Source organism: Magnolia sinica, chromosome 3 (genome assembly GCF_029962835.1).
Source record: "Magnolia sinica isolate HGM2019 chromosome 3, MsV1, whole genome shotgun sequence".
Lineage (NCBI taxonomy): Eukaryota > Viridiplantae > Streptophyta > Magnoliopsida > Magnoliales > Magnoliaceae > Magnolia > Magnolia sinica.
In genome coordinates this window covers 92,340,177-92,412,265 of record NC_080575.1, presented here as the reverse complement: position 1 = coordinate 92,412,265, position 72,089 = coordinate 92,340,177, and the positions used below count along the sequence as shown (strand labels likewise).

The window sequence follows — 72,089 nt, the reverse complement described above, 5'->3', positions numbered from 1 at the left end:
TAAAATAAAATAAAAATTAATTAAAACAGCAGCAGCAACGCTGCTGGCGGCCAAGAGGCAGGGACCCACGGCTCCATCCGTGGGCCCCACCATGATGTATATTTCGTATCCACACCGTCCATTTGGTGGGCCACTATTTGACATGGACCCCCCTCGAAAATCAGGTTAATCCAGCGCTCGGGCGGCCCACATCACAAGAAACAGTGTGAATTGAACTCTACCATTGAAACCCTTTCTGGGTCCACGTGTTCGTTCGCACGTGTGTATGCATGTGGGTGTGTGTGCACGTGTGTGAGTGTGTGTGTGTGGGCATACATATCTATATATGTATATACATATATATGTGTATATATATATATAATATTGTATTATATATATATATATATTTGATGGTGGGCCTATATGGGCCCCACCATGATGCAAGTGTTACATCCAAGTTGTTCAACCATATGGCCGTTGTTGAGGCCCACCTGGATGTGTATTTGTGGCCATTATTGAGGCCCACCTTGATATATATATAAGGCCCATGAGGTTAGGCCCATTCGACGTATTGGTGGCCCGATGATGAGGCCCACTCTGATATATATAAGGGCCATGTTACGAGACCCATTGTGATGTTTTCAAAGGCTCATGGAGTATGACCCATTGCAATGTACATAAGGCCCACTAATGCGGCCCACTTGATTTATATAAGGCCCATAGGAGATGGCCCATTTAATGTATCTGAGAACTATGGGTCGAGGCCCAATGAGATGTATATTAGTCCATTGCAATGTGTGATTTCCTATGGTTTGTGTAATAGTGCTTTATGGCGGGCTAAGCCTTGGGAACAATGTTGGTTTGACGTCCACATTGTAAGGACAATGTTGGTTAAATGTCCGCATTGTCATACTCCTTAAGGCCACTGATAGGTTCATATTTATACTCTGCAGGCCGTCTGCCCATTTCCGTGATACGCAGAGCCCATCCCTATATGCATGTTTAGTATAGATCCATGGTTCATGATCATTCGCATCATATGTATGCCTGACATGAGGAGTGACCGATCATAGCATATGCCTTTGGGCAGACTGTTTATGGGCTCCCTGATAGGCGGAGTTGCCCCATATAAGTGCATGGTACATACAGACTGTTGCATGACTGATAATGTGACTCATGCACTTGCATTTGTGTGATTATAGTTACTATGTGCCCTAGCGACATCAGGGCCATAGCCTCCACAGATACATCGTGGATGGCAGGATTGGATACCGGAAATATTGTTACTAAGTATCGGGGAGCCATAGATGTCCCTAGGTGAAAATCCCTAAACCCGATGGTACCAGAGGATGACTCCAACGTCGAGACTGAGTGGATATACGAACGCATGAGGGCCGAATACCAGGAGGCCGCGTCTCCCACTGTGTCGTGGTCGGTTGGAGAGGAGTGTGGCCTTACTCGCCCGAGGGTAGGGGGCAATACTAGGCTGAGTTTGACCAGCTTACAAATGGGTCCGCTATCGACGTGCCGGATAGGTATTGGCAGACTATTGGTCAGGCGGATAGTGAGGTTTCTTACGCTCATTTGGACTGTGCGACTAGGAGAGCGACAGTGCCATTTGGAGTGTATTGAACCCCGGTGATTATCCAGAATGAGAACTGTACTGATACATGTTGAGGATTGGCATGCTTGAGTTGCATCTTGCATCGCATGGCCGTGTTATGGCCGATAGCATTCATATCTTGCACCGCATAGCCTTGTACGGTTGATTGCATTCATGTGCTCATCACCATGATTCCGCATCACTCTGACCTTGCATTTTGAGTACGTTTATATTGCGCACACACTTACACCACCCTCTAAGCTTTCCATAAGCTTATGCACGATTGATGCGTGCAGGTGACGCCAGGACGCAGTCGCAGCCATAGTCTCGCTGTAGTTGGAGCGTGCAGCTGAGCTTCTGGAGTTTGCTTCTTTTGTTACATTGTATTTTTCCCTTTTGTCGCATTGTACTAAAAATTTTTTGATCATAGTGGATTTTGTGGTGGTGCTCTTGTGGTTATTAGTTGTGGGTTATGCTTGTGTTATGCTCATTATGAATCAGACTGATGATTTGAAATCCTCCTTGTAGTATCCCAGGATCGGAACCTGGTGAATGGGTGCCGGGATCCGAAAATGGGGTTCTACGGAGGCTGTCGGCGCCGGATTCGGCGATCGGGAATTTTGAGAGCCCGGTTTCCGAGTTCGGGGCGTGACAACAAGAGCCTCAGATACATATTCACTCAGCGGGACCTGAATATGAGGCAGCGGCGATGGATGGAAATCTTGAAGGACTTCAAGTTCGAGGTCTCTTACCATCCCGATAAAGCTAACCTTGTGGCAGACACACTGAACCACAAGAAGGCATTGGCATTTGCGGCTTCGTTGATGGTAGCAGAGTGGGACATGGTAGAATTTATGCAAGACATTGAGTAGAAACTCACGGTGGAGGAGCCATATGAGGGCATCACTCATATTCGAGTACAACCCCTCATTGATAACAGGATCATCGCGGCTCAGGCAGACGATGAGCTATTGGCGAAGATGAGAGGGCATGTTAGTGCAGATGAGGATTCAGAGTCGAGCATTGGTACGGATGGGGGCTTACGTTACCGTGGCAGCCTATGCATCCCGAACCTCCCTGACTTGAGGAAAGAAGTTCTTAAGGCCGCTCACGATTCTCAGATGGCTATGCATCCAGGAAGTACGAAGATGTATCGTGACATGAAAAGGTTGTACTAGTGGGACAATATGAAGGCTCACATAGCAGATTACGTGTCCCATTGTCTCACGTGCCAGCAAGTCAAGGCAAAGCATCACCGACCTCTTAGTTTGCTTCAGCCCATGCCCATAGCTGAATGGAAGTGGGATTTCATCTCTATGGATTTCATCTCAGGGCTACCGAAGACGAGGAAGAGGCATGATTCCATTTGGGTGATCGTGGACTGATTGACGAAATCGGCTCATTTCCTCCCTATCAGAGTTTCGAACTCTGCAGACGAGTTGGCCAGGTTGTACATCAAAGAGATAGAACGTCTACATGGTGTTCCCTTGGAGATCGTTTGGACCGAGACACGTGATTTACATCTATCTTCTGGACTCGCATCCAGGAAGCGATGGGTGTAAAGTTGAAGTTCAGTATCGCATTCCACCCACAGACTGACAGGCAGACGGAACGAGTGAATCAGATTCTGGAAGATATGTTGTGAGCCTGTGTGCTGGATTTCAAGGACAGTTGGGATGATTGTCTTCCTTATGCAGAGTTCGCCTATAACAACAGCTTCCAGGCCAGTATTGGCATGTTTCCTTACGAGGCACTGTATGGGCGTCCGTGTAGGGCACCGCATTACTAGGCAGAGGTTGGCGAGAAGAGCTTGATTGGTCCGGAGTTAGTTCAGGCGACTTTAGAGAAAGTCGACATCATCAGGCGCCGACTTCTAACAGCGCAGAGCAGACAGAAGAGCTACGCCGATACGAGGCGTTAACCGCTAGAGTTCGAGGTCAGAGACCATGTGTTCCTCAGAGTTTTCCCTATGAATGGAGTCCTTCGGTTTGACAAGAAGGGGAAGCTTACGCCTCGATTCATTGGCCCATTCCAAATACTTGATTGAGTGGGGGCGGTAGTGTATCGCCTTGCTTTGCCCACACCACTTGCGGGCGTGCATAACGTGTTTCATGTTTTTATGCTGAAGAAATACGTTCCCGATCCTTCCCACGTCATCAGATAGGAGAAGGTGCAGTTGAGTGAGGATGCGACATATATACTACGACCGACGCGTATCCTAGACAGGAAGGAGCAAGTGTTGCGTAACAAAGTTATTCCACTTGTGAAAGTGTTGTGGACGCATCACACGGAGGAAGAGGCTACTTGGGAAACAGAAGCCGAGGTTCAAAAGAACTACCCTCAGATTCTCGAGGAGTATGAAAAGGTACTAATTTCGAGGATGAAATTTTTCTTTAAGGGGGGTAGATTGTAACGTCTCGAAAAAATCCGTACAAGGACCCGAGTACCACCTCAGGCAGAAATTACCCAGGACCAAAACCTTTAGAAATTAGGTTAATGTTAGCAAGTGTTAAACTAGAATGCTTATGAAATTAGTACTAATCACTTTAAATATGATCTGCAAGACCCAAAACGTGCAAAATCAGTGACGCTACATTACCCTGAAATCTAGAATCCATCCCTAAACCTGAAACTTCATATTGGACCTAAACCACACGTCGAAAGTCCGATTACCCCAAAACTATACGGATATGACCACATTACTGGACTTGACAACTCTCTCGGAAATCAAGTCCTAACTGTGTCTGGAAATGCACAACTTGAGCCCGGGGCAAAGTGTGTGAGAAACGTGAAAATATTTAGAAAAAAAATCTGAATTTAAGTAATCTGAGTCGTGTCACTTGTAGGCCAAATATAAGGATTCAGACCGTTAGAATCTGACCCAAATACACTCTCGGATCAAGAGAAATGTCCCACACATGTCGGTGTACCTGTGACCCTGATCGAGTGACCATGACCGTTGAACTGAAACTGGTCCGCCATGGTCGATCTCTAAACCCGATCGGAACGAAAACTCAGTCTGACCTAGATCCATGGTCAGGGAACTTAAGTCCGACCGCACGTGAAAAAGGGGCCACCAGAAGTGCTCCGTTGGACCAGAACAGTCCATATTTGGATATAACCTAAGTATACCTTAGCCATGAGGCCATTCCCATCAAACCTGGGCCTATATAAGGACCTTAAACCCTCACTCTCTCACCTCATAGAATTTGAGAAACCTTAGGAGAGAGAGAAGAGAAAAGAGAAGGGAAAAGAGAGAAAGTGAGAGTGAGAGTTGGAGATACTTCCTAGGATCCGATCCCGCTACTCCACGCACTCAATTGTCACTCCTGTATCGCTAAACAGGCTATTCCGACTCCGTACTTAGGTAAGAAAACCTAATCCTAACTTGTCTTAGGATTTTTAACTATTGTAATAGAGGAAATAACTGACTTATTCCCTGATATAGGTTGTTGTGGTGCCGTAGACAAGACTTAGCTTTAAAACTGAGTTCGTTACAAGTCTACCGGTGAAAGGTGCGGACTATAAATGTATAGGTTATAGTTTTCAAGGCTTTCAATGTCGGTTAATGGTTTATTACTGATGTGGGTGCTATTTCACATGTCAAATGCGATGTTTGTTTCGCGTTTTAGATATATATGAACTATATGGAGTCTAGTGTATTCCATGTATTGGTAGAACGGGTCGTATACGTATGAAATTTGAACGTGTGTTTGCCATGATTAATTGTCGTGTGTTTGTGCTAGTTGTATTTGTAACAACTCCTTGACGAAAGGATTTGCCCTAAGGCGTGCTATCACCAACATACGTCATGTATGTTAGAATGTGTAGTCTAAGTGTTTGTAGAAATGTCTGAATGAACAAGTGTGTAATAAATTGTACTTTATATAGGCGTTGAGAAGAGATTCTCAACTACCTTAACGATGTGTATGATTTCCTCCATGTAACTTATATTCTTTGTCTGCTTTATTTAGGGACGACATATGTGTGAATTCATGTTTAAGTTAAAATCCATCAAATGCTCACATGCTTATGATTAGAATTGTTGATCCATTACTGTTCTGATTAACTTGTATGATTATCTGTTATAATCGAATGTGTTTGGGACTACGGAATAGTCCAGGTAATCGGTAACAGGCATTGAATAGGTGGCTGAGGTTGTCTCGCCACATAGGACGTGATCGATGAATCTGAGCCGTACTTGGGATGTCGGCAGTGGTTAGGCTACATGGAGTGCTTACGCACTTCATGTCGATCAACTCAATGTGCGCTCGTACTAGTCGAGCTCGTCAAGTAACCCGATTGACCCGATGTATGTTCACTATGTTTAGATGCTACTGCTTGAATCTAAGGTACCAAACTCACTAGTGAAAATCCCTTTAGACCTCAGTACCTCGATCCGCTAAGACTCATGAGCCGGGCATGGAGGTATGGAACAACGTGGTCGAGCTGTCGGCTTACGCTGGGGTGACGAGCATCCCCGTAGTGTCCAGTGAACAACACAGTCTCGTGAGCCGAATATGGTGGTATGGGACACTGTATTCGAGCTGTCGGCCTACACTGATAAGGTCACGAGCCCTTTGTAGTGACCTTGAGCGTACGCTAAGACTGCGTAGAGGCGACGAGCTCTTACGTAGCAACTAGAGTACACTAGGCCTGCATTGATAAGGTGACGAGCCCTTTGCAGCGACCTAGAACCGTAACATCGTATGAGATTTACTAGGACTGACGATCATAGAATGAATCATCGTTTGAGAATTGATATAAGGAAGGTACCTTAGCTTCCCAATCCTGCTGTATGAAAAGGACTAATAAGAACTTGGTAATCACGTTCATGCACCGCACTGCATGTGCCGTTTGACGTTGGGCAGAGCACTGAGGAAGTGACTGACATGCGCGACCGTTAGATGAAGATCGCAGAGGGAGTGTAGGCGAGGGCATGCATCATTTATTCATACCATTCATGCATTAATCAGAGTACTTAAGGATGTTTGATTGTATTGCTTTATCATTACTGCTTGACTGAATTGAGAACATGTTAACCTTTACTTTATTGTTCTACTAAGTTGATCACTCACTCCCACGTTACAGGATGGTGTTGTACACACCAACCAGACTCTGTCTTAACTGCAGATGGAGACCCGACTGATGAGGCGGAGGTAGACTTTGTCGACAATGAGGATGCCTTCTCATATATGCAGTTTTCAGGCGGGTTCGTATAGACTGTTCTGATCGGCGGGGCTTCAGGGTTACACTTGTAGAGGACTCTCACATTTTTGACACTTCATAATTTAAAACAGTATTTGTAATATTTCACCTAGGAGGTGTTTATACTCTGGAGATGTACCACAACTTATATGCTTTATATCCATCTATTATAGTCTTTCGCTTGCATAATTTAACTGTCTCTGGAGTATGATACGCTGTTTTGGTATGATCTCATTCATGTTTTATGCACTAATACAGACAACATTTAATTATCATTAAATATGTTGCATAAGTGATGCGTTGGAACTCGGGAGTTGGACTTTTACTCGACCCTCGATTTTCAGGGCGTTACACCAACGAATCCGTCCGATCACTTGAACATCAAGTTTAGCCCCATGATTTACTCACATAGGGCCCAAATCTAACCGACCCATCGCTAACTAATCATGACAATCATAACTAAATTAAAGATCTAACCGAAGCCGAGTCAGATAAGGCCCGGATCTTGATTAATAGACCAAATCAACCCTGTTACTCTTTTAGCCTAAAACCGACAGTTTAGAGTAATCATGACTAAATCTCCACTTTCATTATTTATAAATTGGCCACACTATGAACATAGTTAATCCAAACTCTAATCATTGCCCACGAGAAATCTCAATATCTAATTTATTCCAGAAATGCCCCGATTTTTCGAACAAGCTCTAGACCGCTCGTTAGTGGGCCACTAGTTCTAAAACTATAGAATAATGTCTGTCTTACTGAGCTCGACTTCTATCGCGGGAGTCGGAACTGGATAGTGTTCATAACCGCTCAACTTGAGCCAAAGGACAAGTGCATGAGAAGTGCAAATACCCTAAAGGAAGAAGCTGAAACCTAAGTGAATTGGGTCGTCCACTCTTATGCAAAGTTAAGGATTTCGGACTATCGGTTTACAATCAAACTTCACACGTAGAGTAAAGATATTTCCTTGCGCATATCCGTATAGCCGCGGCCTCGATCGACTATCGGTGACCATTGAACAGACTTCTAATCATATCTGTCGATCGACGCAACCAAATGGCGGGCCGATCATATCCATACGTAGATCATCGTTAGGGTTAACTATTCTACTGTGTATATTAAGATGTACACCCCATAGTGGGCTCTAGAGGTTAGAAAGACCCTCTCATAGGGCTAGTATAGTAAAAACCTAGCCCTTTGGCCCATTTACACCAAATTTAGCACTATATAAGGGTTTCATTTGGGCACCCTTCTCCTCATACGAATTTACCCTAGAAGAAAGAAAGTGAGAAGAGAAAGAGGAAAAAGAGAGAGGGAGAGCTTGGAAGCATGAGGGTTTGTGCATCTTCACCCTCTCATCTCCTCTATAGCAACATTGTCCTTCATTGGTGTCAATTCGGCGATGATTGAAGGTAAGTATTGAGTTATGTTTGTAGGTTTAGGTCTTGTGTTTAATCCCTTCCAATTCTTACAAGCTTGTATGCTTATTTAAGCATTTCAACGATGATTTCCTAATACCATAACCCTACGAGCGCCGTAAATTGAGCGGCTCGTCACAAGGTGCGTACTATTATCCTTAGGTAGCCTAGCACCAATTTTACTATGAGTTTAATGATTATGAATGTTAGGATGATGTGCTTGAGTAATTTAGAGAGAACCTAGCCAAGACCCTACATGATAGGTCCCCCCTAAATCCATGAAATGGTTAAGTGTTGTTTATCTATTCTTCAACATGATTGAGTTTGATTTTGGTGTGGCATGTTCATCCCATAAATGATTTTAGTATAACCTTCATTTTGGCACGCACGATTGCATTAATCTTTGTTGTATGTTTGTCCTATGAATGATGTATAGTTCTTGGTCTCTTCGGTAAACCCACTTAACACACACATACACCAATGTCATATTTTGTTAGTAGTTACACTATAGAAAAATCTGAATTTTTATGTTGGATGTATGAGTGCATGACTTTACTTGTGTTAGAAGATGAATCCGAAATTCTTAGAATATTATTGAATGTCATTAAACCCCTAGGTTGGTCAGGGAACTGAGGTGGGAGAAGGTGGTCCCATTGGTAGGACCATCCTGCGGCTAAACCAGTGGATTTGGGCAGATGCGAATAGGTGACAGTAGTTGGACTACATGGGTCGCTTGTACTCGATATCATCCGTCAACTCGTACGGTCTAGTTTACTTATTAACCAACCATGTTTGTTAACCATGTCTGCTCATGCCTGTATGGAACTTGGAACACCTTTCAACCACTGAAGCCTATTGATAACCATTTTAAATTGATCCACTAACTCGAGAGTCGGGCATAGTGGAATGGGACACTATGTCCGAGTTGTTGGCCTACGTTAGGATGACGTGCCTCCCCGTAGTGACCGCAAGCGATCCCTATTCTCAGCACTCCCCATGTGCTTAAAATCGGGGATGAGGAACCCAATGGGATCAAGGATCATAGGGTCCTGGCCTCGCACGTTGAGGGGCCTTGGCCTCGCAATCAGTTGAGGGCAATGATACCTGGGATGTACCAGTTTCCCCAATATGTTAGATGAACAGAATTAATTAAAAACTCGGCTAACACGATCACGATCGCGTCGCACTAGTTAGGTTAGCGACTCGGCAGTTAAGCTCGCAATGAGGGAGTGTTAGTCATGCACGATTGTTAGACGAAGTCACTCGAGGGAGTGTTATTGTGAGGTCATGCATCATATCATAATACATGCATATGCATTAACAAGACTAGTTAGGGATCTATGATTGTATGTCTTTCATTAAATTCATCATATAAATTGATGATTGTTGTAACTTAAGGCTAATAGTAACCACTGAGTTAGCTACTCATCCCACTCTGGGACGGTGTTTAAAACACCAACCAGACCCTTTACTAGATGCAGGTGAGGCGAAGCTCGACAAGCCGAGCGGTGTGAGCATGGATGAGGAAGAGAAGCTTCCTACTTCTAATTTATGGGCGGATCACCGTAGACTTTGCGGTTGATTATGAGTTGTTGAGTAGGGATCTAGCGCACCATTTCCTTTGGGCATTTCTTATATAAATTTTGTCAAGCGACGCCTTGTGCGACCCGTTTAATATTCTTATAGATTTGTATTTTTTAGTTGCATTTATTTCAGTAAATTAGTTGTGGTTGTGGTTTATGTTCCAACTGATTCCTTTATTGCTCATTTAAACTGATTTATATACAAATCACCATAATTAGGATATAAGCGACACGCGGGAATTTGGAAGCCGAGTTCCTACACGGCCCCTGAAAACCCGGGGTGTTACACGTCTCTTGAAAGAACTGTATGATATTCGATAATGAACAAATCCAGCATATAAGCGTAGATTTATATTATAACTAAATACTATAGGTTATAGTTAAGAATTACCACTACTAGATTATTGTTACTCTTAGGCTAAGTTGAGATCAAGTAAATTGATAGATTTGTTTGATTTGATTGGTGTGAGACGTCCTGCTCTATTAGATTCATCTATTATTTATATAGTTCTGTTGTAACATGTTCTTTCATATCGTTTTTTTCATTACCGCAACGATTACAGTAGTTGAAAAGCCTTTTTTTATATATATTTTTTTTGGTTATATTTTTCTTTTGTGACTGTTCCTCTTCTGTCAGCGAAGCTTTGTTCCTCTCAATCACCTTTTATATCTTGAACTGCTTTGAGCGCTTTTCTCTTTTTGCTCGTTAAACTTTTGGATAGCTCAACCACATAACTTGGACGGTCATCTATTAATGTATAAAATTAAATTTACGCTGGTTATGATTCCATGAAAAGCCCTTAGGGTGTGTTTGGTACATGAAGTTAGGTAGGGTTAGGTTGGATGGTATTGCAAGAAAGGTAATAATTATGAACGCCAAGGATTGTCAATGGATTAGAGAGTAACACACCAAATTTCGTTTTCTTATTTAAGATACATAGTCCTGCACTATGATTTAATGATATCACAAATATACCTATGGATGTTAGAGAAGCATATTGCACAGAGTGTCGCGCACCACCGACTTCCATGGTATGTTTACATCAACTTCTATGAGCCCCACCATGACGTATGTGTTATATCTACACCGTACATTTATTTGGTGAGACCAATTTAAGTTATGAGCAAAAAAAAAAGAGGCAGATCCAAAGCTCAAGTGGACCACACCACAAAAAGCGGTGGGAACAAGGATTCATACCCCTACCATGATGTTTATTTGTCATCCAACTTGTCCACGAGGCCACGTAGACCTGGATGAAGGGAAAAAATAAATATCATATTGGTCCAGGCCCCACGGGAGTCTTGGTAAATGTCCAATCCCCATGGCCTTTGGAGGTTTTGTCTACTCGAGCATAAGACCTGTCCCTTTCTTGGGTCTTATAATGTTCCTGTAAAATGGATAGTCTCGATGGATATAACACATTCATTATGGTGGCACACCATCCAATGCATCATCAAAATTTTCATCCCATATGTCTGTCACTGGATATGGCAGTGGATGCTGCAAATCCAAAATATATATGCCATATTCATCTTAAATCATCAAAGGATAGTTCAAAGCTCTAATTTATCCTTGATTGCCTGCCCTAATTAAACATAGTTGTAGGATTAAAATGTGAGACGTGGTATTATAAAGTATATCATATTTTAACCCCACGTGACATTGCAAATTATCCTGTAGATGTTAAAAGAGTTGAGTCGGGATCCTCTGTTATCAGGTCAACAGGGAATTCCTGTTACCCTAATGGTTTGGCGTCCGAAGCTGTTTTTATTTTTTTTATTTTTTCAGTGAGGGGTGACGTGGACCAATGAGAATTAGGGTATCAGGAATTCTCTGTTGACCTGATAACAGAGGATCCGGGACTCATGTTTAAATCCATTTCTTGATTGTCATTGAATGCCACATGTCGCCGTCATATTAACTTTTCTTTAGAAAAGGTGCAACAGCTACCGTATGAAAGTACTGACACAGGGCGGCATCTCGCTGCTTTAAGGAAGATGAAAAAGAACCCACGTGAACGTCGGCAGTGGTGCCTTAAGAAAAATGAGAGGATTGACCAATAGCCATGCGTGTAAATTGGACATCGGGCAGTTTTGATTGACCGTCCGTTTATTTTGTACGCTTGGAGCACAGATGATAATCGTACTGCTCTAAATGCTAAAAGAAGCCACCTAAATAGTGGGACCCATTGGATGAGCAGCTTGGATCTCACACATGTGCAACATGTTGCCGTACGTGAGAGATGAGTGTCGAGAGAGTACAGTGTACCCGTTAGCAAGTTTTGACATACCCACGTTTCCAATTCTCATTGCTGGGACATGGGTAATGCGGACATTCATCTTTTGTACGCACGGAATGGACTATATTCCTCAAAGCGGCGGGACGAATCTAACCTTTCGATTTGGAGCCCACGGATAAAAGGCCAAGATGAGAAATAAAACAATGGTCCACATTCAACTGAAAAAAGTTCTTTAGGTGGGCCGCTTGGATATCCCAACTCTCGGGGAATTCTCCATCCATGGTTCTAGCCATTATATCAGTGGTCTGGATTACCAAATAATGGGCCACGGTTCTTAGAATTAAAACCCCTATAAAATGAGAAAAGATGTGGACCATGTATCATATGTAATTCCTCTCGCATCGATCAGCTAGCAGACTATGCACATTGGTTGGGACCACGAGATGAACGGTTGTGATCACTTTTGCATGGATCGGCATACCCTAGAGTTCGGCTAAACCGTCGACCACCAAATTCGATGGTTGTAACCATGGGAGCTGTTTCTGTGCCTCCGGAGGCCCCTGGTTTTTAGTGCCTCCAGATTGTGTACCGTACACGTGGCACATATGAATGATGATAAGAGCCTGGGATCGTACGGCATCTACCTGACAAAAAAATCTTGTAATTTAACTATCCTAACCGTACAATAAAAAGTACCTGTTCTCATTGAATGGGAACCGTTCCTGATTTGTCATTTATGTTTCATTTGCATTCTCCCCATTAAAAGGATAGGATTGTCCAAAAACTGTGACTTTTTAATCAACGTCCATTAGCTATATAAAATACTAAATGAACGGTTTTGATCTCGTGCATCTTGGCATGGAGATATGAAAATGTCGTGTCCCCCACGGATCGAATCCCGTCCCTGCAACCATTTCGATTTTTTGTCGGAAGCACTTAATGCTCTGGCAGGATATAGTAATCCATAAGCGTGCAAATCAGTTTTGCACTTGTGGTATAAATACAACTCAATCCAGACCGTCCATTTGTCTCATTGTTGATTGTTCATAACAAGATATATACTGAAAGGAGTTATATCTCCTTTCTAGCAATCAAATGGCCGACTAAGACGAAAAAATGAAATGGCTCAAGAAACAATTGTCCACTAAAATTAGGGTAAGATTGTCCAATTAATCTGCTTTTGGAACTGCATTGCATTATATTGGTTGCAAGAACTTGGACAGTTTGGATTGAGGTAATAAATGCCACGTGTACAGAACAACAACGCTTCCAAGATAGTGGGTTTGGGTTTTGACTTTCGATAGATTCTTTGATTGAAGAGATCTGCCGTGAATGCATCTATTCCCACGCGCCCACGCATGTGAAAGATTTGGCCCGTTCATCAGGCGGTCCCCACTTGCTATGTTCCACGGCCCGGAAATCACGACAGCGACCAGCACAGGCTTAGAGCCCAGGCTCATTTTAGACCATAAGCCTAACATTGAGGCATATAAAAAATTCAAGTGCGCTACACCACTAGAAGTAGAAGCAGTGGGGATGGAAACGCACACCGTTCAAACCTTCTTGAGGCCCACCGTGATATTTAGTTTGTCATCCAACCCGTTTATAGGGTGATTGTCATGGGGATGAAGGGAAAACACAAATACCAACCTGATACAAAATTTCTATGGCCGCAAGGAGGTTTAAACAGCGTGCTTTTCCAGTCCCACTGTTTCCTTTGGTGGGGCCCACTTAAAGCTTTTATCTGCCTCATGTGTAGGCTCATGTCGGTCGGGTTTGGCTAGTGACGCTGCCACTGTCTAGGTGGCTAATGGTCAGTGCTCTGCAGGCCTTACCATGATGGATGTATTTTATCACGTGGTTCATCCATTTCTCCTGATCATTTTGGGGCTTGGTATAAAAAATGAGACCGGTATAAATCTTAGGCAGACCACACCACAGAAAGAAAGAAAAAAAAAATAATAATAATAATAGAATCTCTACCATTAAAAACCTCCTTAAGGCCCATTGTAATGTTTATTTGACATCCAACCTGTTGATTAGATTGTACAAACCTAGATTAATGAAAAAGAAAAAGAAAAAAAAAAAATAAAACACATGTCAACTTGATCTAAAAATTTTGTGCCTTGGAAAGTTTTTAATCATGGGCATTCAATCAATACTATTTCCTATGATGTGGTCCAGTTGAGATTTGGATCTATCTTGTTTTTAGGATTAAACCATAAAATGATATGGAAAAATGATTGGACGATGTGGTTGAAACACATACATCATGGTGGGCCCACACAACATTGGCCACGAACAGGGTCACTAGCTAATCCGCTTCCACAAGGATCTAGCAGATGGATGAATGGTGTCGATATAATAAATAAATCATTGTAGGCCCATTTAATTTTAATATCCTATGAATCGTTGGTACAACTTGAAGCTCAAGGAACGGCAGCACTCGTCATTGCACAACACGTACCCACACTAGCTAGTAGGGGTGTACATCAAGTTGAACCGAGTCGAGTAGGCCTCAGCTTGACTCAGCTCAGTCACTAGCTGACCTCAGCTTGAACTCGGCGCTCGGCTCGGTCCTCGAGCCTGACTGGCCAGCTCGGCTCGGTTCGGTCAGCAGCTCGGGCCAGTTCGAGCCAAGATCGAGCTAAGTTCACCATTGCAGCATTTTCACAAACACTTGGACTACACCTTCAAAATCTCACTGTATTTGAGACAACAGCAATGGTTTTATAAGTATTTTATCAACACCTTCTAAGCAACATAAAAATCAAGAAAGAAATGCCACCAGCTACATTTCTTTGAGTCATTTCATCAAACACTTGAGCAACGTCAATATCAAAGTAACTGAGTCACCAAACTGGTTCGATCCAAGTTAGACTCGAGTTGGGTTCGGTCTGAGTCAAGTCGAGCTGGGGCTAGCTCAAACTCGGCTCAAACTCATTTTCGAGCTCAAAAAATCAGCTCGACTTGGCTTGAACTCAGCTTCTAATCGAGTTGAATCGAGCTTTTTCGAGTCGAGTTGAACGAGCTAATTGAGCTAACTCGATTTGTGTATAGCTCTACCAGCTAGGTTGATGGTGTTTGGTACACCGGCCACTCCGCTTCCAATCCTTTTAGGGCATGAACCCCAAAATGAGTCATATCCAAAGCTTAAGTGGGCCATACCACAACTAGCAGCAAGGACAATGATTCTCACCGTTAAAACATTCGTAGGGCCCATCATAATGTTTATTTTCCATCCAATTTGTTCATGAGTTCGCACAGACGTTAAATAAAGAGGAAAAACAAATATCATATTGATCCAAAACTTGTGTGACCCCCAAAAGGGTTTCAACCCCATTGCTTTTTGCAATGTGGTCTACTTGATCATTGGATTTGTCTTATCTTTTTTGTCTCTTGCCTTACGGTGAGATCTACAAATGGACAGGCGGTTCAAATATAACACATACCTAATGGTGGGACCCTTTGGGGGTCACGGAAGTTTTGGATCAATATGATATTTGTTTTTCCTCTTCATCCATGTTTGTGTGACCTTATGAACTGGTTAGATGGGAAATAAATGTTATGGCACACCCCATGAATGTTTTAACTTGAGAATCATTCTCCCCACTACTATTTGGGGTGTGGTTTACCAAGGAATTGGATATGACTCATTTTTGGAATCATGCTTTAAAATGATCCGGAGAGATGGATGAATGGTGTGGATATAATAAATAGATCATTGTGGGGCCATGTAACTTTGATCTCCTTTGAACCGAAGTGGATTGGCTACTGTACCAGACACTACTGACCTAGGTGGTGTGGGTACGTTTGGTGTGAAGACGCCCCCAAAATGTTGTATTTATCGTATCCACACCATTCATCTATTTTGAGAGATCATTTTAGGGAATTACCCAAAAATAATTCATATCCAAAGCGGACCACACCACAAATTAGAGCGGAGACAATGATTCTCATAGTTAACACATTCGTAGGATTTATTATAAATTTTATTTTCCAAGTTATTCATAAGGTCACGTAAACCTAAATGAAGAGGAAATTAAAACAAATACCATATTCATCCAAAACTTCTAAAACCCTAAAAAGGTTTTACCGGTAGATGTTCAATCCCCCCTGCTTTTTGCAATGTCGTCCACTTGATCTTTAGTTCTGTCTTATTTTTTGGCTGAGGCCTTAGGAAGAGCTGGCCAAATGGAAGGATGGTTCGGACATACCTCGTGATGGGACTCACAGAACTTGGCAACGTCAGCACATTAGGCAGATCACCACGCAATCCACTTTCCCTTTGAACGGAAGGGGTTTGGCTATTGTACCACACACCAGCAACCCAGCTAGTGGGACGTGTCCGTGTCGTGCGAAGAAAAGTGGTGACGTTCCCAGATCTACTGGTCGTAAAAACGTTCAAAGGAGATCAAAGTTACATGGGCCCACAATAATGTATTTATCATATCTACACCAATCATCCATTTCACGAGATAATTTTATATCTTGATCCCAAAAATAAATAATTTACAAGGCTCAAGGGGACCACACCACAAATAGCAATGGGGATAATGATTCTCACTATTAAAACATTCATAAGGCCCACCCTTACATTTACTTACCACCCAATATGTTCGTAAGGTTACACAGACCGGATGAAGAGAAAAACAAATATAATATTGATCCAAATTTTCCATACCCAAAAAGGGTTTCTTTTGACAGTGTGGTCCACTTGATTTTTGGATCTGTGTTATTGTTCAGTTCAAGCATTACAACAAGCTCACCAAGTGGATGGATGGTTTGGATATAACTCATACATTATGATGGGACCCACAGAACTTAATGACGTCAACACACCAGCCACATTGGTGGTGTGTGGGAAGCGGATTGCGTACTGAGTAACTTAGTAAGCTTAGCATACCGAGTAAACTTCACGAGGTTCACCATGTTTTATATGTTTTATCCCCTCTGTCTAGAGTTGGGCATCGGACCGAGTCAGATTGGATTTGGTCCAACTCGGTTTGGTCCGAAAGTTGCCTGGGCGAATCCGAACCCGATCCGATCCGGAGTCGAGTTCGGGACACCCGACCCGAACCGATCCGTTACATGCTTGACTTGACCCGAACTATGTCCGACTCGATCAGGGAAACCGAGTCGGATCGAATTAGGTATGGATTGAATTTTTTAACGGTGAAAATCATTATCCTCGCTGCTATTTTCGGTGTGGTCCATTTGAGCTTTAGATATGATTTATTTTATTTTTTTTCCAAATGCTTTAAAATGATCACAAAAATGGATAAACGATATGGATATAATAAATACATCATTGTGGGGCCCATGTAATGTGGATCTCATTTGAGTCGTTCGTACAATACAGCTGTATTGACATGCACAACACACTAGCCGCTGTTACGTGCTCTGCACGAAAGTGTCGTGCATGGTGTAACGTTAGCAAGTTCCGTGGGTCTGATCATTGGGTATGTGTTATATCCAAACCGTCCATTCATTTGGCGAGCTCGTTTTTAGGCTTGAGACGAAAAATAAGATAGATCTAACTATCAAGTGGACCACACGAAATATTTAACTATGAAAATCATTCACTGCTACTACTTGTGGTGTGGTCCAGATGATCTTTGGCTATTATTCATTTTTTAGATAATACTCTACAATGATCTCTAAAAATATATGAACGGTGTAGATATAATAAATACATCACTGTGGGGCCCATATAACTTTAATCTCCTTTGAACTGTTCGTACAACTCGGAGCTTGAGAAGCGTCAGTCTCGTCTTCGCACCAGCTAGCTTGACTGCCTGAGGATACATGCTACAGCAGTAGGACGCGGATTTCCTGTGAAAGAGGTTCCTCCACTGGGATGCTAGGTGGGTCCCATCGTGATGTTTGTGATAAATCCACACCGTCCATATGTTTTGAGAGATCATTTTAGGACATTGGCCAAAAATGAAGTGTATCGAAAACTTATGTGGTCTGTACGAGAGGAAACAGTGTAAATTCAGTGGCCATCGTTTGAAACATTCGTATGGCTACAAAGTTTCATATTAGGTGAAATTTTTAGTTTTTTCACTTCATCCGAGTGGTAATGACCTTATAAACGGTTTGGATGGCATAGAAATATCAAGGTAGATCCTAGGAAGGTTTCAACAGTAAATAACTCTTTCTTCGGCTTTCCCTCTCGTCCAGCCCATTTGAGTGTGGGATCCACCTCATTTTTAGCAGTATATACTAAAATGACCTCCCATAATGGATGGACGGTGTGGATTTCTCACAAACATTACTGTGGGCCCCGCCTAGCATCCTAGTGCAGGAACTTGCTGCTAAAGGCTTTTGCAGGAAATCCTCGTCCACAGCAGTAGCTGGTGTGTGGTACTGACTGACCACGTGTCATATCAGTGACGACTGAGCCTGACGGAAACGGATTAGCTACTCCTTGTTTGGTGATCTGTGGGCCCCACCATGATGTATGTATTTCATCGATGCCATTCATCCATTTTTATAGATCATTTTAAGGCTTGATACTAAATATCAGAGGGATAAAAATCTCGGGTGGACCACACCATAGGAAAACAATAATGATTGGATATCCTCTATTAAAATCCTCCTCAAGCTCCGGGTCAGGTTTGGTCGGTTCGGGTCGGATCCTCTCGGTTCGGGTATCCGCGTCAGATCGGTTCGGATCGACCTCTATCCGGACCCGACCCGAAATACAATCGGATTTGGGTGGATATACTCGATTAGGTCAATCTAAGCCGTCGGTTCTATTCGGAATGGTACCGAGTTGGGTCAGATCGGGTCGGATCCATCGGATCGGGTCCAAAATGCCCACCTCTACCTCCATCCATCCATTTTATCAGATAATTTTAGATCTTGAAGCAAAAAATGAAGCATATGTAAAGCTTAAATGGATCACTCCATATGAAACAGTGTGAATTGACGTCAACCATTGAAAACTTCTAGAGGTCATAGAAGTTTTGGATCAACCTTATATTTGTGTTTTCCTTTTATCCATATTTGTATGATCTTATGAACAGGTTGGATGAGAAGTAAACATCACTGTGGGGCTAGAAAGGTTTCAAAGGTGGAAATCAACTGTTTCCTGTGGTATAATCCACTTTTCGTTCGGATATGCTTTAGTTTTGGGCTCAACCCCTTACATGAGCTAAAAACAGATGGACGGTGTGGATAAACCACGTACATTCATGGTGGCCCAACTGAGTTCATTGGGTACGGTAGGAAATCGGATTGCGTACTGAGTTACTCAGTACGCTCTTATCGTATTGAGTAAACTTAGTTGGCCCCACCGTGAATGTATTTGTCTTATCCACTCTGTCCATCCGTTTTTTCAGATCATTTTAGTGGTTGAGCCCAAAATTGAATCATATCTAAAGCTCAATTGGACCATACCACAGGAAATCGTGAGAATAATGATTTTCACCGTTGAAAACTTTCTATGGCCACAGTGATGTTTATTTGTCATCCAACCTGTTCATAATATCAGAAAGACATAGATGAAGTGAAAACACAAATATAAGATTGATTTAAAACTTCCGTGGCCCCCACAAAATTTTCAATGGTATATGTTCAATTTACACTGTTTCATGTGGTGTGGTCCGTTTGAGGTTTGAATATGCTTTACTTTTGGACCAACGACCTAAACTTATCTGCTAAAATGTATGGACGGGGTGGATAAAATGCATGAATGACTGTGGGACCCACAGAGTTTACTTAGTATGCTTAGCGCACTAAGTTACTCAGTAGGCAATCCGCTTAACTTAGTACGTAATCTGATTTCGTGGTGTGTGGTAAACCAGCCAATCCGCTTCTTGTTTGAACCATTCGTACAGTTCGGAGCGTCAACGGGAAATGGATTGGCTACTCCCTCTGCCACCAGCCAATGGCCGGTGTTCGGTGCTTTGTGGCCCCCACCATGATGTATGTATTTCATCCATGCCGTCCATATATTTTTATAAATCATTTTATAGTATTACACAAGAATGAGGTATATCCCAATCTCAAGTGGACCACATTACAGGAAACAGTGTTGAATGAACTCGACCATTAAAAACATTCTGGAACCATAAAAGTATTGGATCAAGGTGACTTTTGTTTTTTCCCTTTATTTGGGTCTTTATGACCTAATCAACAGATTGATGTCAGATAAACAGTACAGTGGGCCTTAGGAGGATTTTAAATGATGGATATCCAATCTCTATTGTTTTCCCGTGGTGTGGTCCACCTAAGATTTATATCCCTATTATTTTTAACATAAAGTCCTAAAATGATGTTTAAAAATGGATGAATGGAATGGATGAAACACATATATCATGGGTCTTTGAACGACACCTACACACAACAGCCAGTAGGTGGTGTGTGTGTTACACCAGCCAATCCACTTCCAGTCGAGTGTCCTTTATATACGGGACCCACTTGATGAACGGCCTGTACGAAAGCGCCAAAGTTTGGAAGAATGGGATTCGGGGAAGGGACGCAGATTGCGTCATACCCTCGCCCTTCTCTAGCCACGAACGGATGTATCAGTTTATAAGCCCTCAATTCATCCTCTCGGATCAATTTAAGGCATAGGCTCAAAAATGATATAGATCCAACTGGACCGCACCACAAATGCCTCTTGCATTTAATGCAAGTGGCTTTTAATGCTTTGTCATTTCATATAACCTAAGCTTATTATTTGATGTGGTCCAGTTGAACGTTGGATCTGACCCATTTTTGTGCATGTATCTTATAATAATCCGAGAGGAAGGATAGACGGCGTGGATAAACCGATAATTCACAGTGGGCCCGCCCACGGAACTGCCCGTTCGGGCTAGAGATGGGCGGGGGTAGGACGCAATCCGCGCACTGGGGAAGCGGATTAGCTGGTGTACCACACACCAGTGCGAACGAGCGCTGACGCACCTCGAGCTCGGAGTTGTACAAACGGTTCAAGGGAGATCAAAGTTATATGGACCACACAATGATGTATTTATTATATCCACATCGTTCACCCATTTTTCAAGATCATTTTACAGTACCATCCAAAAAATGAATCATATTCAAAGATCGACCGGACCACACTACAAATAGCAGTGGACATAATGATTTTCACCATTAACAATTTCGTAGTGCCCACCCATCCTATCTGTTCATAAGGTTAGGAAAACAAATTTCATATCGATCCGATCCAAAACTTCTGTGAACCCCAAAAGGGTTTCGATGGTAGACATTTAATCCCCCACTGCTTTTTGCAGTGTGGTCCACTTGATCGTTATATCTGTCTTATTTTTCGTCTCAAGCCTTACGACGAGCTCGAAAAATGGATGGACGGTTTGGACATAACACATACCTCATGATGGGACCACAACTTGCTGACGTAAATACACCAGCTATATAGCTAGTGTGTGGTACACCAGCGAATCCGCGTCCGGGATTCGGTTGACTACTGCCGCGAGTGGCCACGACACTGCACTTCGATTGATAGAACATAGAAGTAGGAGGGAGAACTTCGGAACTCTCTCCAAAACTCTCTCTCTCTCTCTCTCTGACTTTTCTCATTACGGTCATCACCCATCTCCTTATATATAATAGCTGCCTGCGTTTTATTTTATTTTTATTCCTCCATTTCTCTGTCGGAACCCTAGAATCATCTTTTCTTGAGTGCCTTTTGCCTGGTTTGATTCCAGCAGCAGCTCCGTGCTGCAGATTCCAATCGATTCATGAATATTCATCTCAACAATTACAATCCAGAATCGTAATCCTAGCTCCAAAAACCAGAGCTTCCTGGTAATCTCTATCTGTCTCTCCCATTTTCCTGTCTGATTGTTTTTCTTTTCTTTTTTTTTATTTTTATTTTTTGGAATAAACGCTTTAATCTGTTAGAAAACATAGATGTGTGGAGTATCATCAATTTTCGTTGGAAAATTTCATTTTTGATTTTTGTATCTTGGAAATTTGAAGTGTATTCGGAACTGTCACTGCTATTTTATTGACTGATTGATTATTGCATAGCTAGCAAATTGATTTTGCACAACTAGCTCACCTAAATAGGAGGCTTGGGCCTATTTATTGATGGGCCAACTTTGGGCCTTGGGCTTAATGGGCCTGGCCCGGGCCCTGGCCTTGGCCCATGGATCTTGGGCCCAATTCAATCTGCATTAGTCCTCGACGTGAAAGAACTCGACTCTGGCAAGTTAATGGCTTGATATTGCTCATAGAGGTCAGGATTGAGGCACTAGAAATCTGTGGCTATGATCTATGTAGCATCAGAGAGGTTGTCCTTGCCAACGGATAAGAAACTTTTGGTAGCCACCTTGGCATGTGGAGACGATCTAGTCGTTGAGAATATCAATGATCGTATTTGTAGGTGGCAAAACGGTCGAAAGTATGATATCTTGTTCTTTGATATCATCATCTGGCATGGAGAAGTTCAGTGAGCTTTTTGTCTGTTGTAAGCTTGCAAAGACAGTCCATGTAACAGCTAACCGCTAAAATGCAAGGTTTTGCCAAGAGATCTAGCGCGAGATGGTGATGTATGATTTCGAGTTGGTCGATAATATTCACTAGAAGACTTGGCAAGTTGAACGGTAGCTTGGGCAAGTTATTACGGTATCTTGTGCATGATCATATATGTACGTGGGACCTAGCAATACCCATGGTTGAATTTGCCTATAATAAGTCAGTCAACAGGTCCACAAGAATGTTATGTTTTGAAACAATAACTAGTATGCGTCTGCATCTTCCAATCGATTTGGTTCCTCTACCTATAGAGTCAAGAGTTGTAATAGTCATCCACTGATAAAGTTCCTTGTTTGAACACAAGGAGCCCCTAGAGGAGGGTATCCATGTAGTCTAAAGGCAAATACTTTCCATCTTCTCTCTCATGTTAGCCTGCTTGATAACAAGATGATCCATGATAAGGTTGTTGTTGTTAATGTTTTGCCACTAGATTCTTGCTCAACCCTTTAGCTTGACCTTGACAAAAGCTACTCGTTGGACATTGCCCATGTCATACCATGCAAAATAATCTTCAAGTGTTATAATCTAATCGACAAGAGCCTTTGCCTTAAGGCAACCGTGAAGTTCGAATCTTCAACTCATACTTTCTTGGGTGTCTCTATTGAGGTGTTATGGGCTCTCTTTGCAAAGAGCCGTTGCATGAAGTCATAAACAGACTCACAAGGATCTGTACCATTTTAATTCATGAAAGGTTCTGGTTGGAACCTTGGTTTTGGATTTGGGTTGCCATTAGGGTCTCTGATAGGATCAAGTTGCTCTCCATATTGTTTTCCATGTAGTTGGTTAACAGTTGTTTCTAGCTTGGCTACCCTTACGAATAGCCATTCGGTTCGGGTCGAGTCGGACAGTCGAGTCCACCAAGTCGGTTCGACTTGTGTGCAACTCTAAACAAGACTAACACTCTGGAAAACACCCCTGCAGCCGAAATCAATGTATTGCTAAAAAGACCTACCTCAAAATTTGTCCAATAATCAAATTGTTGTAGCATAGTTTTTCCCTATGGCTTGTAGGAGCGTTTATAGGCCTTAATGTTATTGCTAATTGCTATCGAAGAAGTTTCTACAATAAAGGCCAATCCCAAATCATATTAGTCCGTATATAACTGGCCATATTTAGGGCCTGTTTGGGAGTGTGGATTTAGAACCCCCTAGATTTGAAACCCCTTGGATTTGAAATCCTCTAGTTATGTTTGGCACTCTGAATTCAGAATCCCCTATAATCCAAAAGTAGCTATGCATAGTATATTTACAGGGATTTGAATTTAATTACTAGATTAATTTTAATCTCTAATGAGTGTACGTATGTAGTGTTTGACAGAGTGGTTGTAATATGCCCATTGGAATATATACTTTGCCCGAAAATGATGAAATTCCAAGTCTCGGATGGGCCACAAGCACAAGATCTCATCCGAGTGACTAACCAATGATTTTTAACTGTTGATTTAAATGGACAATGTTTGGACTTTGGACGGTGCAAATCATCACATTAAAGTAATTATAGTGATGCAATTGATAATCTAATTGTTTTGGGATATCATCAGTGGGCCATGTGCCTAATAGATTAATAGTCTAGTGACACTCATGTTACACATGCAACTTTTGGAAGCATTTTAGATGTAATCCAAGCTTTCACCTTGGATTTGAAACCCCCCTCTTTGAGGGGATTTGAAACACCCTGGATTTGAAACCTCCAATTACTTTATGGTACCAAACATACCAGGCGATTAGAAATCCCCCCCCCCCCCCCCCAAAAAAAAAATAAAAATAAAAAATCAATGGTGCCAAATGACCCCTTAGCCTATCCAACTTGCAAGAAAGAAAGAGGGAGATAACATCAAGAAAGAAGTAATCCAACAATTTTAAAACCTACTAAAATGGGTCACAATGCATAGTTTTATGGCCTTTGGTGGCTATATGGTTTTGTTAGAACATTATATTCTCTTATAGAGTTTGTATACAAAACCTAGAAATTGTGGGGAACAATATAGTCCAAGTGGTGGGTGATTTGTGCCATCCAATTGGTCTGTGGGCCCCACAATCCAATTGGAGTCTAGATCTTTTATCAAACCATTCTAGCCTCTTGTGCTCCAAATCTTTAATCCGGACCCTTGCATTGACATGATTTTCAATTTCAACCCTTTGAGGTGCCTACTCGCTCAATTGGCCAGCAATGTGTCCATTCTGAACCCATATTGGATGATTTGATGGTTTGGATGCATCAATTCCCTCATGGCTTGGAGAGAACTCGTCCTCGTGTTGGAAGGCAGTGTTGATCCACTGTCCAGATTTGCCTTGTGTTTTCTTCCACTTAGGTGGAAGTTGGTGGTGAAATCCCACTTGTCTGTTTGGGGCAATGTCCAAAAGATCACACCCTCGCTTCCTATTGTGTCCTCTTGCAAGCATTGTCCTCTGGGCAATCATCATCACCTTTTACTTGGATTCCAAAATTGATATTGAAAATTGTAGGAATTGAACTAAGTTGAATACATATCACTTTAGGAATCAAATTATCTAATCGTATGCCACAAAATTGATATCAAGGTCCAGTTAATGGATACTTTGATGGGCCTAATTCCTTAGTTGGTCAACAATGAGGTCCAAACTGGAACTAGATTGGATGATCAGATGGCTCGGATGTGTCACAACTTCATTAAACTAATATACCTATCGTTGCTTATAATATTATGAAAAGGGCAAAAATCGTGAAAGTTTGAATTCGGCTATGATAACAATTGTTATGACAGATCAGATTACTCATTGCTCCTGTTACCCTGTATAATATTGCAAACTGTATAACCTCTGTGGTGAACATGGTAATGGCTATTATACTTAAGTTATGGCTGTTATAGGTGTTATAACCAAGGTATTCCGTACGGTAGCGGTGACTGTAACGGTCACCACCGTTACTGATACGGGGGGCGTAACGATCGTTACGACCTCCGTAACGGTTGAAAATTTTCTTTTACCCGAAAAATTCTGAAAAAATATCTAGAAAATAAAAAATAATGTAAATATTTCAAATATGTATTCATTTTTTGTTTTGAACATGTTTACGGTAGTGTAACAGTCCACCCTTTGGTGAGTGTTGTATCGGGCTGTCTAGTGAATTGTTTAATATGATTGTCTCTAATGTTTACACATTACAATCAAGCATTAAAACTAGAAATCAGAACAAAGGCATAAATAGTGCTTTTTCAATTTTTTGAAAAAAACGCCCTCAAAGATTCTATTCGCTCAAATAAATTCAATCCACAGTTTTAATATTAAAAGATATAGTAAGAATGGTAGAAATTTGTTGTAAAATGATATAGGGAAGTTTCTGGAATGAGAAAAGTGAAAAAAAGGAGAAAATTGAATTTAAATAGAAAAAAAAAGTGATCGTTTTTCGACCATTACGGGAGTAACGGTCGTTATGCCCTGTAATGGCCTTTATGGCCACCATAACAGCTGATACGGTCTCAAAAAACTACTTGCCCCTTTTCACCCCTGTATCGCGTAATAATCATGGCCGTTACCTATACGTATCAGCCTTTACAGGCGTATCGTAACGGATACGGAACACCTTGGTTATAACAAACATTATATTTGTTATTTTTTTTCATTATTATTATTATTATTATTTTGTTGCCGCAATGCACCATCCTAATGGTCACTATACCAAGATTTTGGTTGCAAAATATATATTACAGTGGCCATTTTTTTCTTCTTAGAGAATGATTACTTCATCACTTAGGGCAACAAAAACAAGAAAAGAGAGGCCAAAAGGCCAGATGATGAGGAATCCTTGAAACCTCAACAAACTCCAACCTTCTCCCATTGGTTGCAAACTACCCCCACATTCCTTTCTCTTTTTGGAGACTTTAGCCTCAAATTCCGATCTATTGTGGAGACGGTTGTTCCTTCCCTTCCAAATCAACCTTAATCCTGCTAAGAGCCTTAGCGAGAGTCTTCGTAGAGCTTGGTGTGCTGTAACAACTGTTACGGGGGCCGTAAAGGTAACAGTGGCAACCATTACACATTATGGGGTCGTAACGACCATTACAAAAAAAATGACTCGTAACAGCTATTACAACCCCCATAAGTAACGGTCTGTTACGCCTCTTGTAATGGCTGTAACGGTCCATTATGGGGCCAATATATGTTTTTTAGGGTTTTTTTTTTCAATAAAAAAGAGAGACTATAATAGTTGTTACAACCTGTATTGTAAAGGCATCGGTGGTAGCCATTACGGCCATTGTTACCATTACGGAATACCTTGTTGTAGAGCCTTGTAGGGGTTGCCCATCCATGGTTCCAAGCAATGAACAACTGAGGAGTCATACTATAACCCAGGCCCAACGTTTGAAATATCAGTCTCGCGTTACATAACGCACCCTTGGGATATGGATATGTATCAGTTATCACGTGGGATATATCGATTGTATTGCTGTTGTTGAAAACATGGGGAAACATTAAGAAATTGGTCGAATTTTTCAATGAAACTTCAATGATTGTTAAAAAAGACATCAATACATCTTACAAATCAAAACATTACAAAAAAGAAGTGCACATAATAGGTTTTCTTTGTATGGGGTCCTAATTTATGCGCCGTATAACTGAATTGATGCAACTATATTCAAAGTTTATTAATATAATTTATAAATGTAAGAAGACGTGTGGAAACACAAGCAATACATTCAAAAGCAAAAAAAGAATTACATATGTGTTTGATTTTATGTTTGGACACAAAGATTGCAACCAATTTGTGAGAAATTGGAAAATTTTGGTTTTTTTCAATTTTCCGCAACTTAGCTTATCTCCTCCAAATCTCGAAATCGAGGCTCCCAATCTATGATTTTTCATGCAAAACATGAAAAATCATGGATTTGTTACAATTTGACAATGACTTAACATGATTTACAGAAAAAAAAAAAGATTGAAAATCGAAAATGCTAATTGGATTGAAATGTGGGATATATCCCACTACTTGTGCATTTCGTATTGCACAGGTGGGATACAAGATGTATCGTGGGATATATCGGCCGATATCGTCGATACTTAAAACACTGCATAGGCCATCTTAAACATATTAAAGAAACGTCTACAAATCTATATCTCCATTGATCTCTCCGTTGATCTCACAGTGCATAAGTAATGGTCCATTTCCTCCCTCCTTAAACACAGGGAGCACCCATTTGATGATAGACATCCCCTATGGCTAAATTGTGAGGACCTTATCTTTACTATGGCCTTTTTTTTTTTTTTTTAAAAGAAAGTAATTTTTTTCCCTAAATAGGGAAAAGAAACCCCATGATACAAACTGTTATGACTGTTAGCGGTGGCAGTTATAGCCTCACAATGCTGTCATGCAAACATCTGGAAAAACCACCTTGAATAGCAATACACTGGAGTGTTGCTGTTTTGATAACCTGAATCATGTCAATATCTTTTGTAAAGGATATAATATGAAAAAAAGAAGAAGAATTAACTGTATATTAGTTATGGGCTGTTTTTATAGTTATCATGGTAAACAAGGAGAGTATCTACTTTATGGTTATGGTTATCTTTGGTAAACAAGGAGAAAGTATCACTGTTTCTTTGTGGATGGAGACACCATTTCTTTTAGGGCGGAAATTTTGAGTGGTTGTTCCCTTGTTTTATCTTTAGTTTTTTGGGTTCATGATTCTGGTTGGCAATTGGATTGGATATTTTCTTACCAGCTTAATTTTAGCAGGTGTGTGAAAGATATGACCATAGTTTTCCTTCTTAGAAACATAGAGGATTTTGATAATGGCTTTGAGAGCAATCTTGAGAAGGAGGAAGTACCTCCTGGAACACCTGAATGTGCACACTCGCTCGATTCAGAGCTTTTCAAGTTTCGGACATGGGTGGCAGTCAAATGACTTGCAGGTTTCGGACTGGGTTGCTGGTCATCCTTCTGCAGATGCTGAAAGGGGAAAGGAGAGGGTCCAAGCTATAGTTGATATAGATAAATTTCTGGGTTTGAAAGAAATAGGATTTCCTAAGCATAATTCCTGGAGAGTTTCCATATTGAGTCAGAGTCATGGAAATGCAAGATCAGAGATCATTTTCCCCCTTGGAATTCGGTGTTTGTCACATAGTATTCGTAAGGTATCAACAGCTACAGCAGGCCAACCTGAGATGGGTGATCAGGATAATGAAGAACAGAATGTTAAGTATAAAAAGGAAGCATCGCCGGAGGAATGTGATCAGGCAGTTGAAGGTTTGACTACAGTGAAAGCTAAAGCAAAAGCCAAACAATTGCAAGAATCTCAGAAAGATGCTAGGTCCATCATAAAGAAATTCTGGGCTAAGCTTTTGGGGATTGGACCAGCTTTGAGAGCTGTTGCTTCCATGAGCAGGTTATTGTTGATCATTTTTGATGTTTTATTTGTTTCGGCTTCAAATATCTTGATTTCATGCACACTGATTTACTTGTTTTCTTCTTTCCCTTTTTCTTTTTAGGGAGGATTGGGCCAAGAAGTTCCGCCACTGGAAGGAAGAATTTATCTCAACTCTGCAACACTATTGGTTGGGTACAAAACTCTTCTGGGCTGATGCTAGAATTTCCTCAAGATTACTGCTGAAGCTTGCTAGTGGAAAGAGTCTGTCGAGGAGGGAGCGCCAGCAACTGACGCGCACAACAGCCGATATTTTCAGGCTAGTTCCTTTTGCAGTTTTTATCATAGTTCCATTCATGGAGTTCTTGCTGCCAGTGTTCCTGAAATTATTTCCCAACATGTTGCCATCTACTTTCCAGGACAAGATGAAAGAACAGGTACCAACTGCAGTTATTCTCATGACCTGGCTACGCATTATTCAAACTGCTTAAACTGAAATATGCATTCCATTTCTGACATATGTCCAGTTGGTGTTTCACAATGTTATAATCTCCGAATGGTCCCTATCTAAGTTTCACAGTGGTATTTAGAGTGGCAAGGAACCATTTATTAAGCCAAACTGCATTGAACCATCTCCGGAGTAAGTATGGAACAATATGGGACTTTTTTACTTGTCAGGAAAAAAGAAGAAAGAAGAGTATCATTCTGCATGCACGCACACTTAGGCTACTTGCAATCTCAAACCTGCTTGTCTGTCTTCTATGTATATTATTGTTACCTATTTGTGTTATGTCGTGCTTATTACGTAGTTCATTTCTCAAGGAGGACGTATGCCTCACTATTACCTTTTCGACGCTCAACCTGTAGGAAGCATTGAAAAGGCGGCTTAATGCAAGAATAGAGTATGCAAAGTTTTTGCAGGACACAGTCAAGGAAATGGCAAAGGAAGTTCAAGTCTCGCACAGTGGAGAAATAAAAAAGACAGCAGAAGATCTTGATGAATTTTTAAACAAGGTTAGATATTTCCTCAGTCCCTGAGGTCAAGCTTTCAATTCAAACTTCATTACTAAATCTTACAGTAAAGTGCATGTTACTAGGTTTCCACCTTTTCATGGTATGATATAATGATAATAAAAACCTGTGATGTTTGGATGTCCTGATAGGTCAGAACTGGTGCCCGTGTTTCTAATGAGGAAATTTTGGGCTTTGCAAAGTTGTTCAATGATGAGCTGACTCTGGACAATATCAGCAGGTTACCATCGTTTTGATGATTTGGGTGTTTGCATGCATCCTTGTCTTTTTATTTTTATTTTATTTTATTTTTTATTTTTTATCTGAAGCCCACAGCTATATTTAATTAGGAGGGGTTCTCATTGTTTTATTGATTTTGTTGTGTGCATTTTTTTTACTACTTTTGGTTGTTTCAGGCCTAGGTTGGTAAATATGTGCAAATACATGGGGATCAGCCCTTATGGAACGGATGCATATTTACGATATATGCTTCAGAAAAGATTGCAGTGGTATGCATTCTGAGTTTATATTCCAAGGAAATTTGTTACCTTTTTTTAATTTTTACATCTTGTAGCTTTAAAATCTGTATGCTCCTCTGATAGTAAAAAAATATCTTTGAATAATCATGGAACAGCATTCTAAGTTAAAAATATCAGTGTAAGATTCCAAGTTCATTGACAATTATGCTTGAGTGCATCGGCGATTGTGGATTGTTTACCTATCAGTTTGCTTTCTAGGATGTGACTTTTATTTATTTATTTTTAATTACACTGGAACTTTTTTTAATTGCAACTTTCGCTTGAATTTGCATATTTGTCATGGTTACATTACACATTTTGGTTCTCATATGGTTGATTACTAGGTCATGTATTTTTGTCAATTGGTCACTCAAAGTATATGTGGCACTGCTTTACGAGCTCCTGCTTTTCTCTCAATGGTAGCCGCAGATTAACCAGTGGTGCCTTCTAGCTTAGCCATTACTTTGTAAACAGTCTGAGCAATTTCAGTTCTTTTCCTAGTGCCAACTGTAGTTTTATTTAGGTGGCCTTCCATAGGGCTAGGAGTGGGGTCAGGTCATCTATTGGTTTTTGGGGCTTGGCTTAATATCTGTCGAGTTTCAATATTGTAACCTTTGTTATATATATGCACTAAAAATTCTTTTCCATTCAAGAAAAATGATAAAAACTAAGTCCTGTTTGGATGCAATATAAAAATGATTATCTCATTTCAGTTAACCATAAATTAGAGATTTTGGCATGGATTAAACATAAACTAGATAATCTGTAATTCCTATAAACTATTATCTCTAATACATAAATATTGTCAACTAAAATGAGATGAAGCCATTTTTAAGTGGTGATCAAACCAGGTCTAAGATTTACTTTGTTTATCATGTATGACATGTTGGTCGAAGGGTTTTTAGCAACATCTCTTTTGATGTATTTTTTATGGAATATATTGGAATCTTCATGTGTATTTGGCCATTTTGCTGATGGTAATTTCTCATATTATTGTCGTTGCTATCTAGTTCTATATTTCCTGTTGAGTTTAGGAGATTGAATTCCTGGCAATCCTTTTGCAATGAAAATATGCTTGGTATGGTCAGGATCAAGAATGATGATGAGATGATCCAGGCAGAGGGTGTAGAGTCTCTTTCAGAGGCTGAACTTAGGCAAGCTTGTAGGGACCGTGGCCAACTGGGATTACTTTCAGTAGAAGAAATGCGCCAACAGGTTTTTCTTAACTTTCATTTCCATCGTAGGATTCCTTTTTTGATCAATTAAGAATGGGCTAATTCTAAACACCTCCCCTTTGTTTTATTACAATTGTAAAAGACCTACCCTATGTTTTATGACAATTGTCAATGCATCCCATCTGTTTTTGGCTAATTGCAAAGACCTCCCGTGTTTGAAACCGTTAGAGGTGTCAGGGGAATTTGTACTAAATGACAAAAATACCTTCATTTGAGGAGTTCATTGTGTGGGGTGCATCGTTATGTATAAATGACATCCGATACCTCTGCCATGAACATTGAACGCCCAAAAAATCACGCTATTCCAGTAACCAGGAGGGCCAGAAACCTCCAAATTTGCATGTTTGACCACCCTCTGGTTGGATCAGCCTGTTTTTTTGGGGTATCCCATTTTCATGGTGGGGTGGCCTGCTGAACGGGTTGGATGACATACATGCATTACAGTGGGGCCACATCTCTACGACTAGTTGACTAGTTGTGTATGAGATTAGGGAAGAATGGTGAATTGCTTAAAGATAATAACAGTGCTTATATACGAAGGTGTTTACTTGTAAGGGGGAATTTGCAACGAATCTTTGAAATAGAGGGGAGGTACCTGTAATAATCCAAAACAGGGGAGGTACCTGTAATAATAACTGAGGGAGGTAGGTAGCTTGGCTACTGGGGCCCTAGAGCATCGCCCTTGTTTTGCACTACTGCACCCCAGGTCCATGCAGTGGTGCAAAACAACGGCGATGCTCTAAGGATTCGCAAGCTACTGTGGTGGGCCCTCCCCCACAAGAAATTAATTTAATATCATGTGAGCCAATGTGGGACAACAAAGGAGCCCTGTGATGAATGGCTTCCAAACATCATCATTAAACCTTGTCCCAATTAACTGGGGCCTGCTATTATGAATGGCTTCCAAACAATATGCTTAATACAAGGACTACTTGGAAAGTTAACTGCAGGTCATACTGAATGGTGTTTGTTTCTCTTTGATGCTCAATTATTTACATTTGTGACATGTACAAATGAGGCTAATATGCATGTTTTCTAGATCACCATGTGACTTGAAATGGTATTTTACTGGATTTGTTTCTCAAGGCCGATTTCAATTGAGGTGGATTTTTTCATGTATTACATTTCTAGGATTCTATTATTCGTCAATCGAGTAAATGTATTAGAAGTTGAAGAAAGTATGTCACTGCATACTGTGCATAGGACCCTAGGTTTTCTTCCTTCACTCACTCTGTTTTAGGGATGCCTTATCCTTTATATACTGCTTAGGTAAGGGAACTTACTGTTAAAAGAAGAAACTGCTCAAGGAAACTTTGATGCCTGACCTTGATAGGTTTAAGCAGTCAGTGTATGGTTATAGTCATCTAATGGTATATTGGCTTTGCAGCTTCGTGATTGGTTGGATTTGTCTCTTAACCATTCTGTGCCATCTTCACTCCTGATTCTTTCCAGGTAATGAAGTCCCATCAGTTTAAAAGCTCTCTGAAACATTACTTTGCTTTAAATTTTTTTGTATTGATATGATGTCCTTTGTTCAGAGCCTTCACCATTGTTGGAAAGGTGAGGCCTGAAGAGGCTGTTCAAGCTACACTTTCTTCTCTGCCGGATGAGGTTGTGGATACTGTGGGTGTAACTGCTTTGCCTTCTGAGGACTCTGTTTCGGAGAGGAGGAGGAAATTGGAGTTCCTTGAAATGCAAGAGGAACTTATCAAGGTATGAAATACCATGTCCTTCATGTTCTTGAAAATTTGTGACCTTGCTGATTTAAGGAAGGCATTGGAGCCCTTGAATGAACCTTACACATTCGCTTCAATGGATTTTGCTGGTTTGCCTATGGCTTTTCTTGCCTCATCTTCTTATCTTTGAGTTTTACAATGTTTGTTAATTTCTTGCATCAATATCATAAACAGCTTTTCATTGAACATCATCCTTCTAACTTCAATGTTCTCATACATGTATCCTGGCCCGCCTTTGTTTTTTTTTTTTTTTTTTGTTTGTTTGTTAATTTTTCACTTGCTCAATGCATCTCTAGCAAAACTGTTCCAATTAATTGAGGACCCTGGTCTCTGTCCTCTAATTATACCATCCAATTGATGCATTCATAGGGTCTTGAAAAATCCACTGCATCTTGTCTTGCATGCGTTGGGCACAAACCCGTGTGCTGACCTTCCATTAGTGTTTTTAATGAATGATGAGAAACAAAACCAATTTTGTTTGAACTGGGCTTGTGAAGTAAGGTTAATGCATTGAACTTATTCTTGCCAATCCTGAATGCCTTCAGTTTTACTTTTATCTGAGGATTTGATACTAGTAAAATGTGGATTGCCTCACATGCTCTTACATTAGCTTTTATTTCACATGGATTCACTGATGCTAATTCAACAATCCAATCATCAGTTGTTTATATTTTTATTTTATTTTGATGTCTTGTTTGTTATTAGGGTTCAGTCATGTAAGAAACTGTATTACTAACAAATCTTTCACAGGAAGAGGAAGAGAAAAAGAAAGAGGAAGAGGAACAAGCTCGGAAGAAGGAATCAGGGATTGACCAGGAGGATTTGGCTTTGAAGGAAATGACTATCCCAACTGCAAGAGAAGCACAAGAGCTGGCACAAGAAAAAATGTTGGAGAAGCAAGATCAGCTTTGTAAACTCAGCTGCGCATTGGCTGTTCTGGCTTCGGCATCTGTAAGGATTGGATTCCATTGTTTTCCTGCTTGTTTGAGGCTAATGCAGTGTCCAGTATGCTTAAAATGATGTTTCTCCTCCCAAATCTTATGTTACTCTTCCTGATATTTGCAGTCAGTCAGTAGGGAGCGTGAACAGTTTTTGAGCCTTGTCAACAAAGAGGTATGTCTCGTGTTGTGAAAAGACTAGCTTTTGTCATCTGTAAAATGTTAAATGTACGACAATAGAATGACTAGCATTAATTTTCAGAAATCTATGCTTTCGTTCTCTTCTGTGAAGGAGATTCTATGTTCCTATTGTCATTTGCTTCTAGAAAGAATCACCTTTTTTTTTTTTTTTGTTACGTATAAAGAGTCACCGTTTTCACAGGTGGCATTTTCTTTTTCTACCTCTGTTTTCCCCATTTCTCTTCATGCAAGGTTCCAAAACGTGTGGCATGTCTGCCAATACAGCTCTATCCAAGGTATTAAAAAACAGTTACATAACAGTAATGGTGGGAACCATTACACGTTACAGGGCTGTAATGGCCATTACAAAGAAAACGGCTTGTAACTGCTGTTAAAAAATGGCCATAACTGCCATTATGGCCCATATCATAATGGTGACGGCGGTGGCCTTAACAACCACCGTTACCTTGAATACCTCATCTCTATTGGGACCATAGCAGCCTGCCCTGGGATGCCATATGTGATGTCTGTATTGGTGTCTCTGTTGCTTTGGCACCTGTATCGGTCTGTATTGACTGATATGGGCCATATTATTCCCGATATGGCCCTGCTGACACAAGTGGCATCATGCAGATGGTATGCCTTGTGCACACTTGTGGGCTTAGCAAAGCTCATGTAAATATATCAATTGGAGTAGTGCGTTTTAAACAGATAAATGTGAAAAATGCAACCCTCGGAGTAAGTTGGGATAACATGCATACAGTTACTTGCAATAGCGTGTTGTTTATTATGCATTTACAATATTTTTATTTATGTAACAGATTTTTATCTTTGTTGGTTTCCTTGATATTTTGGTTAAAAGTATGCAATACAAAGCGAAAAGCAACCAAAGAAATTCTAATTACCAAATGCTTTAACACCAAAATTAGAGTTCAAAGACTAAAAAACTCAGTTTTCTGCAAGTCAGGCTGAGGGACAACATTCTTGTGTGTGTGTGTGTGCGTGCATGCGTGCGCATGTGTGTGTGCGTGCATGCGTGCGCATGTGTGTGTGCGTGCGTGCTCAAAGACTAAAAAACTCAGTTTTCTGCAAGTCAGGCGTGAAACAATTGATTCTTGTGTTTCCATTTTTCCAATTTTTTCAGCCCATCCACATCAGCCTCTGACATTGTTTTTTCTGAAAGATATAAACATGATTCTTGTGTTTCCATTTTTCTTTCAGATATGCCCTGTATTGTATCGTTTTTTTCAGCCCATCCACATCACTCTCTGACACTGATATTCCAAACCCTGCCTTCATGATGCTAATAGATATTTTTTCCCCCTTATAATGTGCTGCTTAGTTGCACGATCCTTCTAACTGGGTGTTGCTCTCCCTATGAACCATGCTTAGTTCTCATGCTTCTACTCCCACTTCCTAGCTGTTTAGGCTTGCCGACATTTTGAAACAGATGGTTCCCCACTCCTGCACCCGAATCTGTTGCAGCTTTGCTTCATGCAACTGTAGTTTGCTGTAGGTTCTGCATCTGAATGTTGTAACTTCCATTGCAGATAGAGCTGTATAATAGCATGGTAGATAAAGAGGGAACTGAAGGTGAAGAAGAGGCAAAGAAGGCATACAGAGCTGCCAGGGAGGAGAGCGACCATGCAGCCGAAATGGCTGTAGGACATAAGGTTTCTTCGGCACTTATAGACAGGGTAAGACACGGGGTAACAAGCCCCTATATTACTAAAGATTCCAGTTCCCGTCTCCCTGTTCCAGTTCTGGTTCTTTTGTTAGATTTCCATTGATTTTCTTAAATGCTTGAGTTTTCATGCATTTGTTATTTGTAATTACAAATAATTGTTGTAGAAATGGATTCACTTTTCGTTTCTATGTCTCAACACTCCAGGTTGATGCCATGCTTCATAAGCTTGAAAAGGAAATTGATGATGTGGATGCCAAAATTGGGGACCGTTGGCGACTGCTTGACAGGTATTATTGATTACATTCTGTTTTGAAGTTGTGAGGGTATTTCTATTATATTTAAATAGCTGGATAGTTTCTCAAAAGTGGATATTCAGTCCTTGGAATTTTGACAGAGCACCTCCCATTTCTCCTACTCCGAGATGTCTTTCTTTATCATGTAAAATAAAAAAAATAGTTTCCATTCAATGAAGTAAGAAATGGACATTGAAGAAAAATTGGATTTTAATTCCACTTATACTGTAATAAAAGATTTATCTTTTTATTTATCAAGAAAATCTGTTTTCAAATCAAATTTGCTGAATTTCTCTCTCTCTCTCTCTCTCTCTCTCTCTCTTTGAAACTCATGAACATCAACCTGCACAAGAAAGATTTTAGCAAATAAATCATGCTGAGCTTCTATTTGCCGGGATTATGATGGCAAAGTGACCCCAGAAGAGGTAGCGGCTGCAGCCATGTACCTCAAAGACACCATGGGCAAAGATGGAGTCCAACAGCTTATCAGCAACCTTTCTAAAGATAAAGGTGAGATTGTAATTTTCTTCCACCTCTAGATCTTGCTCCTCCATTTAATCATTACCCATAAATGGTAACGCTGTTTTCACCATTTCCCTCACAACAGATGGGAATATCCTTGTTGAAGACATTGTCAAATTGGGCACTCAAACAGATAAGGTTGATGCAGCTGAAGGAAGAGGGTAAAACCGAATGATTTTCCAATTATATTTTGGAGATAATATTTCCATATTATTCCGTGTGAAGTAATTTGAGTGATCAGACTGTCTCATCGAGTCTTTATATTTTACCTGGACACTCAAAAAAGGGTGGCGTCACTTCAATGCTGAGAGCAGATTCTGCTTCTGTGGTCTATGCTTTTCATACCCAGCATGGTGTGGATTCTTCAGGTCCTACATGATAAATGTTTTGATTCTTTCTAGCAGCAGTAGATAAAGGGGTTATTGATGTTTCTGCTGTAAAAAGAATGTGGGGGAAAAAAAAATCAAACGTATACGTGATATGATATTCGAGCCTATTGTTTGGCCTCGAATATATTTCTTGTATTGGTGAAGACAAATAACCTTTACATATAAACATGATTTGCCCTGAATAAAATTTGACGGACTAAAAGGGGTTCTTATGGTTGGTGTGTAGCTTGTAAACCAGCTTAGCCAAGTGCTACTCTTATATCATTTCTACTATTAGTACATACAATAGCAGGAATGCACCTTATAGTTTTAGCAACTGCACCGGTCTTGATTGTATTCCGGATTATATCCCTTGTTACTCATCCAATTTGATAATGAATAAGAGGATCCTATTTACATCCTTTCATTGTGAACATGCCGAGGCGTGAACGAGACGTAGTTAAACTTGGTAACTGAACTTGAAACTCAGCTGAGTCAAATTTGAATTGGCCAGAAATTGAGCTGATTCACTATGAAACTCGTTGGCAAGCTTGACTCAGTTCAGACAGCCTACTCGGTCAACTGATACAATACTGAATCACTGGCTGGGTTGATGTGTTTTTAGATATTAAAAAAAAAAAAACATCTAATTTGCAATTGGTAGGATTTGAACTGATCTTTAGCACTAGAGCAACCAGCAGTCATACCATTCTGACTACCTATTATTAGTACAATCTTATTTATAAATTAATTATTAAATATTGAGTTGAGTCTTCGAGTCAACCCTACCCAACTGGATATTGAGTTGAGTTGAGTGTCAATTTTTTAAACCATGGAGTAAAAATCCTCTATTGGGCACTTGACATCAGTAAATCCATCATTACGAGGATATATAGGATGCAGATTACGTTTCAAATACAGGATATATGCACTAGTAGATTGATAATAACTGAAGTATGTTGCAGTGACTGCCGATGGATACAAAATTTAGTGGATTTGGGTAAAATGATGAAGGGAGGTTGTTGGAATGTGATCATTAGATGGACGATACTGAAGTTGTTACATGTGAATTTTAGAGGAAGATTTTTGCATTAGAACATCATTGTTATGTTCCTGTTATATTCATCTAAGCTCATCTTTGATTTTGATCTGCACATTCTGATGGGCCTGGGTTTTGGCTTGTTTGAAGATTGAGCTTGTTTCTTGTTTATTGTAATTTAGAAATCAAATCGAGTTCCACTGGAACCAAGTTGTCAAAGGGATATGAAGCGTAACACCATCATCCCTATATTAACTGGTGTATTCTACAAAGGCATACTGAATTTCCCCAGAACCAAGTTGTTTGAGCAGTACTGTGTAAGAAAACAGCCGAAGGCATTGTAGAAGAATTATCAGGTCCCTATTTTATAGCTTTTCAAAGACTGGATGGTCCCACAGGTGTGGGTTTGCTCCCTAAGGTCGGTTCGTGGGTTGCTTTATTGTGTGTGTGTGTGTAAAATTTGAAATTATACTCGAGCAAGCCGAGCTTGGACTTGAACTTTGAGCAAGTCGAGCCGAGCTCCACTTTGCTCGACCTCGGCTCCTTTTCAAATGAGTTGAGTCATGAAAAGCTTGGCTTGTGTCGAATTACCATTCAAGCCAAGTTAAACCAAGCTAGATCGAACCAAGTTGAGCGAGCTTTTCGAGCTAGCTCGGCCTGTGTGCAACTGTAATTATGTCCTACTGGACAAGTTAGCTCGAAAGAAGACCCAATACCATGAGGGGTGGTACCTTTACTGTAGGTGGTCAGTTCACGAAGAGGAAAACTCAACCCGAAGTTTGAAAAATCATAGAAAGGTGCAGAGTCATGAATATTTTGTATGGTCTTGCTTTGCCACGAGAACGGCTCCATTAGACCCATTAGACCCATCTTGTCTAACGCATTTACTGTCTTTTGCCAACAAGTTAAGACACATGAAATGTCTCCGAAGCTTTCTTATCTTCACCAAATTTTCTACCATGTTCATGAACATGGATGCTTCTCATTGTGCATGAAGTCCCATCCAAGTTGGACTCATCCAGGCCATTGATTTAATGGCCTACCTCGGGTGGACGATTCTCCCAAAGTTTTCCCTGGTGGAACAATCGTGACCCTTTGATGGCTGCCCTGCAAATGGATAGCAATGAGAAAAATACTAAAACGATTGACAATAAAAGAAAAGTTGAAGATGGATGGCTGGATCATCTATTCCAATATGGGGCACATCAAATCAATGGTCTGGGTGCTTAATTGGAAATCTTGTGTTTTTTTAAAACAAGACTGCTCACGAATTCATCAGTGTTCTTATCTGAGCTCCCACCTTCATCAACTGCTTCCTTAGCTAACTCCCTCCATTTGCTAGCATTTCTCTTGAACTTTTCACTTCTCTCTCCTTCCATCACTTCCCTTATACAAAACTCCATCTCTTCCCTTCTCACAATTCCCTTCTCATCAATCCTAGCCCTCAATCCCACGCCCCATACATCTTCCACACACTTGGCATTCGTTGGTTGGTCTGTCTTTTGCGGGACACACACCATTGGCACGCCCAAGCTCAGGGCCTCCAATGTGGAATTCCACCCACAATGTGTCACAAAGCACCCAACAGCCTGGTGGGCTAACACCTCCAGTTGTGGACACCATGTCACCATCAGCCCCATCTTGGCGGTTGATTCTGCCAAATTGGGTGGGAGCTTGTCCTTCTCTGTGCCCCTCACCACCCATAAGAAATGCTTTTTACTTCCCCCAAGTCCCCATGCAAGTTCCTCCATGTGGTCCACTCCTAGCTTGGCGACACTGCCGAATGAAATGTAGACGACCGAATTGGTTGCCCTTTCATCTAGCCACTTCATGCATGTGCTGGAGTCTGGTTTCACAAGATTGATACTGTAATCTTTGTCATCTCGCACCCGCTTGTCTAGGAACATGGATGGCACTGTTGGGCCAATCGTCTTTGTGGGCCACATCTTTGCAATCCACTTCACCACCTAGTTAGCATTTGAAACATGGAAAAGTCCATTAAACGTGTTAATCTAAGTAGCCAATCTAATAATAATCTCAAGCCATATTACGATTGTTATCAAAATTGTAACAAGGCCATGAACCTCATTTACCATTCAATTGAAATGATTTTTGACTTAAATGAGTTAGCCAAATGTCTTAGGCTCCGTTTGGATGTCCCCACAGAACATGTATTGGAGAGAGATGCAAGCCCTTGTAATAGTGTTTCAAAGGGTTCATTTGGCAGCCTGGAATTCAAAACTTAAGAATCCAATTCCAGGATCTGGATTCTTAAGAATTTCATTCTGATAATCTTGTTTAGCAACTTGGAATTGGAATATTAATTCCTAGAAATTTGCAAGCCAGCATTTTAGAAATAATCACAAATGGCTTAAAATAACGAATTGAACTCCCTTGCCAAACACAAAAAATGGCCTTGGAATCGGATTCCAATTCACGAGGGCAAATTCCAAGTTGCCATTAGACTCCTAAAACTGTGGGTGTTTGGGTAGTCCTTGAAATATTGATGAAGCAGAATCAATGCAATTCCAACTTGTAATCATGTGAAAAAAAAAATCCAAACATGCACTTATTCTCATAATTATGTTATCAATTGAAATTCAACAGACTCACCTCAGATTCCAGCGAATCAAATGTGTTCAAGAGGACCCAATCTGCCTTATCCACATTTGTGAATGGGTTCAAAACAAGTGGCAAGTGGGACGGATGAAATCCCGATGCCGAGAAAAAAGTCGGCATGTCGGGAATTTCCAGCGGAGGCAGTCCGGGCAATGCAACCGTAGTAACTTCCAACGGGGCGGTCAGCTTCCCAAGGTACACATGATAGTAGATAGCATCGACTGTGCACGATTGAGTGAAGAACGCGGCCCCATATATGCCAAACTGCTTAGCGACGTCCAGCGCCCAAGGAAGGGAAGTGTCGTAAACAAGACAGGCAATGGTGTGGCCCAAACGGTCTAATCTTTCAATGAGCTCGGCTAAAGTTCGGGAGCCAGCAGTTTCCAAGCCCTCCAGGTAGGCCTCAAGGGAACCCGCTTCAGTGGAGCCACCTTGGTCGTACCCATCGGAGATGGACTCCACACTGACCGAGCTGGTGTCGAATTGGGCCGAGCTGGAGATGAAGAGGGTGGTGGCTAGAGTGGCCTTGATGCCTTTGGAGACTAAGCGCTTAGCAAATTGCAACATGGGGTTTATGTGGCCTTGACTTGGGTATGGAAGAAGTAGAACATGTGCTCTATAAGCTTCCTTTCCTTTATTCATGGCTTTAGACACACTTCTTCTCTATGTTTATGTTTCTTAGTGCATGAGCTTATATAGAGGTGTGAATGGGAGGAGAAAGAGGATAGAAGTTTCCTTGAAGAAACTTGGTTGCTGCTAGGTATGGGTAGTTATATGCCCGTAGTTCGTAGTTTCAAAGTCGAAACCGTTGATACGATGGACTTCGCCATCCAACCAAAAATCCCTGTTCCGGGGCTTCTCTGGTAGGGTGGAATCAGAAGGATTTTCTGTTTTTTGGGCATTTGGTAGCTAGAATTTGGATTTGAGAGGAATCCGAATCCTCCAAAAAGTGATATTTTTAAGTCCCACCTTATAGTATTGATTTCAAATCCACTCGATTCCACAGGAGTTTACATCCGCGCAGCCAAATGAGACTTTCATACGTGGCCAAGAAGGAAAAAAATATCATTTAGACTGGATAAGTCCTGACCCTTTGATAAGTGGTGGGCTGGGCAGCCTGACCCTGGAAGGTGGCTCCTAAACTTGGCTTGAGGGTCTGGCCCTTGCTTGAAATCCAAGTCCAGTATCTGAGCCCAGCCATGTTGGCCAATGATAAAATGATCTCACTCAATCATCAACTAGGCCATGTTTCAATGACTCAAACCATTGATATGATAGTACCTATTGTTAATGGAGGTGACCCAAACTGTGTATTCCAGGCAACCTGTGGTGGATGGAGGATACCCAAAGAAATTATTAGATTGAACCATAGTTCTAAACTCTCTCTTCTGTTAACTCGAAATCAGCCGAGTCACTTGACTCAGCGAGATTTCAAGAAGACTCATTAGGAAACATGGTCTAGAGAGTGACTCGGCCCTGACTTATAAAGACTCATTGAGTAAGTGAGGAGATTTGAACCCTCAACCTCTGAGGGGAGCTTGCCCTTTTGTCTCATTTTATATTTCTTATACCAGAAATAACTATATCAAATATATATATATATATATATATATATATATATATATATATATATATATATATTACTAATAATTTTAATTTATAATTTTACTAACTAATCAAGTCAATTCGGGTATTCTTTGAGTGGACATGTCCCTGATGAACATCGAGTCAGGTCAAGTTCTCAGATTTTTAAAATATGTCTTGAACCATATTTCAGACCTTTTGATCATTTCACTCTTTTCCTTGTAGGGCTCGGCCAGGTCCTGCAGGGCTAGGGCTAGTGCCAAGTCCAGGTTAGGTCCCGGCCCTAGCCTGGCCCATTGCACCCTTATTCTTCAATTGGTGGCCAAGAAATATTAATGGAAGGGGATAGTACTGGCAATTTGTATTCAAATATTACTAGGCTAATGGCTAGGATCTTTCTCATGCTTGGTACCTGTCGGGTAGGAGGCCACATCAAGGAGACCCAATCCCTTGCAATGGCTGGGGAAAGCAGGTACCGGACCAACTCAGCTACAAGCTGGATGTGTGGCCGCGATATTTCAATCTGGAGGATGTGCATGTTACATTCACGGCAACACCCAGATCCATAGCTCAACTGGCAGACTGAGTGGAGATACCTCGTTTCAACACTTGAGGTATTGGTATCGATCCCTAGTGGGGGTGGCTAACATGGGGTGTGTGTATTGACGTGGGTGTGTACTAACAAGCTAACCCGAAAAAAAAAAAAAGGTTACATTCACGGCAAAATCCGTTTCTGAACAACGGACCCCCCTTGTAGAAATTTAAAGGCACGCACTCTACATACCTTATTGGCTCAGCTGGTCCCATCTTCAAAAGACCTGATCAACGGACTTGATATCTCTTCCCTTAAATTGATCAACGTCTTCTGTCCACGAAAGAAAGAATACTAATTTCATATACAACTTTTCCATTAAATTCATTTTCTATACCACAATTTTATTTCCTTGACTCGATGCGTGGCAAGAAAACGCACGCGAGCACCGTTCATTAAGTGGGCCCCAATATTGAGTGCCAGTGGTGTAGACTTGGCTTTAACCAGTAGATATACCAATCGATGGACCGTACAGTTGTCTGATTAATGTCATAAGCAGTCCAGATGAACCATCTGGATCTAGTCCTAACTACCCACGTGTATGGTCTGCCACAGGTGGATTTTTCAAATCTGGTAGGTGGGATGCACAGATTTCATGACTACCATGATCCAAACTAGGCGTCCAGGCTCTACAGCCTATTTGTCTAGTACAAATTTTTTTCCTTTGATTGGACCATCCTAATCATCTAATAAATGGACCATCAACTAAAAGGTTAAAGTACAGAGTCCAAACAGTGTGATTTTTAGGCCAATACCAAATAAACGGTTTTAATGAGATCTCACCAATTCATATAAAGTTAACATGCATTTTATTTTGTAACATTTGACAAATACAATGAAGACCTGAATAGGATTAGTTGTTAATTATATTTTGAAAATTTCATCGTTTGTTTTTATTTTCTATTGCCTTATCGGATTAGGATTTAAAGAGAAGACTGATATTTATATATATGCCCATGTGGACTATTAGATGTCAAGCATTGCAAGAGGTTTTGTTCTTTGGTATGTCGTTATGTGGTGAGGGGTGGTTGTCCTTGGGCTCTGTTTGGGAGTAAGGAAATGAGGATATATGTGAGTTTGATAAATCTATAAATTTGTCAAATTCATGAATTTGCATCTGATTTAGATTTGGAAAATTTCAAAGTCAATCATTTATACAAATACTTTAATTTGGAGGGTATTTATTTACTCTTTTTTTTTTCTTTCTAAAAACTGCCTAGAGTTTGAGCTACATATCAATAACCGCCTATATATACTTTTCAGCGGATCTTTTAAAAGACTTAGCCATTAGAAATGCATTCCAAATTAAGGTGTTTTTGACTGTTCAATAACGGATTGAAATTTAATTTCTTCCATTGCTTGGTTATAGTGGAACGACATGTATGAATGGAGTACTTCTTTACAAAATCTATCCTCAAAGAACATGCCTTTAAATTGCTTTTGAAAGTTATGATATAAGTGTCCAACTTAAAATCTAAATATAGTAAGCATATAGAAATAGCCTCTTAATTGCTTTAATCAAGCCCTTCTATCTATCTGGCATTATAACTAGTTCCCTTCTCATACTATCTTCATAATCTAATATATTCGATGCATTTATCATGAATTTTTCTCCATAATAAATCTGGGCCACCGAACATTCTGAATAAGGTGTCATATTTTTCACACAATCAATAAAAATATATTTGTGGCGACCAATTTGGGTTTGGTCAACTAATAACAGTAATTTAGTTTCATTTTTTAATTCATTCAGTAATACTGTTTAACATCCTCTTGAAGTCAAAATTTTAACAATCTCTCTCCGTAATTCTTCAAATATATTAATAATTCTTTATTAATTTTATTCCATCAAAGTAATCCATCATTCATTGATGAGGTATTAAATTACGAAATAATCATTTATATGGAGAATATAGAGAATGATGCGTCAAATCTTAAATTACATAAATTGATTAGATAGCGTTCTATGTACATGTTATAATGCAGAACTATCCAAATCTGGGACACTTTAAGAATCCACATAGAACACGAATATACCATTTATTATAAAATGTTTGTCATAGAGATTGGACAATTATTACCTTTTTCTATAAATTCTTAAATGGGTGGATTCATTTAGCAATGTGGATGAATATGTAAATATAACAAAAATTTCATGGTTGGCATGTTAAAATAGCAATCCTTTTAAAATAATATGATAACAATCCATTCACTAAACTAAAAAAAAAACACACAATCACTGTAATACACAATCACTGATTTCACTATAATCATAATTACTATAATCACTGTAATTATTATGATTACAGTTAATGTAATACATAATTAGATAACCGTAATCACTGTAATAACTGTATACACTATAATTTCTATAATACAAAATCAAATAACTGTAATACCTATTATAACAAAAATGTCTATTAATCACTGTAATCGCTATAGTACACAATCACTGTAATTAATTACAATTCCTATAATCATAATTAATATAATCACTTTTATAATAGAGAATGTCTATTAATCACTATAATCATTGTAATATATATCACTATAATCACTGTAATCACAGTCGTTGTAATAATTACAATACACAATCACTATAACCACCATAATATAAAACAACAATGATTTTAATAACATCAGTGACATTGGGAAGTGAATGGTATGTTAAAAACATATCTTAAAAAAAAAAAAAAAAAAAACTTTCATTTCATTCAGAAAAGGCCTAAGGCTGTACAATAGAATTCTAATTCGGGTCAGGCTAACAACAAAAAGGAGAAGGCCCGCCTATCACGAGGAAAGGAAAACGAAAGAAAAGGAGAAGGCCCGCCTATCACGAGGAAAGGAAAACGAAAGAACAGCAGAACGACACCTAAAAGGGACGACCCTCTCTCAGATAGCCCAAACCTACTCTATCCAGAACTAAGTAACCCCGGGATCCGTCGATCTGGAGCACTACCCAGCCTGGCTCGCACTACCCAGCCTGGCTAGCCCATCCGCCACTGCATTGGCTTCCCTCGGGGTATGGGTTACATGAACCTCCAGGGTGCGTCGCAATGCCTCGATCCTTTGCCTCCAGTACCACAAGGTCCACGGCCCACAAGACTCCTTAGCTAGGGCCACGATCACCGAGGTAGAGTTATTATACACCTCGATTCTGGAGTACCCAAGCGCAGCACACTGTCGATGCCATCCAAAATGGCCCTAAACTCCGCCATAGTGTTGGACCCTCTCCCATACCTAAAAGCAAAAGCGAAAAGGAAGCGCCCATTACAATCTCTTACCACTTTGCCACCCCTGGAGGGGCCTGGGTTCCTTTTAGTGGAGCCATCAACATTCACTTTAACCTAACCACGGGGTGGCCTTAATCACTTAACTATAATTGGTGGGAGTTGTTTTGGCCGGGGAATGCATATACCAAGGGTTTCAAGCGATACCCGCATGGAGATAGGCAGGGATTTGGGGGGCGGTAGGCCCTCAACAATCAAACTGACCCAGCGCATGATATTCCTAATGATCGACGCCTCCCGCATCACCTGGTTGTCATAGATGGCTTTGTTCCTCGCCGTCCACAACTCCCAAAAAATGAGGGGAGGGAGGAGGCCTTTGAGCAGGGGAAAGGACCTTGAAGTTGGAGTGGACGCCCACCATCGAACAGCAATGGAGGAGGCAGCGGACGCACCAGAGGTTTGGATGTTGAAGGCCCTGCTGAACACACCCCACACCTGTCTCGTCGCCTGGTTATATACAAAGAGATGGTCCCTCATTTCTCGTTGAGGCGACAGCGGGCAACAGACACTTTAAAGCTAAGTTGATGCCAACAACGACGTCAACCGGCACAGCTCCTTGAAGGATCCTCCAGGCTAGCAGTGACATTTTGTGCGGCAGTTTGGCTTGCCAAACCCATTTGGCTCAAGACCTCCGCTCCACTCTAGGCCTGATAGACTGCCAAGCCTTACCCACAGCTAGTTCCCCATCCAGGGAGTCAACCCAGACGCACCTGTCATCGGTTGGAGAAGTGTAGAAACCTTCCCTCTTAACGAGCTCCACCACCTACCGGGGTAGAATAGATGAGACAAGACCAGGGGACCTCCAACCAGAAGGGCCAATGAATTCGTTGACGGGCGTATCTTCCTGCACAGGTGGGACCAGGCGAAGGCTGTATGCACTGAGGGGCCCCAGTCCCGACCAATCATCAGCCCAGAACCTGATCAAACCTCTACCAATCAACCACCTCATTCGTTCCACCACCGTCGGAACCAGCCCGACTACCTGCTTCCAAAACGGTGATGCCATGGCAGGCAGTCTGGGCAACATAGAGGTCGGGGAGCTGTCCACACGGTACTTGGCTAGCACGAAACTACACCAGCAACTCTGAGGGCCTCAAAATCTCACCATCCAGCTAAACTTTATGCGAAAAGCTTGTATAATAGATTTTAGGCTGCGAATACCCAACCCCCCTTCTGATTTTGGCAAGATCAGATTTTGCCAGCTTATCCAATGACATTTTTTCTATTGCCTTCCCAGCCCCAAAAGAAGTTCAAAAATGACTTTTCTAGGTCGGCGAGGACGCTAGCTGGGACATCTATCGCAGCCAAGGTGTGAACAGGCACACTGGAGAGAACATGCTTAATTAACATTAGCTTACCCGCTTGAGAAATAATTATGCTCTTCCAACCTGCTATCCTTTGCTGAATTTTCGCTACCAAATCATCGAAGAAGACTTTCTTCACCCTACCTCGGAAGATGGGCACGCTGAGGTACGTGAATGGGGCTAAAGCTTTGCGAAACCCAAGGATCCGACTGGACGATCTAATATGTGGCTCCGACATTAACCCAGACGGGATGAAGAAGCTCTTAGCTTAGTTGATTTTTTGGCCTGATTCACTTTCATAGGCCTTGAGGAAATTCACCATCACCTTCAAAGAGGGCCCACTGCCATTAACGAATAGAATCGTATTGTCGGTAAAGAGGGGGTGGGAAATAAGAGGGCAATCTCTACGGGTCTTGAACGACATGCATGAACCGGTAGCCATCAGGCTATGGACACCCCTACTCAGCACCTCCGCCGCTATGATGAATAAGCTTGGGGAGATCGGGTCACCCTAGCGAAGGCCTCTTGAAGACTTGAAGAAACCAGCCGATTCTCCGTTTATCAGAATGGAGAACCAAGAGTTGGCCCAACATCTTTCCGCCAAGTCTATCCAGCCTAGAGCGAAGCCAAATCTGGATAGGACTTTCTTCAAGAAATTCCAGTTGAACCTGTCATAGGCTTTTTCCATGTCCAACTTCAGTAATATGTTGCCACCTCTTGACGTTTGTTGATGTCTCGAAATGTCTCTTGGATGAGAGCTCCACTTTCTACAATTGATATTCCCTGCACAAAAGCCCCTTGCTCGGGGGAAATGATTTTTGGCAGGATTTTTCCCAGCCTAGAAGCCAAAACCTTAGAGAAAATCTTATAAAGGCAATTATATAGGCTGATTGGCCTGAAATCAGAGAATTTAGATGGGGGACTTATCTTAGGGATAAGGCAAATAAGAGAAGAGGTTAGGACTCGAGGGAAGGTCCCTCCCTGGAAAAAGAAAAGGGTTGCTGCAACAATGTCCTCGCCAACTGTATTCCAACACTCCTGGAAGAAAGCCATAGAAAAAACCATCCAGACCCGGAGTCCCATCAGGGGGGATCGAGTAGGCTGCCTCTCTAACTTCCTCCTATGATGGCTCCACCATCAAAGCAGTGTTGTCCTCTTCAGAAATCAAGGAGGGGATATTAAGAGTAAGGTCGCCTTCATGGATGCTAGCTTCATCGTTCAGAAGTCTCCTAAATAAGTGAACAGCCTCTGCTTGATGTCATCTAGATCAGTTAACCGAACCCTGTCCTCCCTCTTAATTTCCAAGATAGAGGCTCTACGAGTGCGTCCCATGGCTGATGCATGAAAAAATTTAGTGTTTCGATCCCCTTCCTGCAACCAGTGCGCCCTAGATTTCTGTTTCCAAAAGATCTCCTCACACAATTCCAGCTGCTTCAGCCCGTTAGACGCTACACGCAGGGATGCCAGCCGGGAAGGGTCATTCGAGTCCTGCGCATCCAATTCCGCTTTACTCAAGTCATCAGCCACCGATTTGAGGTTCTTAAAGATATTGTTAAACACATTAGTATTCCAGTAAATAAGGGCCCTCTTGACATTTCTAAGTTTGCTGATAAGAGAATGGATCGGATCATCGTCGACATTTATGGCCCACAACCTACTGAAAAGATCACGGAAGCTCCATCAGTGGTCCACATGCATTGAAATCTGAAAGCTTTGGGGATAGTAGGCCTTGGTTAGGGGGGACACGAGGAGAAGAGGAGCGTGGTCAGAATTGTGCCTAGGAAGGTGCTTGACGTGGCAGCCCTAGAATTGCTGAAACCATGCTGAGTTGCAAACGGCCCTGTCCAATCGAGCCCACCTACAAGGCTGCCCCACTTGGCTGCTGAACCATGTGAATCGATTCCCTATGAAGGTTGTGTCTTGGAGGCCTGCCCTATTCAAGGCCTCCATAAAGTCCTCCGCACTGTGGGCGTCAAAATTGGAAGAGCCCTTCTTTTCAGCAGGAGATAAGAGAGCATTGAAATCCCCACATGCCACCCAAGGAACAATAGTTTGATCCCCAATCGTGGCCATGTCATCCCACAGGTTTCATCTTAGCAATCGGGAGCATTTAACATGCACAATGGAGAGTTACACCTTCAAGTTGTTCCCATGAATTCCCACAGCCATCGACAACATTTGATTAGACGCCCCCACCACATCAATGGATAGGAACGACGAAGCAAACACCCACACCTTACCTCCCTGTTCTGCATTCGAGAAGGAAGAGTGAAAGCCCAATTTCAACCCAGTGTGGATCCTTTTATCATCCCTGAGCATCGGTTCCAAGATGGCAACCAATGCGGGTTTATATTGTCTCACCATACTCTTTAGAGTATGAATTGTGGGAGCATTTCCCACCTCGTGCGCGTTCCATATAAGAATACTATCCATGGGATTTGGTGGTTAGAATCTCGCCTCGGCGTTCTAGTTTCTTTAGTCTCCCAAACCAATTGACCTTCGACAGAAGTTCCCGACTTCTCTTGCTTCGTCTAATTCTTGCATTGGCTAGTTTTTTCTCCGCTGCCATTTCTTTCCCTTTCTTAGGCTCCAGCTGATTAATGGATTTCCTGGGTACCCCTTGCAAAGGCTGAACTAGAGGCGGTTCCAAAAATTCTCTGATCATACCTTCCAAGTGCCCTTTTTCCTCAGCCTGAGATAGCAAAACACCCTCTGCCCGACCTTGCATATTGACAATTCTACCGAGCTCATGCATTAGGGACTAACCATGGTCATCCTGAAAAGGAGACGGGGGCTGGGCTACCATGTTACCAAGAGGAGGGAGGGTCTGGAGGATATGGGTGGAGAGAGTGTCAGGGATGAAATAGGGGGACAAATCAATCTCTAAGCCGCCTCCCTCTGGTGACTGTCTTCTATCAAAAACATATCTAAACCACATAAACTACATGAAAAATTGCTAGCATCAACGAGCCCTAAAAATTATGTAAATCACGTTAACCATGCAAAAATAACTAATATATACCATGATGCAAAAATTCCATGATGTAAAAATGCTGAAATTGGTGGGCCCCATCGTATGATTGAAAGAGGGAAAAATGGGCCACATTATTAAAATAGGAAAACAAAAAGGAGCTACACTAACCTAATAGATTTAGCCAAAAAACTCCATCGATCCAATAAAAATGCCTTAAATGGAACTGCATGCCTTAAATTAGTGGGCTCCATTGTTGATCCAGCAAAAAAAAATGCTATATTTTTTCCCAATAAATAATCCTCCAACGATCGAGAGTTGGTAGGGCTCATCCGATTGAGTTTTCGTATTCTAATGAAAAATAAATAAGAGTTTTACTAAAAATAAGGGAAAAAGGTAGATATTAGAGAGATAACAATACCAAAAGTGGAGACAGAAGGGCACATGAATGATATCATAAGTGTTGGGAAGTGTGAGCCCTCAAGATCTGACAGTCTACACGATATGGAACCTCACAAAGCAGAAGATTAATGCTCCAACGACCTGCCTATCTACTACTGGAGCAGATGGATCTATTCACACCTCTGATCTAACGGTATAGATGGCCTCGAATCACGATCTATGGATTAGATCGTCCCAAGGACAAGCCAAAATGGATAGATTACTGTGCATACTATATCTCTTTGTATACTCTCGGTATTTCTTATGATTGATACTTTTTACGAGAGAAAAGGTCATCCATTTTTATAGGAAAGGAAGGAGATGGGATGAGACCAGATTATGCGGTCTTCTCCCTAACTCCTATCCAATTTCAAATTCAATTTTGAATTTGAAATCTTAACAAAAAGAAAGAGGCCGAAAGAAGCCTAAACTTATGAGACCCACCCACTAGTGATTACTCATTAGTGGGCCCCACTGGCCTATGTCCAAAATCTTCCACTCAATCACATTATGGGATAGGCATAAAAATTTATCCATCTAACTCGCCTAATAACAATTAAAGACCAAACATTACGATCAAAAGAATAAGAGGTGTAGGGCCAGCTGGATCACCGTAATCTTCTCACAGGTGCTTAAGTATTAAGTGACCACCTAACTAGTACTCAATAACCCAATCTTTGCAATGCCTGTCCTAGTTTGCATGACCACACCGGATGGAGTTAACTCTCGATCTAGACTACTCGACCAACATACTCACTTATCCAACTTATCGAGTTATTCTGAAAACTCGATTTTTCACAAACTTCGATTAAAATCGATTTAAAGTAATACTTATATATATACTTTTAAGAAAAAATATTATTTACAAAAGTTTATTAAAAACAACTCGATACTGCCGGCGGATAAGTCTCCAAGTGCTTATTTATATTTCTAAAAACTTAGTGTAGCTGTCACGGGATCTTCCCTATGCAAATGTGTAATTTGGAATTAATTAAGCCGCTTTTCTAACGTCATTGAGTCTGACCAATCAAGGACCTTTCATCATAGTATACTAAAGTAGCGATACTCAATCTCATCCTCATATACACAAGAGGAGGGTAGCTAAAGACATAAAGAGTTACCTACGAGATCGGCTACTCATACGTTGCAATGATTAGATCGAATCAAAGCAATCTGTAGGTAAAAGGTCCCAGCACATGGCTACAATCCACGTCGTAAAGTAGAAAATTCTAGGTGAATGTCGGGTCTATAATACACAGGTCATTCTACATGAGGTACGACTCATCTCATAACCTCATAACCTGGCTATAAATTCAGGCCATAACATTGATCACATGAAAAATGAATGATGTAATTATGTTATTCGACTTTATCAGTCTTGTCTTCAATCTTAAAAGATTGTAGGTGAATACGACTCACTCATATCCTCATCCTTTATTATTCACAATAAAGAGAAGTTCATACCTCATTATATGAACATGGCCCTAAATGTACCTCTCTTGTACATTCAAGGTTGGTTAACCCATGAGAGTGGGTGACCGACCTACTAATAAAAATAGAAATCCTACATGATCTCAAGGTAAATGCTGATGATCTACTTACCTAGTTTATATTAGTGTTTAATACCGAATAAATGGAATGTATTATTTATTAATGAAAGATCAAAGGTACTACAAAACAAGTACATCACTCAAGCTTTCCTCAATGCCATCTGCCTGACGTGAACCTGAAATAGATTTCTAGCTATACGTTTCATCATGGGATCAGCCATCATTTCCTTAGTAGGAATGTAGCTGAGGGCGACCTTCTTATCTCTCATTTGATCACGGACGTAATGATACTTGATCTCAATGTACTTAGATTTCTGGTGGTGTTGAGGGTCCTTTGCCATATCAATGACAGAAGTATTATCTATCTTCAGCAATATATGCTAATGAACACTTGGTACAACACCCAGACCCAATAAAAATATGCGAACCCATACACACTCCTGAACTGTAGCACAAAATGCAATATACTCGGCCTCTATAGATAAAAGAGCTATGGATGTCCATTTCTTACTGGACCATGAGATAGCTCCTCCTCTAAGTAAGAATACATATCCTGAAGTAGACTTTCTCTCATCATCGTCCTTACCCCAAGCATCATCAGAATATCCTTTGATGTCGAGGCATGTGCTTTCATAACACAAAATTAGGTTTTTTGTTTATCTGAGATAACGGAATATACATTTGATGGCTTGCCAATGAGACTGTCCCGGGTTACTCTGATAGCGATTGACTATGCCAACTGTATAGCTTATATCTGGTTTAGTGCAAAGCATATCATACATTAAGCTCCCTACTGCGCTTACATAAGATACTAAGGACATGGTCAATTTCTCAGCTTCGGTCTGGGGATATGATTTTCTGTCTAGCTTGGTAGCTTTATCCATAAGGGTTTTAATAACTTTTCAATTTTTCATCCCGAACCGCTCTAAGATCTTTTGTATATAAGTGGCTTGAGACAAGCCTAAAAATTGCTTAGAGTGATCGCTGATGATTTTTACCTCAAGAATAAAGTTGGCTTCACTGAGGTAATTCATCTCAAATTTTGAAAATAGCTAATCTTTAGTCAATATCAACAATTGCATGTTATTACCAGCTAGCAGGATATCGTCTACATATAGAGATAGTATCAGAAAAATCTTCCAGACCATTTTATATATACATAATGATCTTCTTCACTCATTGTGAATCCAAAAGTAGTGATGGCTAAGTAGAACCTCATGTACCACTATCTTGAAGATTGCTTCAGCCCATAGATAGATTTCAACAACTTGCAGACTTTCTTTGGATGTTTTTTATCCATATAACTAATGGGCTGTTATATGTTTATCTCTTAATCCAAGTCACCATTTAAGAATGTGGACTTTACATCCATTTAATATAACTCTAAGTTTAAACTTGCGACAATGGACAAGATCATGCAGATTGAGGAGAACTTTGTAACAGGTGAAAAGGTCTCCTCGTAATCAATGCCTTCTTTTTATGTAAAATCTTTAGCAACTAATTGTGCTTTATACTTGTCTATTGTACCATCTACCTTTCTTTTAATCTTTAGTATCCATTTATTACCTATCACTTTGCGATTGGAAGGCGGATCAACAAGTTCTCAGACTTTATTCTTTTCCATGGAAGCGATCTCTTCGTCTATAGCATTCACCCAATTAGCCAAGTTAGAAGATAATAATGCATCCTGATACGAATCGGGTTCATCATCAATCGCAATGCAAGAGAATGTTTTCCCCTTAATATCGAAGTATCTTCGGGGAATCAATTCTCTTTCGCTTCGATGTAACTTAGGAGTCTGCTGAGATGTCCTCCCCCTGTCTTGACGAACTATAGGAGCATCATCATTTTGACAAGCAGAACTTCCACTCTCCTGAGATACATCTAGTATTTCAAAGAGTTCTATTGGAACCTTTTCCTTCATTCGGCTGGGGTATATATCTTCGACGAAGGTCACGTCCTAGGATTTTATTTCAATCTAACATCCATAGTCCTCATAAACTAGAACATATCCCTTTGAATGCATGAGGTACTTTATGAACACGCATTCAATGCTTTTACTATGAAGTTTACCTCTATGCGGAGTAGGTAGCGAAATATATCCCAAAGATCCCTAATGGTGTAGGCTGGCTAGAGAAGGAATCCTCCCAGACCACATCTCATATGGGGTCTCGGGAATGGATTTGGATGAGACTCTATTAAGGACGTAGATGGATGTTAACAGTGCGTCTCTCCAAAATGTGGTAGAGAAATTGGCTTGTGCCATCATCGATCTAACCATGTCTAATAGTGTCCTATTCCTTCTCTCTACAACACCATTTTTTTGTGGAGTGTAAGCCATTGTGTATGGCCGAATAATGTCAACGTTTTCACAATATGATTTAAATGTTTCAGATGTATACTCGCTACCTCTATCAAATCAAAGGATTTTAATCTTTTTCTCAAGCTAATTTTTCACCTCAGCTTTATATTTAAGAAAACAATCAAAAGCCTCAGATTTGTGTGAGATAAGATACACATATCCATAGCACGAGTAATTGTTAATGAAAGTGACAAAGTATTGACATCCATTTCTGGCATGTACATTGAAGGGTCCATAGATATTTGAATGATTATCTCTAATGTGCCCTTGGACCTAGCCGCTTTAGGAAATGGTTTTTTCAAAATCTTCCTGAATATACAATATTCACAAAATGATAAATCAACTTTGGATAAAGAGTCTAACATACTAGAATGTACTAGTCTTATCATACGATCCTTTCCGATGTGACCTAACCTTACGTGCCATTTTTGAGATTTAGATACTACATTTTCATTCGACATAGCAGATAAAGCAAGATGTGCATAATCACTATCTACGTCCAGAATAAATAAATTTGAAATTAAAATTTTTCATGCAAAGATGAAGTTATTTAGTCTCAAGAAACTCTTGTCCCAGAAAATCGAATATTAAAACCATCAAATAATAACCTAGAAACAGAAATTAAATTCTTATGCATCCCCGATGCATAAAGAGTATCACGAAGGATTATTGCTTACCCTATGCGCGTACAGAGATGGGAAATGCCAATCCCTAGTATTTCTTCGACAACATTATTTCCCATATACACCTTTTAACTTTCCTTGGCTAAAGGCTGAAATTCCTCGAGTCCTCGACGACTCCATGTCACGTGCTTTGTTGCGCGAGAATCTAAAATCCACTCATTAGATATAATATCAACAAAAAGGATTTCAGAACAAATGCCTACATATAAAGTATTTGGTGACTTAGGAATAACCATCTTTTTATGGGCATACTGTCGAATATAATGGCTGAAATTTCTGCGGACAAAGTAGACTATATTTGTCTTTTTCTACTTCTTCTTTCCATTCCCCTTCTTGAGATTTGGAGGCGGTGCTATGGTCTTCTGTTCTTGGTTATTCTTTTTTGCCTTCTTACGAACTTTGAACCATTTCTTATTAGTTTTTCGCTTATGGGTCTCTGCTACAAAGGCCTTGGCCGAACTTGGCTGAATTGCATTCAATTCAACCTCATGTATCAAGTGGCCACAAAAGTCTCTAAACGTACTGATAGAATCAGTTTGGTTCAGAATTCTTTTGATTGGGGCCCAAGATTCAGGCAAGGAACGGTGCATTACTATTATTTTTTGATTTTCAATCAAGTTATACCCAACATTCCTAAGGGCACCTATCGTCTGCTCCATCTTACGGATATGATCTTTGATGGGGCAGTCGACTGACATCCTATACTCTTGAAATTCTAATTCCAATGCCCGAACTCTCACATCTGAATTCCACACGTAGGCATTTTTTAGTGCTTTTTAGATTCCCTTAGCGGTGTCATGCACTTCATATGTAAGTATGAATTCTTTGTGCATAGTCCTAATAAGGACATTATGGGTTGAACGATTCTGTTTTCACCACTTATTGTAGTGGGTCATCGCAACCCCATGTTCTTGTAAATTTCTATTTTCAGCCAATATGGGTTCCTCTTAAACCTCATCGAGTGTGTGCAATATATCGTCCTCATCCCGAAGGCTTCGCACCGTGCGGGACCAGTCTTCATAGTTGTTACCGTCAAAATGTTGTCCTTTTAGCTATTCAGCGACTAACGCTATGACGACTATCTCTGCATTGCACCAAGTATCATTACTTAGCTATGATCTAAGGTATTGATTCTTATCAACAACATTTCTATATGTTATTCAAATTTTCAAAGTATAAAAGTAGTCAACACATTTTAACGAGATATGAAAGTCCACATAACCGAATGGGCAGTGTAGATCAATCAAGTTCTCTATTTAAGATGAGTTTAATGCTTTTATAAGAATAAATTTGTATAACATGCAACCTTCCATTACTTGGTTGCATGCATCATTTAGTGGAAGAGAATAAACTCCCACTCAGGTTATGCACAACCTTTGCATATAGGGAGCATAAGCACTAAGTTTTCTATTTTCAAATGAAAAATGGGCTTATATCTAATCACATCAAGCCAAATTATATCACACATATAAACATCATCATTAGAAAGAAAAATGAAGTACTAAGATATGAAGAGAGTTCTATCTTCACTAGTGATCATGTCCATTAGCGATAGATCCGATCATTGTCGTTAATGATCAATGTTGATGATGGATCCTTTTATCAACATTGATCATCATGATTGTAAGTGCTATGGATTCTTGCTCCTTTGATTGTCAAATTTTGTTGTACCAAAACCACAGTATGTGTTATGTGTAACACATTGATATATCTGTTTAAGGCAATGCATCACATGTACAAGGACAATGCTTCAAGTCAAGAACAAAGATCTACTTCAAGAAATGCTAGAACAAGTACATTGATTCACCTTTAAGCTTCAAAGTTCAATGATTTTAAAGTGACATCAAGACTCAAAGTGAAGCACGATTCAAGTATTACAAAGTCAAGCTTCAAAAGATCTCAAGTACAAGCATCATGAACTTCTACGATCATCCGTCATCTGAAGAAAGAAGGTTCAATGTTTATACTTCATGGTTAAGGTATGAAAGACCTTAGATTGACCTTAGGGTAGGTCATTTCGGATACATAAGTCAATTGCTTATTTTATAAGTGTTTTAGTCTATTCTACGACTAGTCCTGGACTCTGTTCAACTAGTCTTAGCACTGGCTCGACCAGTCCAAGAAATTTCATGACCAGTCCTAAGTTGTTGTAAATTTTTAAAATTTTTTATTGAGCTACGACCAGTTCTGGAGTCTGCTCGATCGGTCGTGTGAACAATGCATGACTCATTTACGACCAGTTCTGCAGCTACCACTCAAACTCCAGCAACTATTCCTAACTCCTCATGACCAGTCGTGGGAAGGTCACGACCAGTCGTGGAGGCCTCACGACCGGTCGTGAAGTGCCTACGACCAGTCGTGGAACGGTTTTATCCAATCGCGCTTAAAATTTTAAAAATCAGTTCATTCTACGACCAGTCGTAGTGTCCACAGGACCAGTCGTAGATGTGATTTCTTCATCTATAAATAGAGCACGAATTTTAGTTTGATATTCAATTTAAGTAAAATCAAGGCATCACTCTGAGAGATAAGTTAGTATTCATTTTAAGCTAAATTGTGCTCATTTGATATTCTCTTTTTATTGGCTTTTTATATTTGATTTTGTTTCTGCATTCCAATCTGATTTGAAAGAGGAATTGTGATATTCCACTTCTTGGAATCAAAATCAAATAGAGCTAGCCCAACTTGATTTAATTTAAAGTCAATTAGAACCTAGAACCATTTCAAAGTGAGTATTGGACATTGAACTTCTATATTCAAAAATCTACTTCGACTTGGTACTTTCAAGCTGCAACAAAAGGAGAAATCCAAGTATTTTACATTTGTGTAAATCTTCTATTTTTGGTTTCTTTTGAGATTAAGTTAGAAAAATCTCATTGTTTGGTTTATCTGAGGTGATCCGGAAAACTCAGAGTGGGGTTTTTTTAAAAAAAATTGTGTAAGCCCATTAGAAAGACACAATTGTGAGGATTTTAGGTGAACCTGAGAAAAACCTATTTCATAGTGAACGCTAATATCCAATGTGTGAGGATATTAGGAGTGGAGTAGCAAGCTATGTGGCTGTTGTTTAACAGTTGGTGTACACATAGGCGAACCACTATAATTTTTTGTGTTTAGATGTGTGATTTATTTTCTATATCTTTTGTCATTCAATATTGTGGGATGTATGTGTGGATGTGAATGTTGTAATATTTTACATTTCAAGCATTGTGGGGAATGTTGTAATAGACTAGATTTCATTTCCTAGCTATTTATTCCTTAGTAGTTTGAGTTTTTGATACAAAGACCTTTCTAGGAATCAGGTTGTCCTACCACAAACCTTGGTTTTTGGTGTAAGGTTATCCTTAGAACAACATTTGTATCAATCTCTCAATACTCATACATTTGAGGTTGCTTTACATTTCAGTATTGTAGTTTGTTTAAAGTGCTATCTTTCATTCATTTGTTTATAAGGCTATCTTATAATTTAAATTCCGCTGTTATTAATTTAAATTTGGCATAGTCCTATTTACCCCCCTGTAGGACATATAGCTTGGCCTTTTCAATGGTTGATGATTGTTTCGATCACTAATGATCTCTAGATCACAAATTCTCAAAGCAGATTTTATCTACATTATTCATATTTCTGCTAAATATGGTTACAGTTTGCAAAAAGAAGAACATTCCACACTAGGCTTAATAACAGGAGAATTCAAATAACTTAACCAATTAGGTGACCACTTTATTTGTGATATTTTAGCCCATGGATTACAATCAATAGACATGATTGGCCCACCTGATAAGCCAATCAGGCAGTTACTTAGAGTTGATGGGCTCACCTAATGAATTTCCTGTATCTTTCACATGTGTGATGCTTTAACAAGTGTAGATTGTTTGCAAATAGCATCCTTCAGGTGGTAAATGAGATGTTAGCAATCCATCTGAGCCAGATTTGAACAAGATGGACTGGCCCTACCTTGCTTGGCCCATTGGCTGGTCTGGCTCACTTTCGGATTGAGTTTGAACTGAGGCAGTAGGCACGAGGCCACGTTAGGGCTAAAATCTAAGCCTGTTAATAAATGGGGCCGGGCTTGGGCTGTATTTAAGAGCCCATTAGCCAAAACCATTTAAGATCTTAGTTGAGGTGGGGCACATACGCATACGAGAGGTTGCAAACAAAAGATGAAAGTTGTCTGATGTGGCATCAAGAAACAACAAAGACAAGGCAAAATTATTTTGAATTACATCTCAGCATCTTGTGAAAAATGGTCAAAATGAACAGAGTCAGTTGGTCACCACCCAACAAGCAAATGGTCATTAATCACAGATTATATTAATTTCAATCAATCTTCCCTTCAGATGACAACCTATCCACATTCTAGTGGGTCCCACCATTTGGACGGTTCAATTTTGTTAATGTGTCAAGTGTATGTATGATTTCTAAGTACCTACAGATCAACCTCAACATACTGCCAAAATATCAAATGACTCCCCCGAAAGCAATCGTGTGTTCCCACTATAAAATGCCTAAGGTATTTATGACTGATGAGAGTCCAGAGGGCTGGTTTGTAGCAAACACCCCAATATGTTGAAATGTGTGAGATCTAGGTCCAGTGGGCTGAACACATACCAGGAACATGTCTCACTGGCATTTTGCATTAAATAAGCATATGCAGCTAACCTGATCAGTGGGGCCCAGCCCATTTTTTTTAGTATGTTAGTAGTGCCTCCCATCTGATGGATGGACGATTTGGATATAATACATACCTCGTGATCAGACAAGTAGGACTTGCTTATCACGAGCTCTCCAAATGGATGCACGGTATGGATATAACACATACCTTGTGATCAGACCCAGAGGACTTGCTGACGTCAATACAATAGCTATCTAGCTGGTGTGATGTACATCAGCCAATCCCCTTCTCACATTCATAGCAGCTATATAGTTGGTGTGATGTACACGCATAGGGTACATCACGTGGACCAACCCACAACCTAACAAAATGGTGTACATCACATGGAAGAGATACACATGCAAACCAGGGAGGTAATGTGAAAATGAATGCAAAAATGAGGTTATCTGTATACGTTCCCATGTGGGTTGTGGATTTTGAGAAGTGGGTCCCATCGTATGGTATTCATTAGTATTCATTAATGGGATGCAACAGATTAACATTCTGGATTTAAACATCTATGGGCCCACTTATCAGAATAAGAATGCATGTACACAGCCCAAAGATATGGCCTACTTATCATATAATTCCTTATAATGGAAAACACTGTGATCTACAAAGAACCTGGGTCTTCTCCCTATCTCCCATCGAAAATCAAATTCAATTTTGAATTTGAAATCTCAACAGAAAGGAAGAGGCTGGAAGAAGCCTAAACTTATGGGACCCACCCACTAGTGATTGCTCACCAGTGGGCCCCACTGGTCTACGTCTAACATCTCCCACTCAATCACATTATGGGATAGGCATAAAAATTTATCCATCTAACTAGCCTAATAACAATCAAAGACTAAACATTGCGATCAAAAGAATTAGAGGCGTGGGACCAGCTGGATCACCGTAATCTTCTCACAGGTGCTTAAGTACTAAGTGACCACCTAACTAGTACTCAATAACCTAAGCTTTGCAATGCCTGTCCTAGTTCGCATGACCACACCGGATAGGGTTAACTCCCGATCTGGATTACTCAGCCAACATACGCACTTATCCAACTTATCGAGTTATTCTGAAAACTCAATTTTTCACAAACTTTGACTAAAATCGATTTAAAGCAATACTTATATATATGCTTTTAAGAAAAAATATTGTTTGCAAAAGTTTATTAAAAACAACTCGATACTGCTAGTGGATAAGTTTTCAAGTGCGTATTTATAATTCTACAAACTTGGTGTAGCTGTCACAGGATCTTCCCCATGCAGATGTGTAATTTGGAATTAATCAAGCCTCTTTCCTAGTGTAACTGAGTCTAGCCAATCAAGGACCTTTCATCACAGTACACTAAAGTTGCGACACTCAATATCATCCTCATATACACAGGAGGAGGGTAGCTAAGGACACAAAGAGTCACCTACGGGACTGGCTACTCGCACGTTGCAATTATTAGATCGAATCAAAGGAATCTGTAGGTAAAAAGTCCCAGCACGTGGCTACAATCCATATCGTAAAGTAGACAATACTAAGTGAATATCGAGTTTACAATATGCAGGTCATTGTACATGAAGTACGACTCATCTCATAACCTCATAACTTGGCTATAAAGTCAGGCCATAACATTGATCGCATGAAAAATGAATGGCGTGATTATGTTATTCAACTTTATCAGTCTCATCTTCAATCTTAAAAGAGAAGTTCATACCTCATATCCTCATCCTTTGTTATTCACAATAAAGAGAAGTTCATACCTCAGTGTATGAATATGGCCCCAAATGTCCTCTCTTATACATTCAAGGTTGGTCAACCCGTGCAAGTGGGTGACCAGCCTGCCAACGAAAATAGAAATCCTACATGATCTCAAGGTAAATCCTGATGATCTACTTACCTAGTTTATATTAGTGTTCAATATTGAATAAATAGAATGTGTTATTCATTAATGAAAGATCAAAGGTACTACAAAATAAGTATATCACTCAAGCTTTCCTCAATACCATCTGCCTGACGTGAACCTGAAATAGATCTCTGGCTATAGGTTTCATCGTGGGATCAGCCATCATCTCGTTAGTAGGAATGTAGCTGAGGGCGACCTTCTAATCTCTCACTTGATCGCGGACGTAATAATACTTGATCTCAATGTGCTTAGACTTCTGGTGGTGTTTGGGGTCCTTTGCCAAGTCAATGGCAAAAGTGTTGTCTATCTTCAGCGATATAGGCTGACGAACACTTGGTACAACACCCAGACCCAATAGAAATCTGCGAACCCATACACACTCCTGAACTGCAGCATAACATGCAATATACTCGGCCTCCATAGATGAAAGAGTTGTGGATGTTTGTTTCTTACTCGACCATGAGATAGCTCCTCCTCTGAGTAAGAATACATATCTTGAAGTAGACTTTCCCTCGTCGTGTCATTACCCCAAGCAACATCAGAATATCCTTTGTGGTCGAGGCTTGTGCCTTCATAACATAATATTAGGTCTTTTGTTCCTCTGAGATAGCAGAATATGCGTTTGATGGCTTGCCAATGAGATTGTCCCGGGTTACTCTGATAGCGATTGACTATGCCAACTGCATAGCTAATATCCAGTCTAGTGCAAAGTATAACATATATTAAGCTCCCTACTGCGCTTACATAAGGTGCTGAAGACATAGTTAATTTCTCAGCTTTGGTCTGGGGACACGATTTTTTGTCTAGCTTGGTAGCTTTATCCATAAGGGTTTCAATAGCTTTTGAATTTTCTATCCTAAATCGTTTTATGAACTTTTGTATATAAGTGGCTTGAGACAAGCTTAAAAATTTCTTAGAGTGATCGCTGATGATTTTTACCTCAAGAATAAAGTTGGCTTTATCGAGGTCTTTAATCTCAAAGTTTGAGAATAACGAATCTTTAGTCAATATTAACAATTGCATGTCATTACCAGCTAGTAGGATATCGTCTACATATAGAGTTAGTATAAGAAAAATCTTCCAGACTGTTTCATGTATACACAATGATCTTCTTCACTCATTGTAAATCCAAAAGTAGTGATGGCTAAGTGGAACCTCATGTACCACTGTCTTAAAGATTGCTTTAGCCCATAAATAGATTTCAACAACTTTCAGACTTTCTTTGGATGTTTTTTGTCCATATAACCCATGGGTTGTTGCATGTATATCTCTTCATTCAAGTCACCATTTAAGAATGCGGTCTTTACATCTATTTGATATAACTCTAAGTTTAAACTTGCGACAATGGACAAGATCATACAGATTAAGGAGAACTTTATAACAGGTGAAAAGATCTCCTCGTAATCAATACCTTCTTTTTGTGTAAAACCTTTAGCGACTAATCGTGCTTTATACCTGTCCACTGTACCATCTACCTTTCTTTTGATCTTTAGTACCTATTTATTACCTATCACTTTACGATTGTAAGGAAGATTAACAGTTCTCAGACTTTATTCTTTTTAATGGAAGTGATCTCTTCGTCTATAACATTCACCCAATCAGCCAAGTTAGAAGATAATAATGCATCGTGTTACGAATCAGGTTCATCATCATCAACTGCAACATAAGAGAATGTTTGCCCTCAATATCGAAGTCTCTTCGGAAAATCAATCCTCTTTCACTTCGACGTAACTCAGGCGCCTGCTGAGATGTCCTCCCACTGTCCTGACGAACTATAGGAGCATCATCATTTTGACAAGCAGAACTCACACTCTCTTGAGATACATCGGGTATTTCAAAGAGTTGTATTGGAACCTTTTGTTTTATTCGATTGGAGTTTCTATCTTCGACGAAGGTTACGTTTCGGGATTCTATCTCAATCCAACATCCATAGTCATCATAAATTAGAATGTATCCCTTTGAATGCATGGGGTACCTTATGAATACGCATTCAATAGTTTTACTATCAAGTTTACCTCTATGTAGTGTAGGCAGCAAAATATATCCCAAAGATCCCCCAAGGGCGTAGGTTGGCTAGAGAATGAATCCTCCTATACCACATCTCATATGGGGTCTCAGGAATGGATTTGGATGAGACTCTATTAAGGACATAGACGGCTGTTAATAGTGCGTCTCCTCAGAATGTGGTAGAGAGATTGGCTTGTGCCATCATCGATCTAACCATGTCCAATAGTGTCCTATTTATTCTCTCTACAACACCATTTTGTTGTGGAGTGTAAGCCATTATTTATTGCCAAACAATGTCAATGTTTTCATAATATGATTTAAATGTTTCAGATGTATACTCACCATTTTTATCAGATCAAAGGATTTTAATATTTTTCTCAAGCTGATTTCTACCTCAGCTTTATATTTAAGAAAACAATCAAAAGCCTTAGATTTGTGTGAGATGAGATACATATATCCATAGCACGGGTAATCGTCAATGAAAGTAACAAAATATTGACATCCATTTCTGGCATGTACATTAAAGGGGCCACAGATATCTAAAAGGATTCTAGTGAGCCCTTGGACCTAGCGGATTTAGGAAATGGTTTCCTCGAAATCTTTTCGAACACACAATGTTTATAAAATGACAAATCAACTTTGGATAAGGAGTCTAATGGAACAGAACATACTAGTCTTGTCATACGATCATTTCTGAAGTGACCTAACCTGGCGTGCCATTTTTGAGATTCAGATATTACATTTTCATTCGACATAGCAAATAAAGTAAGAGGTGCATTATCACTATCTATGTACAGAATAAATAAATCTGAAATTAAATATCCCCATACATAGACGAGGTTATTTAGTTTTAAAGATACTCTTATCCCGAAAAATTGAATATCAAAACCATTAAATAATAACTTAGAAATAGAAATTAAATTTGGACACATCCCCGGCGCATAAATTTTATCACGGAGGATTATTATTTGCCCTATGCGTGTACGGAGATGGGAAACGATAATCCCTAGTACGTCTTCGGCAGTAATATTATTTCCCATATTCACCTTTTAACTTCCCTTGGCTATAGGCCAGAATTCCTCGAGTCCTTGATGACTCCATGTCACATGCTTTGTTGCGCATGAATCCAAAATCCTCTCATTAGATATAGTATCAATGGAAAGAATTTCAGAACAAAAGCTTACATACAAAGTATCTAGTGACTTAGGAATTACTGTTTTTTTATGGGCACACTACCGAGCATAATGGCTGAAATTTCCACAGACAAAGCAAACTATATTTATCTTTTTCTGCTTCTTCTTTCCATTCCCCTTCTTGAGATTTGGAGGAGGTGCTGTGGATTTCTGTTCTTGGTTATTCTTTTTCGCCTTCTTGCATGTTTTGAACGGTTTCTTATTAGCTTTCCGCTTATAAGTCTCTGCTACAAAGGCCTTGGCTGAACCTGGCTGAATTTCATTCATTTCAACCTTACGTACTAAATGGCCACAAAAGTCTCTGAACGTAGTGATAGAATCAATATGGTTCAAAATTCTTTTTATTGGGGCCCAAGATTCAGGCAAGAAATGGTGCATGACTATTAGCTTTTGATTTTCAATCAATTTACACTTAACATTCTTAAGGGCACCTATCATTTGCTCTATCTTATGTATATGATCTTTGATGAGGCATCTGACTGGCATCCTATACTCCTAGAATTCTAATTTCATTGCTCGAACTTTCGCATCTGACTTCTGCACATAGGCATTTCTCAGTGCTTTCCAGATTCCCTTAGCGGTATTATGCATTTCATACATAGGTATGAGTTCTTTGTGCATAGTGGTAAGAAGGACATTATGAGTTGAATGATTCTATTTTCGCCACTTATTGTAGTGGGTCATCGCAACCCTACGTTCTTATAAATTTTCATTTTTAGCCAATATGGGTTTCTCTTGAACCTCATCGAGTGTGTGTGATATGTTGTCCTCGTCTAGGAGGCTTCGCACCGCGTGGGATTAGTCTTCGTAGTTGTTACCGTTGAATTGTTGTCCTTTTAGCTATTCAGCAATTAATGCTTTGGCGGCCATCTTTACATTACATCAAGTATCACTACTTAGCTACGATCTAAGGTATTGATTCTAATCATCAGCATTTTTACGTGTTATTGAAAATTTCAAAGTATAAAAGTAGTCAACACATCTTAATGAGATCTGAAAGTTGACATACCTGAATGGGCGGTGTAGATCAATTAAGTTCTCTATTTAAAATGAGTTTAATGCTTTTATAAGAATAAATTTGTATAACGTGCAACCTTCCATTACTTAGTTACATGCATCATTTGGTGGAGGAGAATTAACTCTCACTCAGGTTATGTACAACCTATTTATATGTGTAGGGAGCATTTTAGCACTAATTTTTCTATATTCCAATGAAAAAAATGGCTTAGATCTGATCACATCAGGCCTAATTATATCACACATATAATCATTATCATCAGATTAAAAAAAACTTGAAGTGCATAGCCATAAAGAGAGTTCAATCATTACCTATGATTATGACCATTAGTGAAGGATCTGATCATTACCGTTAATGATCATTATTGATGATGAATCCTATTATCAACAGAAAGGAAGAGGCCAGAAGAAGCCTAAACTTACGGGACCCACCCACTAGTGATTGCTCACCAATGGGCCCCATTGGCCTACGTCCAACATCTCCCACTCAATCACATTGTGGGATAGACAAAAAAATTTATCCATCTAACTCGCCTAATAACAATCAATGACCAAACATCGCGATCAAAAGAATCAGAGGCGTGGGTCCAGCTGGATCACCGTAATATTCTCACAGGTGCTTAAGTACTAAGTGACCACCTAACTAGTACTCAATAACCCAAGCTTTGCAATACCTGTCCTAGTCCGCATGACCACACCGGATGGAGTTAACTCCCGATCTAGAGCACTCGGCCAACATACGCACTTATCCAACTTATCAAGTTATTCTGAAAACTCAATTTTTCACAAACTTTGACTAAAATTGATTTAAAGCAATACTTATATATATGCTTTTAAGAAAAAAATATTGTTTGCAAAAGTCTATTAAAAACAACTCGATACTGCTTGTGGATAAGTCTTCAAGTGCATATTTATAATTCTAGAAACTTGGTGTAGTTGTCATAGGATCTTCCCCACGTAGATGTGTAATTTGGAATTAATCAAGCCTCTTTCCTAGCGTAACTGAGTTTAACCAATCAAGGACCTTTTGTCACAGTACACTAAAGTAACAACACTCAATCTCATCCTCATAAACATATGAGGAGGGTAGCTAAAGACACAAAGAGTCACTTATGGGACTGGCTACTCGCACGTTGCAATGATTAGATCGAATCAAAGCAATCTATAGGTAAAAGGTCCCAGCACATGGCTACAATCCACGTCGTAAAGTAGACACTACTAGGGAATGTCGGGTCTACAATAGGTAGGTCATTGTACATGAGGTACGACTCATCTCATAACCTCATAACTTGGTTATAAATTCAGGCCATAAATTGATCGCATGAAAAATAAATGGTGCAAGTATGTTATTCGACTTTATCAGTCTCATCTTCAATCTTAAAAGATTGTAGGTGGATACGACTCACTCATATCCTCATCCTTTATTATTCACAATAAAGAGAAGTTCATACCTCAGTGTATGAACATGGCCACAAATGTATCTCTCTTGTACATTTAAGGTTGGTCAACCCGTGCGAGTGGGTGACCTGCCTATCGACAAAAATAGAAATCCTACATGATCTCAAGGTAAATGCTGATGATCTACTTACCTAGTTTATGTTAGTGTTCAATACTAAATAAATCGAATGTGTTATTTATTAATGAAAGATCAAAGGTACTACAAAACAAGTACACCAGTCAAGCTTTCCTCAATCCCATCTGCCTGATGTGAACTTGAAATTGATCTCTAGATATAGGTTTCGTCATGAAATCAACCATCATCTCCTTAGTAGGAATGTTAAGGTTAACCTTCTTATCTCTCACTTGATCACGGACGTTACGGACGTAATGATACTTGATCTCAATGTACTTAGACTTCTAGTGGTATTTAAGGTCCTTTGCCAAGTCAATAGTAGAAGTATTGTCTATCTTCAACAATATAGGCTGACGAACAATCCGTACAACACCCAGACCCAATAAAAATCTACGAACCCATACATACTCCTAAACTATAACACAACATGCAATGTACTCGGCCTCCATAGATAAAAGAGATGTGGATGTCTGTTTCTTACTCGACCATGAGATAGCTCCCCCTTCGAGTAAGAAGACATATCTTGAAGTAGACTTTTCCTCATCGGCATCATTACCCCAAGCAACATCAGAATATCCTTTGAGCTTGAGGCTTGTGCCTTCATAACATAATATTAGGTCTTTTGTTCTTCTGAGATAGCGGAATATACGTTTGATGGCTTGCCAATGAGACTGTCCCGGGTTACTCGGATAGTGGCTGATTATACCAACTGCATAGCTAATACCTGGTCTGGTATAAAGTATAGCATACATTAAGTTTCCTACTGCGCTTACATAGGGTACCGAGGATAACCAATTTCTCAGCTTCAATCTGGGGACACGATTTCCTATCTAACTTAGTAGCTTTATCCATAAGGGTTTCAACAGCCTTTGAATTTTCTATCTTGAACCACTCTAAGATCTTTTATATATAGGTGGCTTGAGAGAAGCCTAAAAATTTCTTATTGCGATCCCTGATGATTTTTACCTCCCAAGAATAAAGTTAGCTTCATCGAGGTCTTTCATCTCAAAGTTCGAGAATGACCAATCTTTAGTCAATATCAACAATTGCATGTCATTACCAGCTAGCAGGATATCGTCTATATATAGAGATAGTATCAGAAAAGATTTTTCAGACCATTTTATGTATACACAATGATCTTCTTCACTCATCGTAAATTCAAAAGTGGTGACGGCTAAGTGGAACCTCATGTACCACTATCTTGAAGATTGCTTCAGACCATAGATAGATTTCAACAACTTACAGACTTTCTTTGGATGATTTTTGTCCACATAACCCATGGGCTGTTGCATGTATATCTCTTCATCCAAGTCACCATTTAAGAATGCGGTCTTTACATCCATCTGATATAATTCTAAATTTAAACTTGCGACAATGGACAAGATCATGTGGATTGAGGAGAACTTTGCAACAGGTGAAAAGGTCTCCTCGTAATCAATGCCTTCTTTTTTATGTAAAACCTTTAGCAGCTAATTGTGCTTTACACTTGTCCACTATACCATCTACCTTTCTTTTGATTTTTAGTACCCATTTATTACCTATCGCTTTGCGATTGGAAGGTAGATCAACAAGTTCCCAGACTTCATTATTTTTCATAGAAGCGATCTCTTAATCCATACCATTCACCCAATCGGCCAAGTTAGAAAATAATAATGCATCCTGATACGAATTAAGTTCATCATCATCAACTATAATGTAAGAGAATGTTTGCCCCTCAATATCAAAGTATCTTCGGGAAATCAATCCTCTTTCGCTTCGACGTAACTCAGGAGCCTGCTGAGATGTCCTCCCATTGTCCTGATGAACTATAGGAGCATCATCATTCTAAGAAGCAGAACTCCCACTCTCCTGAGATACATTGGGTATTTCAAAGAGTTCTATTCAAACCTTTTGCTTCATTCAGCTGGGATACCTATCTTCGACAAAGGTCACGTCCCGGGATTCTATCTCAATCTAACGTTTACAATCCTCATAAACTAGAACGTATCCCTTTAAATGCATGGGATACCTTATGAATACACATTTATTGGTTTTACTGTTAAGTTTACCTCTATGCGGAGTAGGTAGCAAAACATATCCCAAAGATCCCCAAGGGTGTAGGTTGGCTAGAGAAGGAATCCTCCCAGACCACATCTCATATGGGGTCTTAGGAATAAATTTGGATGAGACTCTATTAAGGACGTAGACGGCTGTTAACATTGTGTCTCCCCAGAATGTGGTAAAGAGATTGGCTTGTGCCATCATCGATCTAACCATGTCTAATAGTGTCCTATTCCTTCTCTCTCAACACCATTTTGTTATGGAGTGTAAACCATTGTGTACTGCCGAACAATGTTAATATTTTCATAATATGATTTAAACATTTTAGATGTATATTCATCACTTCTATCAGATCAAAGGATTTTAATCTTTTTCTCAAGCTGATTTTTTACCTCAGCTTTATATTTAAGAAAATAATCAAAAGCCTCATATTTATGTGAGATGAGAGACACATATCCATAGCGCGAGTAATTGTCAATGAAAGTGACAAAGTATTGACATCCATTTTTGGCATGTACATTGAAGGGTCCACAGATATCTGAATAGATTATCTTTAGTGTGCCCTTGGACCTAACCGCCTTAGGATATAGTTTCTTCAAAGTCTTCCCAAACACACAATGTTCACAAAATGGCAAATCAACTTTGGATAAGGAGTCTAACAAAACAAAATATACTAGTCTTATCATACGATCCTTTCCAATGTGACCTAACCTTGTATGTCATTTTTAATATTCAGATACTAAAATTTCATTCGATATAGCAGATAAAGCAAGAGGTGCATTATCACAATCTACGTCTAGAATAAATAAATATGAAATTAAATTTTTTCATTCAAAAATAAGGTTATTTAGTCTTAAAGAAACTCTTATCTCGAAAAATTAAAAATCAAAATCATCAAATAATAACCTAGAAATAGAAATTAAATTCTGACGCATCCCCGGTGTATAAAGAGTATCACGAAGGATTATTGTTTGCCCTATGCGCGTACGGAGATGGAAAACGCCAATCCCTATTACGTTTTCAAAAACATTATTTCCCATATACACTTTGTAACTTCCCTTGGCTACAGGTCAAAATTCCTCGAATCCTCGACGACTCCATGTCACATGCTTTGTTGTGCCTGAATCCAAAATCAACTCGTTAAATATAGTATCAATGAAAATGATTTCAGAACAAATGCCTACATACAAAATATCTAGTAACTTATGAATTACCGTCTTTTTATGGGCACATTGTCGAGCATAATGGCCAGAATTTTCACAGACAAAATAGACTATATTTATCTTTTTCTACTTCTTCTTTCCATTCCCCTACTTGAGATTTGAAGGAGGTGTTATAATCTTCTGTTCTTGGTTATTCTTTTTCACCTTTTGTGAGCTTTGAACCGTTTCTTATTAGTTTTCCGCTTATAGGTCTCTGCTACAAAGGCCTTGGCCGAACCTGGCTGAATTGCATTCAATTTAACTTCACATACCAAGTGGCCACAAAAGTCTCTGAACGTAGTGATAGAATTAGTATGGTTCAGAATTCTTTTGATTGAAGCCCAAGATTCAGGCAAGGAACGGTGTATTGCTATTATTTTTTGATTTTTAGTCAATTTACACCCAACATTCCTAAGGGCACCTATTATCTGCTCCATCTTACGGATATGATCTTTGATGGGGCAGCCGACTGACATCCTATACTCTTGGAATTCTAATTCCATTGCCCGAACTCTCACATCTGACTTCTGTGCATAGGCATTTGTCAGTGCTTCCCAGATTCCCTTAGCGATGTCATGCACTTCATACGTAGGTATAAGTTTTTTGTGCATAGTGCTAATAAGGACATTACGGGCTGAACGATTTTGTTTATGCCACTTGTTATAGAGGGACATTGCAGCTCTATGTTCTCCTAAATTTTCATTTTCAGCC

The 72,089-nt window shown here is 40.1% G+C and overlaps 2 protein-coding genes across 3 annotated transcripts; one reads left to right on the top strand and one right to left on the bottom strand.

Annotated features, from left to right (window-relative positions):
- The first annotated feature begins 21,476 nt into the window (after window positions 1-21,476).
- Window positions 21,477-37,610, top strand: LOC131240233 (uncharacterized). Of its 2 annotated transcripts, XM_058238360.1 has the most exons (15): window positions 21,478-21,817; window positions 28,262-28,910; window positions 29,014-29,326; window positions 29,757-29,903; window positions 30,053-30,141; window positions 30,317-30,409; window positions 31,507-31,633; window positions 33,041-33,105; window positions 33,192-33,366; window positions 34,140-34,340; window positions 34,455-34,502; window positions 36,058-36,204; window positions 36,399-36,482; window positions 36,883-36,997; window positions 37,095-37,610. In XM_058238360.1, exons 2-15 carry the CDS (start codon window positions 28,318-28,320, stop codon window positions 37,172-37,174), a joined length of 2,277 nt encoding a protein of 758 aa, XP_058094343.1. In that variant the 5' UTR covers window positions 21,478-21,817; window positions 28,262-28,317; the 3' UTR covers window positions 37,175-37,610. The 2 variants fall into 2 exon arrangements, with proteins under 2 accessions (XP_058094344.1, XP_058094343.1); XM_058238361.1 differs by lacking the exons at window positions 36,883-36,997; window positions 37,095-37,610 and having other exon boundaries at window positions 21,477-21,817; window positions 36,399-36,772.
- Window positions 37,611-39,578: 1,968 nt separating this feature from the next.
- LOC131240231 (flavonol 7-O-beta-glucosyltransferase UGT74F1-like) lies at window positions 39,579-42,011 on the bottom strand. Its single transcript, XM_058238359.1, has 2 exons — window positions 41,030-42,011; window positions 39,579-40,383 (listed from the first exon to the last, which is right to left on the bottom strand). Exons 1-2 carry the CDS (start codon window positions 41,675-41,677, stop codon window positions 39,643-39,645), a joined length of 1,389 nt encoding a protein of 462 aa, XP_058094342.1. The 5' UTR covers window positions 41,678-42,011; the 3' UTR covers window positions 39,579-39,642.
- Window positions 42,012-72,089: the final 30,078 nt, after the last annotated feature.

What these genes read in the sequence shown, in the direction of transcription:
- LOC131240231 (XM_058238359.1), bottom strand. Translation starts at nt 41,677, where the DNA reads ATGAATAAAGGAAAGGAAGCTTATAGAGCACATGTTCTACTTCTTCCA. An exon ending in TTGATTCGCTGGAATCTGAG is followed by an intron (nt 40,384 to 41,029) that starts GTGAGTCTGTTG and finishes AATGCTAACTAG; the next exon opens with GTGGTGAAGTGGATTGCAAA.
- LOC131240233 (XM_058238360.1), top strand. Translation starts at nt 28,318, where the DNA reads ATGGCTTTGAGAGCAATCTTGAGAAGGAGGAAGTACCTCCTGGAACAC. An exon ending in CTTCGGCACTTATAGACAGG is followed by an intron (nt 36,205 to 36,398) that starts GTAAGACACGGG and finishes TCAACACTCCAG; the next exon opens with GTTGATGCCATGCTTCATAA. An exon ending in GTTGGCGACTGCTTGACAGG is followed by an intron (nt 36,483 to 36,882) that starts TATTATTGATTA and finishes TCTATTTGCCGG; the next exon opens with GATTATGATGGCAAAGTGAC.